At 37.9% G+C, this 72,089-nt stretch overlaps 1 protein-coding gene and 2 long non-coding RNA genes across 3 annotated transcripts; all 3 read left to right on the forward strand.

Annotated features, from left to right (window-relative positions):
• Positions 1-1,786: 1,786 nt before the first annotated feature.
• Positions 1,787-20,584, forward strand: LOC124390850. Its single transcript, XR_006926866.1, has 3 exons — positions 1,787-3,429; positions 14,105-14,235; positions 19,846-20,584. It is a non-coding gene; the product is annotated as an uncharacterized LOC124390850 (long non-coding RNA).
• Positions 20,585-25,336: 4,752 nt separating this feature from the next.
• On the forward strand, positions 25,337-31,890 carry LOC124391604. Its single transcript, XR_006927010.1, has 5 exons — positions 25,337-25,504; positions 27,596-27,653; positions 27,778-27,915; positions 29,636-29,710; positions 31,710-31,890. It is a non-coding gene; the product is annotated as an uncharacterized LOC124391604 (long non-coding RNA).
• Positions 31,891-33,203: 1,313 nt separating this feature from the next.
• mex3b (mex-3 RNA binding family member B) lies at positions 33,204-38,059 on the forward strand. Its single transcript, XM_046858330.1, is given in 3 exon segments — positions 33,204-33,796; positions 33,799-33,897; positions 35,279-38,059. Coding segments are annotated over 3 exon segments (1,599 nt in total). The 5' UTR covers positions 33,204-33,663; the 3' UTR covers positions 36,646-38,059.
• Positions 38,060-72,089: the final 34,030 nt, after the last annotated feature.

The following is a 72,089-nucleotide window of genomic DNA, read 5'->3' on the forward strand; positions in this document are numbered from 1 at the left end:
AGAACAGGTTACAATAAAGAGAGAAATTGCAAAGGAGAGGGACAGCAAGAACAAAAAAAAAAAAAAGGTGAAGCTAAAAGAAACCAAGTAAAAAAAAAAGGTAGAGGAGAAGGAAAAGAAAAATGATAAAGGGGGGAAAGTGATAGAGATAAGAGAGGGGAAAAGGGCAAGAAAGGAAAAAAAAGAGCAAATGAAGAAAGATAGAGAAGGCGAACAGCAAAATGGAAAGAAAGGGTGAAGAAATAGAGGTGAGGAAAGACAAGCAGGGATAAACCGGGTTGAAATTTGAGAGGAGAAAAGGGTAATCAGATAAAGAAAAAGGAGATTCGACAGGAAAGCTTTAAAGGATAAAACAAATGGAGGACTGGAGTAAAAAAAATAGTGGGAGGGAGAGAGAGCAGAGATCTTAGGGAGTGGATTACATCACTGGATTCAGTGTGTGAGTGTGTATACGTGCATTATGGTGAAGTCTGAGCTCTTCCAGATATATACTGGTTGCTGTCAGACTTTCCTGATCAGTGATGAACACACACACTTTTGTGTTACTATCACTGTGATAATAGGGATTAGTTCATATCAAGATATCATATGCCCCACACTCAGACAGCAGATGCTTTGTGGTGTGTCTCCGAGCTTTAACAGCATCGCCTCAGTCAAAAGAATCTCCTCAAGCTCATTAGTTGAACTGATCGTAAACAGAAAGTGGATTAAACACAACCCTGATTCTGATGAAACCCGCCATGACACGGTGAACAGTTTTTTAAAACGTTTCCTGTGTAAGCGGGCTTTTTTTTTTTTTTTTTTACAATAATACAGATGCTCAGGAGGCAAGACGACAACTCTGATATCAAAAACAGTGAAAAGACAGAAGACGAGAGACGATCAGAGCTCGTTCACGGCTGCCGGTGTAGGAGGGAAGGAAGCGTCTCCTCCGCTTCCTTTGATCACACTCTCAGGACTGGCGATGATTCACACACCTCATTAGCGTCCCCTCTTCTTTCACCGCCACATCAACAACATTCTCGTTTCTCTGAATGGAAAAAAAATTGTGTGACGGCAGTCTGGCACTTCGGCCTGTGTGTGTTTTCCTTGGACCTCCGACCAGCTGGAGATACACTCCTTAACAAGAAATGTGGAACGAAGCCCAATGTGGCAAGATATGAAGTTTAATTGGTCTTAACATCAAACCACTAGCCGGGAAATTAGCAAGAATAAAACCTATACAACAATTTGGTTGAATTTCATGTCCATAATCCAATAGATTTCACATCCAATCCATAATTATCATTATCACCTCTGTGTATAAATCTTTCATTCTTTATTAAATTGTTGTACCTAGAAGATTTTGTCACTAACACAAATTCCACTGTGTGTGTGTGTGTGTGTGTGTGTGTGTGTGTGTGTGTGTGTGTGTGTGAGCACAGCCAAAAACCCTATTCTAATTCAGATTCAGATTCTAAAATCACATATCATTGATTTTTTCTGGTTCTAACAGTTCGCTGTTGACAGGATGTCTCAGGAGTGCAAGTTTAATTTTAGCTAATTATCTGACTGATAATTTGTTGCTAAGACCATTAACAGCTTAATATTTAACCCCCCTCCCCCCACCAACACACACACACACACACACACACACACACACACACCTTTTTTTTTTTTGCTCTAGAATGTATGAAGAAATACAGTATTACAGTTAAAAAAAAACCCTGCTCTAAACCCTGCTCTACACTCTATTGTTTCAGTATTGTCTATAGTCAAATCAGAGACTAGAAAAAAAAATGCAGATTTTAATTAAGCATAGAAATAATTTTAAATTTGTGGTTGTCCAACATTAATGGCAGTAAACATTACAGAAATATTTGCTGTACATCTGTCAATATCATGGTACCTCAATGATCAGTTTAGGTGATTCAACTTTCTGACTTTGAACACAACAAACATTTTACAAAGATCAGAGTCTCTCTGGGTGGAATGGTGATACAATGTGCTCTGAATTTTTTATTTTATTTTTGATTTTATACTAAAATTAAAAAGAACATTTACATATTACTACATTTACATATATCATTTGCATACAGTTGTACAAGATTTTACATACTATATGTGCAATCTATTTCCTTTAATTATCAAACAGGTTTTAGAGAAAATATGTCTCGGCAAATTAAACAGCTAGGGCTTTTTTCTCTCTTTCCCTAAGCAAATAAATGTTAATTTACTATTTAAATATACGCATACACTAAACCCTCGTGTTGCGTGAACTTACCTTCCTGTTGAATATTTTTCACAGCCATGAGCACATCTGCATAATGCTAGGGGGTCTTTTTCATTATTAAATTAATGTATTGTTAGTGCTTTTGTTCCACGGTTCAACTACACACTCATCCTTATCCTACTCCCACCCCCACACACAGACAAGACCAAAGGCCAAGGCCACACGAGTGTGTAACTCCAGCTGGCCTGTTAATGTCTACTGTAGTCCAGCTGCTTTCTCTTTCACTGTGCAAGCTTAACTCTGCTCACCCAGTGGTCTCTGAAAGGAAAAAAAAATAATAAAACAATGCTGAGATCTGGGGTGGAAAAAAAAGATGGGGGAAAAAGAGATGGAGGGGGAGTAGCAGTAGGCGTCTGTGAAAGGCATTAGGCAGCGATTGCCTCAGCACGCTCCTGGCTGTGTTTAATGAATCACTGAAGGAGAGAGAGAAAGAGAAAAGGAGTAATCCATATAGAGAGCTAAAGGCGGTATGGGCCCTACTGATAGGAGGTGGGGGTCATGGCTGCGCTCTCTCAGCGCCCGAAAGAAAAGATTCAAACTAAAAAATATCCAAGGGATTTTTTTTTTTTTAGAAAGGGGTGCTTTTGTGCCAGGGAGAAAAGCAGCATCTGCTGTAACGGTGATCAGACTGCCAAGTCAGCGTGACCGCACTGTTTCATGAGGCCTGAGGCTCCATCGCTCCCTCTCTGTACCCTCACCCCCCTTTCACTCATCCGCTGATTAGGAGGCAAGATCAATGAGGTAATGCCAGAGACGGCTCGGCTTACAGCAGCCACCCAAACGGCCACTTCGATTCAGCCCTGTGTCTGTTCTGTGCAGAACAATAGAAGCAGAAGCGAGGCATTGAGTCGCTACTACGGCTCGCCCATCTGTTTCCCACTAGAGAGGGCTAAGGAAAGAAAAACGTAAAAGTATCCACACCGGCCTGCTTTATTGTTCTTTTGGAAGTGCTGACTAAGCCAAAAACGAGGCCAATCCACTTGTCACTTTTTGAAATTATGCTCCAAAGGCAGGAGATGCAGCAAAACGAGGCAGTCAGGAAATGATGATTAGTGCTCCCTGCTGAGCCAAATCAAGGCCAGCACTGATAAACAGCCCACAGGCCATAGCACAGCATGCTGGAAGTTTAGTTAAACAGTATACAAGGTGTTTTGGAGGTAGGCATCGATATGTCTTTCTCTCTCACTCACTCACACACACAAACACACACACACACACACACACACACACACACACACACACACACACACACACACACAGTGTTTCACAAATCTTTTTCCAATTAACTCAACACATCTGTGTTAACTTATAACAATACAGATCAGTCAAAAGTTCTGGTCTGAATGGGTCATTTTACTTTTGACATTAGTTTTGTAAATAATGTTGTTCTCAATGAATGCATAGTACACATAATATAAGATGCCAATTTTATACACTTTATATAGAATGTGATCCAGATCTAGATCATTGTGTAATGAAATGAAGATGAATGTGTTTATTGTATTTCAATGCAAACTGACAAAGATGAGTATTGAAGAAAAAACATTATCGTATTTTACAAGACTGATGATGATTATTAGCTATCTTTATTTAGCTTTATTATTTTCACTAAACTGATTATGTAAACCGATATTTGATTTTTGTTATAAAAAATACAAAGTATTGATTTTAAGTGCGCACGTTCTTTATATTTTTGCTTTTAGAACCTTTTTTTTGCTCTTAATTTTAAAGGCTCCATTATTTTCCCTTTGACACACAAATATATGCTTTTTATTAGGATGATAATTTCTTTTAAGAGTCAGATGTTTATTACAGCGCATGCAGGACATAAAAAGCTTAGTAAGTGGCATGACATAAATGGCACAATGAAAAATGGTTTTATAAGCAAGAAAATGGGACATAAAAAAAATACCTCCATGATTTTAATAATAAAGGGGCAAGGACATTGCAGCTTTAGTTGTTCTGCAAATGGAACATAAATAATCCACAACTTTTTAAATTGTCATTATTCTTTGTGTACTGGTCTATGCATTTTTTTTAGCTCTGTGCTATAAATTTAACATTGTGTCTGAAGTAGTCACACAGACATAATCCAGAAAAAGAATGCTCTGGTGGTTAGTATGTCTCACAGTTACATTAATCTGGTTTTGTTTCTTCGCACAGACGCTTACAGTCCTGAAATAACATTTATGCTTCTTAATTAGGTGCCAGCTAATCAGTTTTATCAAAGCAAAAGACTGGTCTAAACAGTGTCTTGTGTAGTCGTTGTGCTTTTAGTTTTGTAGGAATAAGTCATGGAAGGTCAGCATGAAGTTTAGGATGTTTATTTTGTGTGCTTTTAGTGATGAATTACCTGTTTGGGTTTCCTCCTGACCTCAGAGATCCAGGCATTCGTAAACTCCCCGATGGAGGTCATGAAGAATCCTGAGGAGCCCCTGACCTCGTCTCATCTCAATGACATCATCCACTTTGCACGTCATAAATCAGTGCAGTTGTCAGAGATAAAGTCGCAGAGAAGCTGTTTCACCCCGTGCAATCCAACACACACGCATACACACACTTCTTCATGAGCCCACTCAGCTGCCCGTATGTGACATGGCGTGACCTTGCCCCCCTTTTCAGCCAGCAGACTTTATGTGTTGCAGGTTTGGAATTTTGCACTAAATAGCAGCAAATAACCTATAAATTTTAACGGTACAGCGGAATGCCCCCCACCTTACCCCCAGATGACCAATTTCTAACATGACATAATGGAATTTTGAACATTACCACAGATTAACCTGAATGGCATCATTATTAGAAGCCCAGGACTGAAAATAAAGCTGATCATCTGACCTCTTAGCCAGAGACTTTACCTTTTTTTGTATTACTTCCCTTAGGCAACACATAATGTGATTGAATCTAGCTGCTGAGCTGTGTTATGAAGCGCTCCAGCTTTCATTTCAAATAGCCATGGGTCACTTTTCCACACACTCAATGGACACAGCACTTGAACAAACAGGTTAATTGAGTCATTTTCGGAGTGCTTTAAATACAAAGCCGGAGAACATTTCTGGCATTTCTATCATTCCCGCTTTCAGTTTAATTTACACTGGATAGCTTTATGAACATGCTTTTGCAAAGTAAACACTATTATTTTCAATACAGGTAGGTTAAAATATATTTTGCTTTTACAAAATGTGATTCAGATTCACATTTTGTAAGACTGCTTCAATGTTTATACCAACCTGCTTTGAAAATAATCTTCCTACATGACCAGAGTTGTATAGCATTCAGTTTACAAAGGTAATATACACTCAACAGCTACACCATATAGACAAAAGTTTTAGACATCTTAGGATTCGTATGAGATTTAAAAAATTCCTATTCCCTATTTAGTCCCCACTTCTTACTAGAATAACCTCAAATCTTCTGGGAAGAGGTTCCACAAGATTTCGGTGTGTGTTTTAAAGATTTTGCTCATTCAGCCACAAAAGTGTTAAAAAAATCAGGTACTGATGTAGGGTGAGGAGGCCTGGGATGCAGTCAGCGATCCAATTTATCCTAAATGTGTTCAGTATGGTTGTGGTCAGAATTATTTAACAGGCCACTCAAGATCTGCCACTAAAACTCATGTAAACCATATCTTCATTTATTATGAAGCCAGTTCTATGAATAGCTCTTTCAAATATTCACGCCTGCCTGTCTGCTTTCTTAACACAGTCACAGTCACATGGTTTCTTAGTTCTGATGCTTGATGTGAACTTTAACTGAAGTTCTTGACCCATGAGTGCATGATTTTATTTACCTCAAATCTAGTCCTTCATCAAAAGACATGCACCTTTACATGTGTTCGTGTGTGTGTATATATATATATATATATATATATATATATATATATATATATATATATATATATATATATATATATACACATATACACAGTATATATATATATATATATATATATATATATATATATATATATATATATATATATATATATATATACACACACACACACACACACACACACACACACACACACACACACAAATATATATGCACTTTGTTAGTTGTCTTGAAGATAGAATGCTAAGGCAATAATTTAAAATCTATGCCAGCCATAATAATTTTTTATAATTCACTATATGAGCAAACGTATGACCAGTCACGCTCTTATGTGCTTGTTGACTATCATGGTGCACATCTCTTTACTGTTAAAATAGCCTCCACTTTCCTTGAAAGGTTTCCCACTAGATTTTGGAGAGTGGTTAGGGGGCTTTGTAATCATTTGCCTACAAGAGCATTTGTGTGATCCGACAATGATAATCGCCAAAGAATATGCCATGCAGCTGCCATGCCATGTATTTGTATTTGTCTGCTGCTTCTGTAATGCAATAATTTCCCTCACGGGATCATTAAAGTACATCTAAGTCTATGCAATCAGTGTTCCAGTTCACCCTAAAAATGTTCACTGGGGTTAAGGTCAAAGCTCTGTGCTCTTTTTCACATTGTGCCTTCATGAAGCTCACTTTTTTGCACTTTGGAAATAAGTGGCACAAACGTGTTCCAGTACGACAGCCATGGCATTCATTGACACTCTATACAATTATATGCATCCAAATTTGTGGCAACATTTTGGCTCAGGTAGAATAGATTAGAATAAAAAAGCCTTAATTTGTCACATATACATTACAGCTCAGGTGTCCATATTGGGTTAAACCTAGATAGCAAAAGTCACTAAAGAGTCAAATGTGCTTTCAAACTTTGGGAGGCTTGGCTTCTGCTGCCTGTATTAAATGTCACTAATGTATACATAATTGCAAATGTACTTTCTATTCAGAGATCCTTTTGGTTTTAATTTACATTTGCAAATTTTCTCAGCTTGTAGTCTGTTAGCATGCAGTCTGGCTGTGTTGAGAAGTCGAACAAACATGCCTCTTATTGTCATATGTAGAACTGTAATTGTTAAAATGATAAATTGTTGGATAAATGTACCTGAATGTCAGAGCAGCCAGCTACAGAGTAAGTCAGGTTACAGTAGTGAAGTAAAGAACTGGATGAGGTTTGGGTGAGACAGACTCAATTACTTGTTTACTTATAAATAGCTCTAATGCAAAAAAAAGGAAAGACACAACATAATTGGGCTGAGCAGCTGCATTGAGAATAAAGTGAAAACTTGCATCATTTTAGGCATTTTTTATTTTACCAAGTCTTGCCTTTAAATACTGGCAAGTAACTTATAGAGTAAAACCACAGCATTGCTGCTGTACCTGATAAACACATTCAAGCACCCCAGTGTGTGCTGAGAAAGAAAAAACACTTAAAATAATACTTGCTCAGCGGTGGTACTCTGCTGCTGCCTTATCATTGATGGGGTTGACGAATTGTGCAGAACAACTAATGGGATGCAGTTCGGAGTTAGAGATGTACAAAATGACCAAGTATATGGTAGGTGTAGCTGCACATTTTGAAGCACATTAACATTTTAAAGAAAGCTCAGCAACTTTCAGTCTCTGTTTACTGAAGTGTTGAAAACATATGCAGTCTATCAATTCCTGCCTTTAACCTCTATGTGAATGTCTTTTAGTACATCTGCACATTTCCTCCAATAACCTGGTTTTTGTGGCCGTCTCCTCCCTTTAAACTCAATTTACATTTCATTGGATTTTGTTCATTTTTAAAGGAAAAAAAGAAAGTTGCATTCATTTTCTCTGCTTCTGTTTAGGTCTTTAGAGACTACTCGAAATGTATAGTCTGCTTGTTTTTTGTTTCTGCACATCTCGATGGTCGATGATCTTCTTCTTTATATTAGACATAAAGAAACTGAACCTGCAGGGCCAGTTCTGAATAGAGTCATACTTTCCACCTGAATCATCAAGCATTTTACCATCTACTTCCTCATCATTTAAAAAAAAAAAAAGCCTTTTGTCTCAGAGTCAGGCCTTGCTATATTTTCTTTTTCCTTTCCTTTCATTGCTGAGTGCTGTGCGTGTCCTCCCACGCGGCTGCTCTCCTGCCGGAGAGAAGAGAACATGTTACTGACAGAGACGTTTGCATTAATGCCCATTTTCTTCTCACTAAGTGGAAGCTGTCTGAGTCTTTTAAAGTGAGCTGTGACTCGCAGAGCGCCACTAGACACTAGACAAATTTATACATGTTGCAGATTGCACAAATGATGGTGGCTAGGAAGCCTTACTATTGCTACAGCTTTGTGTCTGGTTAAGGAATAAATAGAATATATATATATATATATACACACACACAGTGGTGTGAAAAAGTGATTTCTTATTTTGTTTGCATGTTTGTCACATGCAAACAAAAGGTTTTTATTATTGAGGGAAAACAAAATCCAAAACTACATGGCCCTGTGTGAAAAAGTGTTTGCCCCCTAAACCTAATAACTGGTTGGGCCACCCTTAGCAGCAACAACTGCAATCATGTATTTGTGATAACTTGCAATGAGTCTGTTACAGCGCTGTGGAGGAATTTTGGTCACTCATCTATGCAGAATTGTTGTAATTCAGCCACACTGGAGGGTTTTCAAGCATGAACCGCTTTTTTAAGGTCATGCAACAGCATCTCAATAGGATTCAGGTCAGGACTTGAGGGACTTGACTAAGCCACTCCAAAGTCTTAATTTTGTTTATCTTCAGCCAATCAGAGGTGGACTTGTTGGTGCGTTTTGGATCATCGTCCTGCTGTTGAACCCAAGTTCGTATCAGCTTGAGGTCACGAACAGATGGCCGGACATTCTCCTTCAGGATTTTTTGGTAAACAGCAGAATTCATGGTTCCATTTACCACAGCAAGTCTTCCAGGTCCTGAAGCAGCAAAACAGCCCCAGACCATCACACTACCATCACCATATTTTTCTGTTGGTATGATGTTCTTTTTCTGAAATGCAGTGTTACTTTTAAGCCAGATGTAATGGAACAGACACTTTCCAAAAAGTTCAACTTTTGTTTCGTCAGTCCACAGAGTATTTTCCCAAAAGTCTTGCGGATCATCAAGATGTTTTCTGGCAAATCTAAAATGAGCATTTATGTTCTTTTTTCTCAGCAGCGGTTTTCATCTTGGAACGCTGCCATGCAGACCATTTTTGCCCAGTCTCTTTCTTATGGTGGAGTCATGAACACTGACCTTAACTGAGGCAAGTGAGGCCTAAAGTTCTTTGGATGTTGTTGTGGGGTCTTTTGTGACCTCTTGGATGAGTCGTTGCTGTGCTCTTGGGGTAATTATGTTCGGCCGGCCACTTCTGGGAAGGTTCTCTACTGATCCATGTTTTTGCCATTTGTGAATAATGGCTCTCACTGTGGAAGTCCCAAAGCTTTAGAAATGGCTTTATAACCTTTTCCAGACTGATAGATCTCAATTACTTTCTCATTTGTTGGATCTCGGCATGCTGTCTAGCTTTTGAGGATCTTTTGGTCTACTTCACTTATTCAGACAGGTCCTATTTAAGAGATTTCTTGATTGTGAACAGGTGTGGCAGTAATCAGGCCTGGGTGTGGCTAGAGAAATTGAACTCAGGTGTGATAAACCACAGTTTTACCAGGGGGCAAAAACTTTTTCCCACAGGGCCATGTAGTTTGGGATTTTGTTTTCCCTGAATTAAAAAAAACTTGTGGGTTCCACTGTATATATATATATATATATATATATATATATATATATATATATATATATATATATATATATATATATATGCAGTGAGGAAAATAAGTATTTGAACACCCTGCTGTTTTGCAAGTTCTCCCACTTAGAAATCATGGAGGGGTCTGAAATTGTCATTGTAGGTGCATGTCCACTGTGAGAGACATAATCTAAAAAAAATAATCCAGAAATCACAATATATGATTTTTTAACTCTTTATTTGTATGATACAGCTGCAAATAAGTATTTGAACACCTGAGAAAGTCAATGTTAATATTTGGTACAGTAGCCTTTGTTTGCAATTACAGAGGTCAAACGTTTCCTGTAGTTTTTCACCAGGTTTGCAAACACTGCAAGGGATGGGAGAGGGGGAAGGATTTTGGCCCACTCCTCCACACAGATCTTCTCTAGATCAGTCAGGTTTCTGGCCTGTCGCTGAAAATCACGGAGTTTGAGCTACCTCCAAAGATTCTCTATTGGGTTTAGGTCTGGAGACTGGCTAGACCACGCCAGAACCTTGATATGCTTCTTACAGAGCCACTCCTTGGTTATCCTGGCTGTGTGCTTCGGGTCATTGTCATGTTGGAAGACCCAGCCTCGACCCATCTTCAATGCTCTAACTGAGGGAAGGAGGTTGTTCCCCAAAATCTCGCAATACATGGCCCCGGTCATCCCCTCCTTAATACAGTGCAGTCGCCCTGTCCCATGTGCACAGTAGGGATGGTGTTCTTGGGATGGTACTCATCATTCTTCTTCCTCCAAACACGTTTAGTGGAATTATGACCCAAAAGTTCTATTTTGGTCTCATCTGACCACGTGACTTTCTCCCATGACTCCTCTGGATCATCCAAATGGTCATTGGCAAACTTAAGAAGTGCCTGGACATTTGCTGGTTTAAGCAGGGGAACCTTCCGTGCCATGCATGATTTCAAACCATGACGTCTTAGTGTAACTTTGGAAACAATGGTTCCAGCTCTTTTCAGGTCATTGACCAGCTCCTCCCGTGTAGTTCTGGGCTGATTTCTCACCTTCCTTAGGATCATTGAGACCCCACGGTGAGATCTTGCATGGAGCCCCAGTCCGAGGAGATTGACAGTCATGTTTAGCTTCTTCCATTTTCTAATGATTGCCCCAACAGTGGACCTTTTTCACCAAGCTGCTTGGCAATTTCCCCATAGCCCTTTCCAGCCTTGTGGAGGTGTACAATTTTGTCTCTAGTGTCTTTGGACAGCTCTTTGGTCTTGGCCATGTTAGTAGTTGGATTCTTACTGATTGTATGGGGTGGACAGGTGTCTTTATGCAGCTAACGACCTCAAACAGGTGCATCTAATTTAGGATAATAAATGTAGTGGAGGTGGACATTTTAAAGGCAGACTAACAGGTCTTTGAGGGTCGGAATTCTAGCTGATAGACAGGGGTTCAAATACTTATTTGCAGCTGTATCATACAAATAAATAGTTTAAAAATCATATATTGTGATTTCTGGATTTTTTTTTTTTAGATTATGTCTCTCACAGTGGATATGCACCTACGATGACAATTTCAGACCCCTCCATGATTTCTAAGTGGGAGAACTTGCAAAATAGCAGGGTGTTCAAATACTTATTTTCCTTACTGTATATATATATATATATATATATATATATATATATATATATATATATATATATATATATATATATATACACACAGTGTTGTGCTCGTTACTAAAAAAATAGTAACTAGTTACAGTTACTCGTTACTTCATTCAAAAAACTCAATTACTTTGTTGATTACTTACACCAAAAAGTAATGCGTTACTGTTAAAAGTAACTTTTTAGTTACTTTTTTAAAAAACGTTCTTTAATGTTCCCATTAATGCCCTTTTATGTGTTATGGTCTACAAACACAAAACTGACAAACACAGAGTAATTTTTAAACACTATTTTATTTAAGTCAGACCAGCACAAACATATCACAAGGATTTCTGAAATAAATAACAAAACAAGCTGAATAATATATTCACAATCAAAAACTAAAGTGGCTTCTGCTGTTGTGTTGAGCTCTTAAAAATTTTCCTTTCACAGCTGAAGTATGAAAACTATCAACAATGTAGAACAGAACACCGAGTGAGCTTCTAGCATGGAGTTCCTGGAGGAGCTTCAACAGATTGTAGTTGCTGTTTATCGCAGTAGATACGACCTTCGAACCAGAAAGACACAGCTTACATTTGACTTAAAAGTTTTTGTCTTTATACTTAACTAAAGTGAAATAATGAGCATATTTCCACTTTGAGAAACTCGTCTTGCTCTCGCCTCGACTCGTAATTACTGCCGCACAAACCTGAATAAAAGGAGACGCGCCCACAGTGCGTCTCCGCAGGAATTCTCCTCTTTTCTCAAATTTTATACCAACAATGATAAACAAATGCAAAACTTTACCTATTGCTTAATTTGTTTTGCCGACCTCTATCAACAAGGAGACGTACAATGCATATTGTTAACAGTATTTTAACTGTGAAATCGGAAATTCTATGCTAGCAATATAGGGGGGCATCAAGCAATTAACCCACTGGGGTCGACAAACGCATAGAAGCATTTTGTGGCATTTTTTTTCCTCATAACACCGAAACCAACTTAAATTACACTGTCTTTTTTGATCGTACAGAGAAGAGCAATACATCATTTGAATCTGTAATGGATCCACTTTAATGTGTATACACTCATAATAACAACAAAATGCTGTGCTTTTGTAAAATAAAGAAAACCTCTGCCATCTCTCTTCACAGACACATCAATGAAACAACCTGTCTAGTTTTAAATAAACCAATTCACATTGAAAACGGATTTTCTCTGATTATGTAAAAGTGTAAAAGTTAGAAGAGGTACAGTTTCTCTGGTATCACCTGATTAACCGTCCATGTGGAAACATAGCAAAGGTTCTCTTTGGTGTCCTGATGATTTGCATAATTAAAACACCAAAATTACCTCAAATCATTTACAAGAACATTTTGTCTTAATGCTCTGTTTCACTAATTATAAATATACATTTGCATAAAGCATCCATATCCATCCAAGGCCTTTAACCCTCACCTGCTCAGTTGTAAGTCGCTTTATAAGTCGCCTTTGGATAAGGGCATCTGCCAAATGCAATACATTTAAGAGTAAATAATGCCAGTTCAAACTTTGTGGACTGTGGCACATTAATATTTTGCTGTCAATGATAGTAGTCTGATCTTAGGCACCTCTGGGACACTAGATCTGGTGGCTTGGATATACAGACATACTGTAAATATACATATATTTCTCTCAACATTAAATATTTGCGGTTTTTTTTGTTGTTGTTGATTTCCTATATGACTAATATTATAGTTAAAGACAAATGTAATCAAGTTTGTTTGTATGTATATTTAACTTCAGAAAGACACTGCATTGCTAAACAGCTGGATTGATAAGTACAGTGTATGTTTATATCCTAAATAGTAGTATCACCCCATGTCAGTAGGACCTTGACATCTGTCAATCCAATTCTTCAAATCTCATGGCTCCTGGCATCAATGCTGACATTAGAAACCCTTTCACAAGCTTCTTTATTGCATCATTCACAATCCTGTAAGGATTCTCGGTCACCAGTTGCAGATATCTGAAAGTCAGCTGGACTTCTATCTGTTCAAATCAAAATGTTTCACTACTCACCCGAGAAACGTTTTGATATGAGGGGACATACGTCCAGTTGACCTTGAAAACACTCTCACAATTGCTTGTTTGTTGAATATCTAACACAATGTTTCCACTGCTCAGAGTAGAAAAAACTGTGGTTAGTGCTCAAAGAAGCTTGATTTTATCACAGTTTGTTTATGTGCATCATTCGACAGCTGGTATGTAGACAAGCCTTTGATAAACTGAAGTTTTTAGGCTGATGTCTTTTGTGGTGGCAAAAGTGGCACTGTGCAAGTATGTGAAGGACATTTAGTTTGCAAGCTACTAATAGAAATATCTTCAAAACAGATTACTGCATTTGGTTAATGTTCTTCTTAATTAGCAAACATGACCTTTGCAAAAAAGCCAAGGCAGGTTTGAAAAGTAGTTTTTTTAGTACATTTTTACATTGTTATGGTGATTGAAATGTATCTACATTTTCATAAAATAAAGGCATCAAAGGCATCAGAAAGAAATCATCAAAAATTGATTTTTCATAATTTTCTTGTCTGTTTCAGAAGACTCTACCATATGGCCAGGCGAGGGATTCTCCCAGATGACCACACATGTCCAACACATTCTGTCAAACATTTTAATGATAATCTCTATTTATCAGTTTTCATTGATCATGCTGTGGTTTTTCAAACACGTAAGTTGTGCTGTATATTCATAAATTCAGGAACTTATAATCATGTATTGAAAATGAACGTTGGTTGTGAGCTTAGTCCTTCTCTACATATCCTCCACCTAAGGTAACACACTTCTCCAAACAATAGATGAGCTGGTGGAGACTGTCTTTGAAAAATTCTTCTTTCTGGTTCTTGAGCAAAAGTTTCATGTCTTCTTTGAAAGGCCTGCCATGAAGTGGTTTTATCAAGTGATGAAAGAGGAAGAAGTCACTGGGTGGAAGGTCGGGGGAGTAGGGGGCACGAGGCAGAATTGCGTTCCCCAAGTTACCCGCAAGTTTAACCATTTTGTGAGCTGAATGGCCCTTTCCATGACACTTCGGTTTTGACCCTCTAGTGGCATCGTACGGAACTTTTTTTTAAACATGACATTCATGAATGTACTAATTTCTGGAGACATAATTTAGGCAAATATTTTCCAATTTTTAATACGGTAATACGAATTTATGACCGCCCCTCATTGATTCATTTCCACTTGTGGAACCAGGGCTCATTGTACTTCCAGGGTGTATTTTAATTTCTGCTCCATGAGCATATGTCATAGGGTTTTGACTGTTTAAATATGTGCTTTTCCAAAGTATTCGAAAATACTGAAATACACCTCTGTTTCAGAGTCAACTGCCGTGACTGAACGGAAGTTCAGCGAGTCCATCGGATTGATGATTCAGCATTATGGGGATGAAAGAAAGGGACTTTCCCCACTCTTCATTCAGAGTCTCTACACCTCCTTCCATGCCCCCTCTCCCTCTTTCTCTCTTTCTCTCTCTCTCTCCCTCCCTCTTTCTCTCTCTCACACCCCAGTGTTCCTGCATCAGCCTCATGCTTTTTATTCCTGTCATCTGTAATTGGAGCTCTCGTTCTCCAAACTGCTCTTGCATGCCGGTGGCTGTTTCCACTTTTTTCCTGACAGTTGCTGATAAACACTTCATTCCTTTGCTCAGACCAGAATTCGGCCAGGCTGTCGTCGTTTCAGCTTCAGCTTACCGATTTAGGAGCTGATTACGCAGACCTGGCTTTAATGCTCACATGCATAGCTCAAAGTGGCGAGATATATCGCTTTGAATTTATAAAAACGAGGTTGCTGTGCTTCATAAACTTTTTTATGATTTTTTAGACATGGTTCTTAGATCGATCGATCTATCTGTCTGTCTGTCTGTCTGTCTGTCTGTCTGTCTGTCTGTCTGTCTATCTGTCTGTCTGTCTGTCTGTCTGTCTGTGAAGTGCAATAACCAGGTGTTATATAGTTTATATAGTTTTTTATCAGGTAAATTCTAAGACAACCTTCTCTAACTGCTTCATATAATGTGAGACATATCTGTTTTCGGTATTCTTTTTATAGTCTTAAACTGCTAGACATTAAAATAAAACAGGTTTCTAATAAGATGAGGCATGTACCCACACTGCAGGATTTTTTTCTAGGAATTCCGACTGAAAGCTTGAATTTACTTCCAAGAACCATTTTTCTGCTCCAGTAGTTACTTTCTGTGAAATTAATTTGAACATGGCATTCTGAATGTTGCCGACTGGTAAAAACAAGCTGAAAGGTCTTTGTGCTATAGTTAAATCATTAGCATTTGTGACTTTACTCATTGTAAAACACACCATTCTAAGATTTCCTCTTGTCCAAAAGGTGGACAGTGTAGTGGTTAATTTCATAAGATAATTACTAGTCATGCTCTACAAGATGATCTCAATAAAACTGAGCTCTGTGTCAAATTATATGATGAAGATCTTCAGTGATAGATCTGCGATTAAAGAGAATGGGGTTGCTGTGGTTATGGTAGTAGCTTAGTGAATAGAAATCTGTGCGTTTAAAGACCTAAAATGCGATCGTTGGCTGCTCCCCCAATTTTTTTTTTTTTTTTATTAATTTTTTTTTATCCATTCACATTTATTTATGACAAGAAGCAGAGTGTATATTGGCAGTGTGAGTAAGGTGACATCATAAAGTTGAGCAGAGGTTAATTTTTCAAATAAGGAGTGAAGCAATATGGCAAACATCAACAGGAGTAAGAATTAGGACAAATCATTTGAAACAATGTCCAACAACTTCTCTGGTTCCTGTCAGAGAGCTGCTCATGGTTAAACAAGAGATTTGATGACATTTATTACTTTACTGCATTAAATATGGTTAAAAATTACTCTTGGAAAAAACATTTCAGATTTTTTAAGCTTAATTTGAGAGAAACCTGGAAATCAGCTGTAATTGACTTATCACCATATGAACACTGAAACATGCATTCTTTCTTAGTAGCTTATTCAAATATTAAATCAAGACTAACAAAAACAGAACAGAGTCAATGAATTCTCCACATTTGTGGTGCCGAACTGGTACCTCCTGAGGACATTTGGTGTTTTGGGGATGCTGGTGGAGAACAAGGTTTAAGGGGTCTGTAACCTTTTGAGGTGAGAATCCAAAACAATAAATTTAGGGCCAATCAGATGCCTCCCTAATGATATTGCATGATGGATAAGTATCTGCCTGTATTTCACCGTTCATCCTGACCAAATCTCCATCTCCATTTGCAGAAATGCAACCCCAAACCTGCAAGGAATCTTCACCATGCTTGACTGTTGCCTGCAGACACTCATTACTGTACTGCTTTCCATCCCTTTGGCAAGGAACTGGCTCCTGCTACAGCCAAACATTTAACATTTTGACTCATCATTCTAGAGCACTTGCTGAAACCCCTATTTCTGCACCCCAGTTCCTATGTTTTTGTAAATAGTCAAGTCATTTAACCTTAGTACCACTTCTGGCCAGAGTTCTCCAAACAGTATGTGTACCTGGATCCCATTGGTTTCCACCAGTTTCTTGTTGCGGGCAAAATGATGTAAGCATGATGTGTCTTTCATCTGCTGCATTAAGTTGTATTGGCTGACCACTAGTCTACAGTACTCAACATTGCCTGTTTCTTTGTGCTTGAACAGCACATCTTGAAACCCAGTCTGTTTTGAAATCCTTGCCTGGAAGAGACCTGACTGATGCAATATAACTACCTTGTTTCTTACAGTGCTCAGTCTTGCCAATAGTGTAGGACCTGTGACATGAAACTGTCTTCCATAACCTTACCTTATTAGCACAGTTGGGCTGTTCCTCACCCAGTACTAAGCCTCCCACACAGCTGTTTCTGTTTCAGTTAATGACTGTGTTTTAACTTGGGTATGAAGTTGATGATCGTTAGCACCTTCTTGGTAAAATTGGTTAATCATACACCTGACTCTGATCCTACAAAATCCCTGACTTTGTGCAAGTTTACCACATGCGCATGTGTAAAAATTTTAAGCTAAAGGTAGTCATACCAAATACCGATTTGATTTAGATTTTTCTTCTGTTTGCTCACTTCTGCATTTTGTAAAATGATTAGAAATTAAACAATAAAATTAGATATTTATTATCAGCATTTTTATATTTCCTCACACCTGACTAAAACTTTTCCACAGTACTGCATATACATTACATATCACTTTATATATAAATGTATATGAAACTGTAAAATTATACCTCAGTCTCAAGTGCAACTGCATCCAGTGTCATATCTATACATTTATACATCTAAAATGTTCTTTGTGCAGGGTAGCAGCTCTTATCCCAAGGCCCAGTACTAATTTTTGACCCAGTGGTTGGGGACCTCTGGTGTAACACATCATTACAAAATCTCTCATCTATTAACTTAAAGACGATCATGAATTTTTTTTTCTTTTGTTCTTTATTTTTTTCACAAGGTGTAAGACACATCAGTTAAATAGAAAATACCTGAACTGCTATAATAAATAAATCCTGTTTATTTATGTGAGGTGAGATATTGGTTCTGGTGTGAACATAAGGTTAACCCTTAACTGCCCAGCTCAATGCAATGATTAGCTTCTGCTTCATTTATAAGTCACTCTGAATAAAGCATTCGCCAAATGAATTAGTTTACCTACATGTATACTGTATCAGATTAAACTGTGATTGATGGAGAATCACAAGGAAAACCGTGTCTCGTTGGATTCATCATGCCAGTGAAAGCTTTTTCAGAGAGTGCTTTGTTAAATTGTGAGCTGCCCTAACCACAGACTCCTTGCAAATTTGTAACGATCAAGGTTAAGTCATTGCAGCAGTCGCGAGATCTGCAAGATCCTGTTCAATTAGGAGCCAAGGACATCAGTTTGGGCTCATCTCTCTCTTTCCCAGCGTTTCTCTCTTGTTCTCTCGTTCCTCTTTTTTTCCCCACATGCCAGAATGATTTCCATCTGGGCTGAGTCCCAGCCAGGCAACTTCTCAATTACCACCGAGAGTAAGAGACATGGAGAGAGAAACAGGGGGAGAGATACATAGAGAGAGGGGAACTGGGAAAAAAAGACTCCTGTCTTCTCCCTGATGGATCCAGCTCCTCCACCCACACACCTTCTCGTGGTTCCTGGCCAGATACCACAAAGAGAACGAAAAAGAGCGTGTGAGAGAGAGAGAGAGATTGTCAGCAGGAGTGGAACACATGATCTTTCTCTCTTCACTCTTGCTCTCTATATCTTTTTCTCTTTTACCTAACCCTCCTCCAATGCTTTCCTTCTGAAGACTAATGAAAGGAAAAGAATGTTTATATACCCGAATTTGCCCTTCGTCCTCTTAGAGGCTACGATGGATTTCATAAAAAACTCCTCTACAAACAGCCTGGACGAGATGCATCTGAGTAGGAGGAATGGGGAGAAACAGACAAAGGGCAGTGTGTGTGTGTATGTGTGTGTGTATGTGTGTGTGTGTCTGTGTGTGTGTGTGTGTCTGTGTGTCTGTGTGTGTGTGTGTGTTTGTGTGTGTGTCCTATATTGCTAAAGAAGACATGCATAATCCTTAGACATAAAACATCTTTCGCTTCACCACACCATCTCAGCCACCACATAATGTTCTTTTGGAGACATAAACACTTATGGAGCTTAATGTAACTCTGAGGTGCAGTCACACCAACTGTTTACATTTATGCATTTACATATATTTTCTGTCTCTCTGGGCTGTTTAATATTTGCACTAACTTTTTTCAGCATGTCCTTATTGTTCTTGGTCAAGATTGAGGGACATTGAATAAGTTAATGGCAAACATTTTCAAATTACATTAATATTATGTTATATCCCACTATATATAACCTAATTGGGTTTATAGTGCAGACTTTATTAGCAGTTTGTCCAACATTATCCAACATTTGATATCTATCTAATAAGTTTAATTATAAAAACAAACAAACAAAAAAAAAAACTGGTAACTTGGTCCTAGCTAACAAACATGGCTAGCATCCAATTTATTAGCTATTACTGTGTTCTGCTTGCTGACTAGCTTAGCCAGTGTCTTTGTATCAATTTGCGAGAAAATTTATGCTTAGCTAATACTCACAATCTCCTTTTTTTATTAATAAGTTCAAATCAAGAAGTGCTTTCTGCTTTCATCTCAAATTTGGGAATTAAATGTTTGTTTAGTGTGCATTTCATTCAGTTCTGCTAAAGCTCAGCCATGTGAGTATATGATGAAGCCAAATTACTTACAGACCCTGTAACATACACTCTCGTTTTCGTTGTCTTGATAACGTGGTGTTCTTTCCAGTTGAGCTTATGTCGGGTTGGGGGAGAGGTGGAGAAGAATGAGTAGGAGCTGGATGAGAGGACTAAGAGAGATTGGAGATAAAGTGCTCAAAGGATGGTGGGAGATGGAAGCACAGACCGAGGAGATTGTTATTTGGCCCGGCTTTCTGAAAGTGGATCATTACAGGACAACAATGTCAAGCCTGGAATCAAGAAGCACTCTATGGCCACTTATTATGTGTATGTGTTTGTTTACTTGGTTTTGTGTGTGTGTGAGAGAGACTCTTTCTCTATCTCACAGTAAACATCTGAATCAGTGCTTGTGGAAGTGCAAGTGCTTCATTTCACTTCAGTGTTGCTCCTGGTGTCTCTGCTTATTGATTTTGCAGTGACATTAGACATTTCTGTACGTTTTTTTGTAACTGCACAACCTGTGAGTGACAATTACATTACACATGTTGCCAAAGGCCTTTTTAGCACCTCCCAAGTCTTTGTCTGCAATTCTGCTAGCAATGCATTTAGATCACGATTTGTCCTCTTTTCGTATTACAGCGCTGTTCGGTCACCCACTTTTACATGGTAACTGTTTTTTTAGACTGACCGATTTGTGTTGCTCTTTCTTGTTTTCAATAAAGCTGCATCGATTCACAACAGGAAAGTGATTGTGAGTCATTGAATCTAAATGGATCTGATTTTCTTTTCTATTTGAGGAGTGCTATTGTTTAAAGATTGTTACCAGGGCTTATGCATGACATGATCCAAATAAAATCTTGACTGATTCTATAACAAACTGTGCAATGAGATATTCTCCATATTAGAATCTAAGATCGATTAAAAAGATTCATCAGGATCTTGAGGTAATAAAGGTACTCTATATAGGCAAAAGTTTTAGAATACTTGACTTTTCCAGCCATATGATTTCTTTTCCCCAAACTACAAAAGGGGCACACACTTTTATAGTATGTATTTGGACTTTAGCATTAAATTTTCCCTTCATTGCACAAGGAGACCAAACAAAACGTGTGTACAAAATGTGCTCTATGAAGACTTGGTTTAAATGGGGTGATGTGGAAGATATAGAACTCTGTTATAGTGCTCTGATTTCAATGCTATTGATCACCTTTGGGATTAACACTGAGTGAACCCCAGGCCTCCTTACCATACATCAGTACCTGACTTTACAAACACTCTCATGGCTGAATGAGCTCAAATCTCCACAAATACACACCAAATGTGGAATGGAATGTTAATTTTATGGTGGTCAGTGTTCACATGATTGTCCATATTGTAATAATGTCTTATTGCCACTACCCACCCATGGGTAATCCTTTTATCTTCTCCTATTAATGGATTTTAGATTGGCAATATAGCAGTGGGCACACTGAAGAATCCTTGACACGGTCTGAACTTGGCTGTTACCTGATTTTTCTCACAATAACAATAAATCAGCTTATAGTGGGCATTTAATTTAATTTTCTACTGCAGAACCAGAGAGTTTTAACAAAATTGTTGAAATTATGTGGACATCTGAAGATTAAAACCAAGTCGGACACACACTATTATCTGGAATGCATGTTTTAGTATGACAATTTTGAAAATTGTCATACTAAAGCATGCATTGTAGATAATAGTAAAATCGAATTTTCCTTATCTAAGAACTAAGTAGGAGCTAAAAAACTGAACCCCCAGCATAATTCTCTTGTTCACAAAGCAAGCTCCTTGAAGACTTGGTTTGCCAAAGGTAGAGCAGGAAAACTCAAGTGTCCTGCACAGACCCCTGACCTCAACCCCATTGAATACCTTTGGGATGAACTGGAACACCCCAGGCTTCCTCTCATAACATCAGTGCCTGATCTCAACAATGCTCTTGTGGCTAAACAAGCATAAGTCCCCACAGCAATGCTCCAAAATCTGGATGAAATCCTTCCCAGAAAATTGAAGTTTATTAAAATTTAGTGAAGAGAGAAGTGAATAGGGAATAGGTTGGTCTTAATGTATATATGGGTCAGTGTAGTGTATTTTTGAGAAGGCAAAATTGGTTTTAGGATCATATGGTGGAACACAAAAAATCTTACTAGGGTGGGGTATGGTCAGTATTTGTACAAAATAACAGTTTCAGTTTAAAAACATCTGCTTCCATGTAGTTAGATTTAATGGGGAAAAAATGCTTCTTGCTGATCTACAAATCTCATCGTTCTGTCCACATCCTCATCCCCTCTTCCTCAATATTTTGCTTTGTGCATTTCTTTTCTTGAGCTGCAGTTGATTTTCCTTTGAGAAACTGCAAGTACAAGACACTAAATTATGTAAGGCTGTAATTACAGATGAGAAGACGTGCACATTTGCACGCAAGTTATTACTGAGGCAGCTTATACAAACACTGTAGAAAGATTCAGTGATGCAGATAAAGATGATATAGATAACGTATTAGTGTCTTAATTTGCTCTGACCCAGACTGCACTGGTGAAATGGTATGTGTTTTTAATGGAAAAATGTATACACTTTTTTTGAAATACGACAATGATCTGCAATTTTCACAGTTGATTTACTACTTCCCTGTAAACATACTATATTGAATTGATTATGAAACTTAAAAATAGAAGCTAGCCTGAATTCTGATTGAGTTTCAGGTTACTACACTGGTTAAAAAGGTTAGGTTTTGTCAGATTGATTACATGAACAGAAAAATTTAAGTATATTGGAATATAACTTAAATCCACTGAAAATTTCTTAAAGTTCATGCTGAATAGTTTTGAGGTCTCAGATCTCAGTGAATGAGGTGTAGCCTCTGTGTCTGTCATTTCTAGCAAAGGGACGTGTGTCCTCTCTGTCTCAATTACAAGTGAAAGAGGCGTGGCTTCAGTGTCTGTTATTCCCAGTGAAGAAGAGGTGTCCTCTCTGTTTACTATTTCAAGTAAAGGATGTGTGTCCTCTGTGTCTGTCATTTCAAGCAATGGCGGTATGTCCATTCTGTTTGTCATTAGTAAAGGAGGTGTGTTCTCTTTGTCTGTTATTCCAAGTAAAGGAGGTGTGTCCTCTCTGTCTGTTATTCCAAGTAAAGGAGGTGTGTCCTCTCTGTCTGTCATTCAAAGTAATGAAGGTGAATCCTCTCTGTCATTATTAACAGAGGTGTGCCCTCTCTGTCTATCAATCCAAGTCAAGGAGGTGTGTCCTTGCTGTTTATTATTTCAAATGAAGGGGGTGTGGCCTCCATGTCTGCCTTTTTCACTAGAAGACATGTTGTTTACTTTAATTCAAATCAAACGCTCCTGAAAAAAATGAACTGTTTACCCAATACGGGATCATATTCTTTTATATTGAATTGCTGTCTGAATCAAATAATTGAATGAACTGAATCAAAATGTTACATATTGTACTGTCTCAAAAGGAAAGTTTATTTGCTATTTGCTAGTCATGCTGTTCAAACTGCAAAAAGATATATGACTAATACCATTTATCTATTACAACCTATACAACATTTGCAATTCATGGCTGAGTTCTTGGAAATCTCTCTCTTTCTCTCACCCTCTCTCTTTCTCACTTTCTCTGACTCATTATCATGTACAAAACTATCAGCTCTTGGCTTTTATGCTCAAGCTATAATCATAAAGGGGATTGCCTTTAATGGAGCTTCCTGGCGGATTGGCCCCCAGAGATGCTATTTATTCAACTGTGTGATTCATGAGTGGCAATTTTGGGACCATATCTGGGCAGATCAGTCCAGAAACCACCACACACGTGTCTGCGTGCATGAGAGAGTCACTCAAAACATGTATGTTCCTCATCATTAAAACAACATGGCTTCACTGCTGGTCTAACCAAGCTCGTTTTTAAGTGCAGCCCAGGCCATTATGAGGAATAAAGCGAGCCATTCATTTGAGCAGTCACCCTGCCGTCTAAATTCAATAAATGTGAAAGGTGAGCCGCTAAAACCCACCTGCCCTTTTGTACCATTACTGCAGCTTTAAGTGCCGAAAAGGGCTATAAAACAGGCAACCTTAAAAATCTTCAAAAACCATTAAAACCATAGCTAATTTAGGCTTGGCCTAATAGAGCGTTGTAGGAGAGTGAAACAGGGAACAGTCCTGCTCACATGGGTTTTATTCACAATACAAAGGAAGAGGAATAGGCTGCTTCTCATATTCTATAGGTACACTGTAAGGACAAAGGTTTGTAGACACCTGACCACAAGATAATGTTTTTTGCTGTTATAATAACCGCCACTCTTCTGTTCCACTATATTTTGAAGTGTGGTTGTGGAGATTTGTGCTCATTTAGCCACAATTAATCAGGTCCTGATGTAGTGTGAGGAGGCCTGGGGTACAGTCAGTGTTCCAAATCATCCCAAAGGTGTTTAATAGGGCTGAGGTCAGATATCTAGCAGGCTGCTCAAGATCTTCCACTCCAACCCATGTAAAGCATATGTTCAGGAACCTCAGTTTGTACACAGGGGCATTGTCATGATAAAACACGTTTGGGTCTCCTAGTTCAAGTGAAGGCAGAATTGAATGCTACCAGGAACCAGAAAAAAAGAGTTTGGGGAAGAACCCAAACTGTTATGCATTTAGAGCAGCCAATGAGTCAATACTATTCGTGCTGTTTTATGTGGCACAATGAAACAATTAGAAAAGATTCTGCAGAGCTATGCACTTTTACTCAATTATATGCTCTACATACACAATTAATGGCATTATTATATAAATACGAATGTATTAAAAAAAAACACATTATTGGCAAATGGTAACCAAGATTTAGACACGCCCACTGAATCATGAACACAACACACACATTTCTTTTGAACATGCATTTGAATGTGTTTGGCTAATTTATGCACAGTTGCATGCATTATGAAAGTTATACAACCCATTCTTGTTGTCTGCTTTGAAAATGTTGAAATTTGTTTGTCACTTTTGTGGGAATTTTGTGGGTCGCTAGATCATATTAAAGGTAAAAAGAAAAGTGGGAGGGAGGGGGGGGGTTATTGAGAGAAATACATACTGAACAATCTTCAAGGACAAGCAAACATGCTGATTTAGATTTGTCATATAAATGGGGGCCCCTTGCCTTTTACTTTTCCCGATTGAAGTCCTAAACAACCAGTTTCTTTGTATCCCAACATCATGATTTAAAAGTAAATTCCCTGAGATTTTACCTTACCAGCAAAAAATTTCTGCTCTACATAACAGCCTTGATGAAGGAGGGCAGCTTACGCCTAAAAGCCAGGATCAGTAGGTGTTGACAGCAAGGTTTTTCCGCAGAGAGCATGAACCAGGACCAGATTATTTGGAGGGGAAGTCTTTGTTTCAGGCATGGTGCTTCTGGTCTTTGTTCTGTCTGCATGGTTACTTTGCAGCGCTCCCCCTTCTGGAAGCTGTAGTGTACTACAATGACCTCATTCGCTCTCTTTACAGGTTGATTCACGTCACAAAGGAATATGAAGCATATGTGTAAGTTATACATAAAAGCCATATTATAGTTACAATGAACAATAAACCCACATTCACAGCTATAACCTTAGGCTTACCTATTGTTGCTGTTGCCTTTTGGAAGCTGATCTGATCGTTTGCGTTGCTGATTTGGAAGCCTCCCAAGCATCCGATCAATGCAGCCTGAAGTCAGTGGAACTTCATATCTGACCTGCAAGCTCTACAAACTGTCTCAAAACACAGCCTTTGCCCTAAGTGAGAACTTCCTCTCTTAGTCTTTTTGTCTTTCTGTGTGTGTGTGTGTTTCTCATTTGTATCTGAATCTGTTTTTCTTTCATTGCGTGGCACACGTTTGCCAAATCAAACCTCGTAGTTAATTTTTTAAGTGTTATCCGTGTTTTTATGCTTTATCTTTTGACATGTGGTTAGAAAAGTTGCCAGTAGCCATTAAAGTGTTCAGCATTCTAGTGAGGCTTGATCCCAATTCCACAACGAATGAACCAAAAACCCACATTGGTTTTATATTTTTGCACTTAGTAGTGAAAAGCCAGAAAACCACACCTGGGGGATAATCTTCTGGGCACACAAACACACACAAAAAAAACAAAACTTGTTAGCTCTGCTGCTAACCGGTGATTATGAACAAGGAATTCTTTGAAGAAAAAACCACCAGAGCAAGTTAATGTCCGTGCGTGCTTTTGTTTCTAGGCTTGGAAATGTCAGTACATCTTTGGACTTTATTCGGACGTTTATTGAGTGTTAGGCGTAAATCTGGTCATTTATTGAGTGTTAGCGGTAAGGCTGCCATTAGCATGTACGCTAACTGAGATAATGATGTTTGTTTTGAGGGGATGTTGTAAACTATTTGCAACTTGCTTAATTTTGAACTTCTGGGAATCTGCCTTGAAGTAGATTGAAAACCTGCTATATCTGAAGAGCGAATCATAGTTAGGCATGCTGTAAGATTTAAGCTTAGAAAGGCTGATACAGGGTCAGTACAATTGTGTAATCTTGCACAACAGTACCCACATCTTGTTATTGTGTCTCTGGTGGCAAAATAAGACAGTGGTGAATTTGGCTATGTCTGGGAATTATCTAAATTAGTTGATATTAATGATATTTATTTAGTGCTCCAAATAACGATAACTGTATATGTAATTTAAATCAATACTGGAGATAGCCAGAACTAAAAGACTGCATTTATTTATTTATTTATTTCATAAAGGGCTATATAGATTTTTATCTGACTGGTCTTTAATCCATCTCACACAGTTATATAAACTAGCTGCATTTCTTAAACCACTGTGATCCCGCCCAGGCACATACTAATAATGAATTCATCATTCACAATAATGAAAGTTACCTTTCATTGTCCCAGTAAGAAATCCCACCAGTGTAGTAAAATAAATTTATGTCTGTAAGAGGTATAATGAAATGCCACTACTTATATCTGTGAAATTATGTAAATATGTGTATCTAGACTCAGTAGTTTAGTCCATACACCCTTCTGATTGAAATATATGTTGTAAAACACACAATACCCAAAAAAGCTTTATATAAATAAGTACAGGTATTTTTTTTAAGCCAGAAAGTCAGTTTATCTTTAGATATTAAAGCTAACACACTGCTTTGTGTAATTAGATCTTTCCCCATACATGTGTGTCTCCATGCCGAGCAGTATTTGTCCCCTGTAACTTAACAGCATGCATACGACTGTTACATCACTTCCTTTTTCCTTCTTTCCTGTGCTGGGGTTCCTCAGTGCTATAACAGAGGGCCTATTTTTTTTCCAGTCAGACAGACAAAGACAGAATTCATAAATCCCTCACACACTCTAGTCACTTAGTCAGCTGTAAACACTTGACTGTGTGAAACAGCGTGCAGTTTGAACGTAATACAGAGCTGAACTGTAACACACACTCCTTATTGTTCTTCACCATTTGTGTTACGGGGTGGCTGAACTTGGCACGGCTGGCACTGTTTGCCCGGTGAGCCTTCAGCAAGAGTAGCACAGCTTGTCCTGCTCATTAAGAGTGTAATTAGCGCTCTATTTCTGCACTTCCTGCTCTGCATGTTTAGCATCCGTCGATTCTGGACTCAGCATTTCCTTCTGTACACCTAAACGTAATAATGATTCAGTATTTATGTTTTTATTCATTTAACAAATGCTTTTTTTTCCTCGTGAGGCAGAATCCAAACTTTAACCATATAGCAAAGCATTAATCACATATTTGAGGTCAGCAAATATGTATATCTGATCTATTTATTTCTTATATTAGCACCTCTTACCTTTGTAATTACCTCTTTTTCCTAAGCTCTAATGTTTTTTTTTTTTACTTTCCTCAGAACTCCTTGATGCAGAAGATGCAGCACATGTACACATAAACGCAAACAACGCAAACAGGTATTAAGACATTTAAACTGCAGGTTACTAAATGCATAGATTTACGTCTCCTGGTTTACACCTTTCTACCCATGTCTCTCTTTCTCTCTCACTCTCTATTTCTCTCCCCCTTTCTCCTCCCCAGACGACCTTCCTTTCAGTCAGACTTATTCGAGGCGGGTCATACAGTGAGCGAAATTCCGCAGCAGTATTCATAACACGGATGAGAACAAGAGGTAGAGGAGGAGGTGGAGAGGTGTACGGATGGATTAGGCGGCGTAAGGTGAGTGGAGGAGGAGTGGTGCATTATGGGGGATCAGCCCCAGCTGTCCTGTCGTTCTGCTGCATGCTTCTCCAGCCGTCTGGCAGGCAGCCAATAGGATGTGGCAGATTCAATGCCACTCCAGTTCAGTGTGTCAGTGCACGCGCGCAAACCCACCCACACACACACACACACACACACACACACACACACACACACACACACACCCTGCACCACTGCAGATATGGCCCACTTCTATACCTCTTCCATGTGGAATGCATGGATGCACACAAACACACCAAATTAGACCAACCATAATCATAAATAGGTTTATGATAAAGAAAAAGATGTTATGCTGCTCAGCTTGTATGTGTGTATGTGTGTGTCAGCTATGAAAGTGTATAACGCAGGAGTTCTAAGTACTTCAATGGAACAGATTACAACATGTACAAAAACACGTTTCCATACATACACACTTTAAACCCATCAATGAATGTGGATTAAAGGGCAACTAGAGCTGCAAATCTGATGTATTTCCCCATCCTGCCTCTCTCTCTTTCTAACACACGCACACACAGCCCTCAAGAGGGGAAAAAAGATGATCTCAGTGAGAACATGAGTCCACTGACTGCTGTATTTCCCCAAACACTCCGCTACCCTGCTCCCTGTGCACTCAGGAGCGTGACTCTTTTTTTTCTATTCTCCCACCAGAAGTTTAAAGCTCGAAGGACCTCGCTAACCTGCCCCACTAAACTTCTTTTTTTCAGTAAAAACAAGAAAGATAATTAACTTGCGATAAAGCTTTAAGACAACACTTAATGCCAGTCAGCAAACATCAGTTACAATCCAGTGTCCAGCTTCAACAACATTCCTCAAACCTTTCATAAACAAAATAGGGATTTAAAACTCATGTATTTACCATGTAGTTGTTTGGATTCAATTGTCAGAGCCCTGCCTTGTATAATGCTAACTGGAATTTACCATCAGTATGCTATACTATATTATAGCATATACTATATTTGTTTAAAGATAAAAGATTACTCTGCATTTGTAAGAACAGTGTTCATGAACCCAAAATGAAATTAGCCATGTTAAAGTGTAATAATATTACTAGTATTCAAATGACAGAGTTAAATACATGTTTTGTCTGGTCATCGCTCTCATTGAGTGATAGTCCTGTGGTACAGTAATCCCCCGCTTCACCGCGGTTTGAATCTCGTGCCCCCGGTTTATCGCGAAATTGTATTTGCCACATAACTAATTTGTTTTGCTGATTTTCTCTGTCTTCTAATTTGGCTTGAAGAGAATACTGTTTGCCAAACCAGCTAGTTGTTACAGCTAGCTAAATAACTAAGCAAACTCCAACTGCACAGATATGATAGGTACATGTTTTTTTTTTACAATATGTTATTTAAATTAATGAATTGTGTTAATTAACTGTTTTTTTAGGGGGGCTAACTGGCTAATAAATCCTCTTTGTGTTCATTCAAACTCAAATAGCTTCCAAATACCCCAGATTTTGACATGATGTGAATCTTTATTAGGCAGCACATATATTAAAATGGGAAAGATCCAGCTAAAAGCTGACAATGCAAAACCACAAAGAATTACTATACCAAGACCACTAAGATGGTGCCGCAAATGGCTGCCTTGGTGTGTTAGTGCAATTTGTTCTGTTTGTTAGAGTTTCTGTCCTTATTTCTTACTTTAATTTTTTTTATTTTTCTATTATGTTTTATAGCACCAGCAAACCATGACAAATTCCCTGTACTTGCAACCCATGATACTTAGCAATAAAGGTGATTCAGATTTTGAGGTAAGTTGCCATAATACACCAGTCACATACTGGGATAAGAACAGTCCTCTCTGTTAGAATAGTTCCTCTCGAAATCATAGATCCTGTTCTACTGGTTTAAATCACTCACATGTATGCTGACTCTTTCTTGAAATATATTCTTGAATTGTTCAAAACATTTGCCCAACTGCCCCACAATAACACATTTTAATACCAAAGGATTGTAGAAAAGGGTATACTGGAATATAGCTGCTGGTAAATATAAAGCCTCAGCTAGCAAACTGAACAATTATAGTAATGTTATATAATAGTGAAGAAAGCACATATGCTCACATGGAGCAGTCTGGTGACTCAAGAGATGTATTTATGTTTGATTAGTGCTATTTGAATAGACTCATCCTTAGGGTCGGTTCACCTGTGTTTGTCTTTTTGTGCGAGCTGAGAACAAAAGAGCGAATCTGCCGACTGTGCTTACAGGCTTGTGCCAAATATTTCTTATACCTGATTTAAATGGCCGCTGCTCGCAAAATGATAAATATTGATGGGAAACAATTTGGAGATATAGTCTTGCTTAAACATACACACAAACTAAACACAATTTTGTATGATGTATTCATGTATTCAAGGCAGAGTAGGCGAAATCCCATCTGGAGTTTAAGGCAAAAAGGGAGGGAAAAAATTGGGATACCGTGTGCACTTCAATATGATGTGCACAATGCAGCATTGGAGGAATATGAGCACATACATATAAGAATAAAGGATACTATTGTTCAGTCTTGTGTTTCTTTATTTGAATTATTTCAGAAATGCTTGAACTGTCCTACAAGGATCTTGGAGAATGGATAGGGTTGTTTTTTAGATAACCTCTGCTCTGAGTGAGTGTGTGTGAGTGTGTGTGTGTGTCTGTGAGAGAGAAAGAGGGAAGCACTGACTGGCTGAAAAGCAGTTAACCGTAACAGAGGTTGAACTCCCTTTGTTTTCCACAGACTGGGAGTGCTGTTGATTGCTATTGGATATGTAAGCTAATATTTAGAAATAGTTACATGAGTACTAGTCTACTGCTCTGAGTATATAAGGGTGGAATTACACAATTAAATATTTAAAAGTACTTACTCTTTCAGTATTTTAGTTTTTGTGTGCATGAATACGCCATTGCAGTGGCAAATGTTTTAGTATTTTAGTGTCCAACGTTGTTGCATTACAAGTGCCCAATAAAATATTATTTCTCAGTCTCAACAGGACACACTGTAATGTTGCAGAGCCTGGTAGCATGCATACACTTTCCATTCCGGATCTCGAATCAGAACGGCCTTTTGTAAACACCTCCTAGATCATACATGTGGAGTTTGCACAATGCTCCTCCAGATGTTTCCCAACGGAAAAAAAATGGGGGGGTTTAAAAAAAAGTAGAAGAAGAAGGAAAAAAAAAGGAGTGAGCATTAAATAAGAGATGCTTGAAGCACATACTCAGGTTTAGAGGGGCAGTTCGAATTAGCATAGCTATTGTTCCCAGGGCTCGAGGTGACAAAGAAGCCGCTTCTCATTTCAATGCCACTGAATTGGTTTGAGATTTTCTTTGTGTAAGAAGAAGAGAACCCCCACACAATACACCACCTCCTGAGCCACAAAAGGTACTTGTGCACCCAGATGGGGAACTGCTGGGAGAAACACGGACGTCTCCAGCTCATATACAGGGGACGAAACACATTGCCTAAGTGCATTGTTAATATTTAATCGGTCAAGCCTATTCATCTGAATGGAGATTGAACAGATTGAATTATGTATTTGGGATTAGGTCACTATATATACAGACTAGTCTTGTCATTTTCTTATGCTTGTTTTGAAGGTTGGGCAATATAACAATTATTACACCAGTATCATGTCCCGATATGCTTTTCTGGGTGTGTTGTGTGCTGTATTGTCAGCAAGTCTACAACATTTGTCAAATCACATTTTTTTCTGACTAACAAGTACGTGCATACACACTTGACTCATCCTCCTTTCTCTCATTACTTTACAGAATTGTATCACCATATGCAGTTTGGAGGATCTTTTGTCTCATAACTTAACAAAGAATGTACTACAAGAACAATTTCAAGTCATTATTCAAGTCATGACTCACGTATTACCCCAATCTATTTTGATCACATCTGAACCGGACACTTTCTAGATCCTTGAGTACGAAAGGAGAGAAATGTGGATTTTCTTTTTTGTGTCGATTGTAAAACACAGAATACAGGAACCTGATGTTGCATAATTTCCTCTTTGTTTGTGTTCCGTAATTGAATGATGATCATGTAAATACTGCACAATGTCCCAGACTCCCAACATCCCAAGGAAATGATCTTTGCTTGACCGCAGCAGTTACCCCTTAGGAGTCAAAGGGGAAGAGAGGCGGACGGATAGTAACAAAGAACGAGAAGGAAAGACACACACACACACACACACACACACACACACACACGAACACGCACACACATACACATACACACACACAGAACTCCAGGACAAAGCATGTCTGGGCATGTACTTCCCCAGTGAGCAACTTAATAATTGTTAGTCAGTTTATTAAATCACAATGCTTAGGTTATATATTTTAACATGACAAATAATATGCTGGCTGATGAATATTGATAGATGAATATTGATAACAGAATGGAATATGTAATTTGGGAAGCCTCTTACGTCCTGTGATCGTGTCAGAGAAGCTGTTTAGAAAAATATTTACTTCACATAAATGGATAGAGAAATTTTGCATTAAGATGGTGGGTCTATAGGTTAGTTACAACACCCACATTCAGTTGTCTGGAGAACTCGTAATCTGCAACCTACTTTTAAACCAGACCAGACTCGTGATCGGGCACAGCAACACTGATCAGTTTAATAGGTGAACAAAGGCAATTAAGTAAAGTAAGTAAACGGGGCTTGATGTATAAAGCGATTTTCAGTGAATCCTTACAGTTTCTCAGTGAATCCTACACTAAATTATTTTCATGTATAAAAAAAGACCGTGATTTTATAACAAAAAAAATATATATATATATAAGGCCTGGCAAAAATCTGTGTAATGATTTTGACGGGACAACAAAGGAAGGCGGGGCTGTCCGACACGCTCTCCGTTCCTTCCGGGGAGGGGAGGAGCTGCTATCAAATCATAGAGATTTATGCAAATCACAAACGGCCTTTCATCCAATCGTTTCGAGGGCATGCAAATGTAACGACGCGTCGCATCCAATCGAAGCAGATGACACGGCGCGGGGCGTCGCTCCGCCCGCACCCCCTCCCCAACTCCTCCCACCACCACCACGCTTCAGCGCTGCCTCCGAGTGCGGTCCGTTCATGCAAAACAAGCGCGAGGCGGAGCGACTCGTCGCGCACACGTCCGCCAATCCGGTGGCTTTACGCGTATATAGCCCCGCCTCTTTCCCCCACTGTTCGCTGCCCGGACGGTGACGTTATGCAAGCATACCCCCCCCCTCCTCCCCTCCTCCCCTCCTCCATCATCCCTCCCTTCCCTCTCCAGTATAGTGCCGCTGCTGCTGTGTGTCTGCAGCAAAAAAACTCCGAGAGAAAACAGGAAAAGAGCTGAGCGCAGGGAGGGGCATTTTCGGAGGAATTAGTACCACCGCCGGCACCGCAACAACCCCCAGTACCTTCGGAATACGCGTTCTGGGGGGATAAAATCGGGAGCTCGGATTTGCACTGCTTCAGCTTCTTCCCTTTCTTTCTATTTATTTATTTTTTTACTGCCAGGACCAGAGATAGAGGGAGCACTGATTTTCTTTCTTTTTTTCTGCACCAGGGGCTTTTATTTCCCGAGGCTCCTCTCCTCTTTTCTCCTCTCCACTCTTGGTTCTCTCCTTTGTCCGGTGATATCCAAAGAAAGCTGCCGAGAAAATAACAACCCCCCCACCTCTCCCTTCCCAGCCTCCCCCCTGCTCCTCTTTTTTTATATATATTTTACACTTCCCGAGATGCCGAGCTCCCTGTTCCCCGAGCTGGAGAGGAATGGCAGCGGCGGCGGCGGCAGTCAGGGGGTCGACGCCCTGGACGACCAAAGAGCGCTGCAGCTCGCGCTGGACCTCACCCTCCTCGACCTGGACGAAAACCCGCGTGCGACAACGAGCCCCGGAAGAAGAGCGTGAACATGACCGAGTGCGTGCCCGTGCCCAGCTCCGAGCATGTGGCCGAGATCGTGGGAAGACAAGGTGAGTTTGGTTTTGGTGTCCCTAGATGACCATGCGTCCTAGTGAGTCTTATCATTTACACATGTTATAAATGCATGATATGTACCTTTGATGCATGACGCTATAACGTGCATCACGTGGCGTGCATAGGCATTCACTGTTTATTTCCATGCAGTCTCACACACAATAGTCTGGTGCATGATCTTGCTTTGTTTTGGGCTCACAAGAAGGAAGGGAGTTGCTCTGCAGCCTCTTCTTGCTCTGGCACACCAGACTGCACCACGCTTAGGTCTTCCCCCTCTTTGTCATCTTAAATATAAATAAATAAATAAATAAATAAAATATTATGAGGAGATGCTTTACAATGTGTAACTTCATGAACATGCTGGGATTATTAATGATGATTATGATCACTAGTATGGTCTATTATTCCCACATTATGACAGTAGTCTGCTTTGTGTAACTGCACTTTTCTCTGCAACCAGATTTAAAAGGTGCTTGAGAAGCTGCTGAAGCACACCAGACCAGAGTGATAGCCTACTTAGGCTGAGATGGGTCAGACAGTTCCAGTTGTTTGTCTGTGTAGTCCTGATTTTAACACTCCTATACCACCCCACCCCCCCCACACCCCCCCTGACTCACCACTCAAGGGGGAATTTATGCACAGGTTCGAGGAACTGTAGTGTTATTGTTTTTCTCGTCTTGTCATTTTGTAGTTAGTCACATATCGGACAAAAAGGTCCTTCCCTCTTGTCTGGGCGAAAATGCGAAAGCAGGGAAAATCCACATTTTTTTCCTCCTTCCCCCATCTGTGCTATTTTTGACCTGGACCACTGTGTGTCATGTAGCAGAGCATGTGGTTTGAATTTATGGTGTGCAAAAAACGAAGCGGATCGTCGTTCCTACATTTGTTCCTAGATCGAACAGCATGCATGAGCGTGCAACCGTTTGCGTGTAGGACGTTTCCTGTGTTTCGTCACATCCCGTAGATGTCAAGTTTAGGATTTGTTTTTAATACCGTTTAATGCAATGCTGCCTGAACCTCTTTTGTCCGTTTTTGCTACTTTTGGTTTGCTTTTGTTTGGCTCTCGTAGAAAGGCGTGTTCGCTTATATTATGCACCGCAGGACTGCACAGAAAATTCAAGCTATTGAAAAACTGTAATAAATTGCGAATGTTTTGAGATCAATGACACAAACCAGCCCCAAATGACGCATCACAGCTTTACAGTACACTCGGTTCTAATACATAACTACACATAGTCATCATGTGTTGCAATACAGTCATAATATTTTGTTTTGTAACATCATGCAGTCCTGGTGTAGGATGTTCAAGTTCAAAGTTTCACCGATGTTTATTATTTTGGTTTTAATTCTATCTGTTTGTCATTTGTCAAATTTTAGGTTGTAAGATTAAAGCCCTGCGTGCCAAGACCAACACCTACATTAAGACTCCTGTGCGAGGGGAGGAGCCCGTGTTTGTAGTGACGGGCAGGAGGGAAGACGTAGCCATGGCTCGAAGGGAAATCATCTCGGCGGCTGAGCATTTCTCTATGATCCGAGCATCGCGGAACAAAAACAGCAGCATGAATGGGAGTGGCAGCGTGCCCGGGCCGCCCAATCTGCCGGGTCAAACCACCATACAGGTGCGAGTGCCATACCGCGTCGTTGGGTTGGTGGTGGGACCCAAAGGAGCCACAATCAAGCGCATCCAACAGCAGACGCACACCTATATCGTGACCCCGAGCAGAGACAAGGAGCCCGTGTTCGAGGTAACAGGCATGCCAGAGAATGTGGACCGGGCGCGTGACGAGATCGAGGCGCACATCGCTATGCGCACAGGTGCTGGGCTGATCGAGTTCGCCAATGCCACTGACGACAATGACTTCCATGCCAATGGCACAGATGTGGGCTTTGAAATGCATGCAGCGAGTGGCAGCAGTCATCACGCCACCCCATGGGGCAAAACAAATTCTAGTGCTAGTGCCACACCCAGCCTTGGACGCAAGCCCTTCGCCAGCTATCGCAACGACAGCTCCAGTTCTCTGGGTAGCGCCTCCACAGACTCGTATTTCGGCACCAACTATAGCCCGCCGAGTCCTGCACTGAGCTACAACAACAATAATAACAACAACAACCTGAACATCAATGGCAACTCGTTTGTTTACGGCGGTGAGATCATATCCCCTGACTGCGCCGAACTCGCTTTTGATTCCTCGCCCGGATTTGACCCGGCGCCCGGTTTGATTTGGTCTCAGTACGAACGTAGCATGAGCATAACAAACGGTGCTACATCGTCATCCATATTCCCTTCCAATGCTTCCTGTAACGCGAACGGGATCCTGGCCAATCAGAGGCGGCTGAATGGGATGAACTGCTCCACGCAGCCTCGTCTGTCCCCACCTCTTCATCATGTGAGTGGCATCAGCGATCATCCACTGGCCCGGAGGGTACGCAGCGATCCGGGCGGAGGCTCTTTAAATTTCCCGGGCTACAACAACATGGCTTCCCATCTCCCTGGGTTGCCCTCAGATTCATCTGTGTCCTCCTCTTCGTCATCATCTTCCTCTTCCTCCTCTTCCTCGGGGACGAGCCGCAAAGGCAGCCGGGACTGTTCAGTGTGCTTCGAGAGCGAGGTCATTGCCGCCCTCGTTCCATGCGGCCATAACCTCTTCTGCATGGAGTGTGCCAACCGCATCTGCGAGCGCAGCGACCCTGAATGCCCCGTCTGCCACGCTGCAGTTACTCAGGCAATACGTATATTTTCATAATGAACAAAAAGACAATGACTAAAGAGAAGACTAGGATAGAAACAAAGATAGCACCACGGCGGAACATTTAATCACAAACTCCTGTTATGGCTTTATGAAAACTCCTAATAATAACGCGTCTATCATACGTGTATATACATATGTTCGTGAAGCTGCAGTATCCAAAAAAAGTGAAAAGCCGAACGAGGGCTCTGGTGTCATTTTGCTTATACTGTAGCTCGGGACGAAGAATTTCAACCTCTAATGCATGTTTTAAACGTATTTAAAAGCCTAGTAATCTACATAGTTCTAGTACAGACTACGCAGACAAAGTTTTCCGCAAATAGTCCGGAGAAAGGCCACAAACGGCTGGCCAAAGGTACGTGAGTCAGCGTGTAGACTGTTAACAAAAGTCAGGCCTTTCGATTTCACCAAGGGATCGGAAACACCTCGGTAGACCTACAGCAGCGACTACAAATTTATCCGAGACGGAGCGATAACATATCCTGCATATCTCTAATGTATGTATAGAACAAAACGATCCAACGAAATCCACACGTTTTAGATAGTAATGACATTAATACAGATTGAAGTATTTTATTCTTTTTTGACTTGAAAGATTATATTTCATATGGCAAAGATGTTTACAGATATTTTAATTTAAGTTCAGTGAACTTTTTTGTAGCTGGGTTCAAATATGGTTTATTTTTTAAGTATGGCCTTCGGGCGAAGAACACTGTATTATTTTAATATCACACGGAACAAAATGTGGATGGACGATCCGAAACACGGCAGTATTCTGTTTGGACTGAGGGTTTCTAGGTTCAGCAACAAAAAAAAAAGGAATGGAAAAAAAATCTTTTAAATCCGTTTCACCCAGCATATTTTTTATTCAGTAATATAAAGCATATTTTATTCTATATTATTACGAAGCATTCAAATGTATAAAACTTAGTAAGTTGGACAAAAGGAAACCATTTATGCTTTCTAAAACAATTTGTATGAATTAGATTCCAGTGGGTATTACAGACTTCTGTTGCACCACTATAGTTTTAGTATTTCTATTTTAATACATTTGTTTACCACTTGTTTATGTATATGTAGGTGAAGTTACTTGAGCGTAAAAGTACTTTATTGAGCAAAGTTTTAAAAACAAAGTATATTTTATTTTATGATAAAAAGGCCTTTAACCTCATGGTCAAATACTAATATTATATTTGCTGAAACAAGATTTGAAAAATGTATCAAGAGTTTTATTTTTCTGACATTTAAAGTTCTACATGATAAAGTAAAACTTAAGTAATGGTGCTACTTCATGTTTTTTTTAAGTATTTCTATATAAGTCCAATAAAATGGTACATGAAAGAAGTGTGTTGCTTCAGTCATTATGCAGTGCTAACTGACATTCTGTGTAAATAAACAAAATGAATTTTGAGTTAGGCCTTGAGTAACTTGTAATAGATGTCAAAAACAGTGTTACACATTCACATTTGTTCCAATGAGACTTCCTGGTTGTATAGTAGATGCTGTTATTTACCCACATGATGTGTCTCTTACCCACAATGCAGTATGAGCATGGGTTAGTTTTAACAGTTAATGCATGCATACAGTCAAATTAAGTGTAAAGGTTTTTTTTCCCCCCAGAACACTTAGTTATTAGTTTTAACAGTGTAACGTTTTTTCATGTGAAGAAATGTCCATTTACACCAACAAATTTACCACAGGAAATAGTCAAAGTCCATCTTTAGCTTACTAAGTGTCACACGGTGTCCAAAAATATATATAATTCCATCTGCCTAATATTTTTATATATATATATCTCTGTGTGCTGTCTTGTTTATACAGGTTTTAGAAGGCAGAGTAAGTCAGTGATGCGGGTGATGTTATAGTTAATATTATAATTTCCTGACGCTGTATAATGCAAATATTGCATTAAAATAAGAGCATTTATGTCCACAGAAAATTGTAAAGTGTCTCTACAACTTTAGCGTAATAAGAATCTAGTACTTGCTAGACCTGAAACATTAAATCTACATTGATATTTCTCCCCATATATTAAAAAGAAGGTTTGGCCAAAAATAAAATCTAGTCATCTGTGTACTATTTTTAGTTTTGTCGTATTATATTTAGCTCTCAACCTAATCTAAAAAAAAAAAAAGAGAAGCCAGTTTAGAATTGTGCAAACTGCATCATTCTCACACATCACTCAAACTGTGCTGACTGGCTTATGTAATTTCAGCAAGATGACGTATTGCTATGTATAAAAATGGCATAACAGTTAAAAACACTAGTAGTGGCCATCTTGATGCTGGAAATGGTTTGTTTTGTTTTTTTTCGCTGCAGAGCCGAACATGTTCTGGGTTTGTTTTGTTCTGGTTTTGGTGTGTGAGAATGCTTACACTTGCCTTTTTTATCTTTTGTGGTGCTAAATAATGAAGTAGGAAGTACTTAAGTGACACAGAGGTGCCAACATTTACGGTTCAACCATACAGCTGCAGTGGTAAAACAACAGCCAGATGAAGGCTACAGATTTCTGGTTTGTCAGCCCAAACTGGAATAAAATTGACTAAAAGAAAGATATAAAACTGATGAGCCAGTAGAAACCAATTGGGTGGGACTGTTGACTTTGTAGTAGATTAAAACGAATGAATAAAAATGTTATATATTATTTAGTGGTGGCCACAGTGGGTTGTTTGGTGCCCGTCTGATGGGGAGAAAATCCACTTCATAAACTGTTATTTGCATTAGCAGTATTGGCACATCTGAAAACACTACAGCAACGACAAACTGATGTCTGAGACAGTGACGCTGTCTGGCGTACATAAATTTATAGAAGTCACCGTGAATCAGGTGTCCTTAGCACATCTGTGAATAAACTCTCAGAGCAGATTTGAGCTTAGCACTGAATATTGCTAAAAATAAAAGTGGTAGCTCACACCACCTTAGGGAAAAGGATTCATGTGAATGCTGTCTAGACATCAAATAATTGCTGTGAAGTGCAGGAGTCTTATTGATCGTCTCCTTGCTGTCTATTTGTACAATGATTGGTGCAGTTCACCTTAAATTACCTGCTTGGAAATTAAGTCACGTTGTCTACCGATTGTTTCCAGTCAAGTCAAGAGGGTTGTTCATGTCATTCATTGGTACCTTCATAATAGTAATGGAATGCAATGTCATTTCTTTAGGTGCAAAACATAATGCAAGAGCACACAGAACTACAAAAAAAAAAAAAAAAAAACAATAGTGTGATATAAGTGCAAAATCTGGGCACTGGGCAAAAAACAAACACAAATGGAAGTCGAACCTGTGAATTTACATGAGCCAAGTGGGAGGGACTCGAGTCTCATTGGCAGATTAAATTAAATTAATAAAACTAAATGTATTTATTTAGTAGTGGATACAGCAGGTTGCACATCTGAAGAAAAAAAAGTAAATCGGTCAAAATGTACAGCTGGACAAAAATAAACCTAGGAAAGTGTAGTACCGTAATCGCCCATTATTGAATGAATGAAAAAACCGCGATGAACGAACGCCACCCCGAAAATGCTATTTTATGTATACAGTTCTGTACTGCATTAACATTTTTCTTCATTTTATAATTGATAATTCTATTTGTATTAATACATTTTATTATTTCAACATAAAACTACATAAAAACAATCCCCCTAAGTTTTTGTGGTCTATCGTGCTATCCGCAACATACCGGGAAAATCAGCGAAAACAAATTAGTTATGTGGCAAATCCAATTCTGCGATAAACCGATGGAGAAAAGTGTGTCGTGGCAGTATTATACACTTGTGCAGTTATGATTGTACATTGGGGGTGGGTATTTAGCACGATTCCTAAAAAGAGGTTACAGTTTGGTGCCCCTCTGTCTGAGCATCAGACTCATGTAGGAGGTTTGGCATGAACTTTGAAGGTAGGATTATACCACTGGAGTCCAATCTGATCTGCAAACAGCTGGTGTGGCTGCAGGTTTTCTTTTCAACCAACCAATCATGAGCAATACCTGATTCTGCCTGAAGTTTAGATTTGCTTGTATAGTTTCTATTGGCTTTAAATCACTGGTGTCTTGTGCTTGGTTGAAACAAAAATCCCGTAGCTACACTGGCACTTTGTTTATAAACTTGGACATTAATGGAATATTCCCATATTTCAAATGAAATGATTTCTTTTAAGGTACACACATGATCAAACAATAGGCACAATGGTAACCTGGTAGCTAGAAACTTCCCTTACTTGTTAGCTGCATTAGTTGTGTTGCTCAAGTGCATGTTGAAAGGTACACCAAATTTGGCTTATTGTGTATATTACAGGTAAGTCAATAAGTAAGTAAGAGAGAAAATGAATGGCAGAGTGTATGAAATGTAAAACAATAAAAATGATAAAACCCTACCTTATAGAGAGAACGATAGAGATAGAGATTGAGAAAGAAAGACTTGGACAAATCTTCTATCAAATATATTGGTCTCTGTATCTGTCCAAGCAACACCACTGAAGGTTTAAGGGCTCCTTCCGCATTGATGCACAATTTAGAAATAAAATTTATCCAGAAGGTACGCAAATCTAATTCAAAAGCTAAAGGAGTTTCTGCAGGTAGGCAGGAAAGTAAATTAAAATTTCAAGTGTTGATGCCTTTACATTGTATATCCAGAGTATTATTTTGTTATGACTCATCTGAAACATCGTATAAAGAAGTTGATGGGTGTACATTAAAAACAGTACTAAAACGGTGCAGGAATGGCGTGATCCATACACACACACACACACACACACACACACACACACACAAACTAATAATTACAAATACATTTTATTCCTTTATATTTCTGTTGCATTTTTTAAAATCATACACTGTCTCTTTCTTCTCTTTTCCCCCCAAACGTAGTCCTTTAATTGCCATTTTTGTTTTCTTAAGCCCGAAAATACACATCTGCTACATGCTATCAGTGAGTTCACAAACATATTCATGTGATTGCAGTTCATATCAATAAAAAAAGAAACAAAATCAGCAAAGTCATGATGTTGACAAACCCATGTGCCCAGGAGTCGAAAGTATTTTTCCAAGTGCTGGTTTTATATTTTAGCCCTGCTGCACAGCAGTTGAAGTGTCTTGTGGTTTTTGCATGGAAAGACTGACTGCAAGAAAATTCGCCGGCGTTGCTTGATAATAACCGCACGGCGAACGGGCCTTGATGATCGGGTTCAGATGGAAACATGAAAACCGGCCCTCATAAAACCTCACAGTGAGGAAACAATTCCAGCACTCTTGCTGGAAAAGAGCTGACAAGTGCTTCATCCAAATTCAGAACATATGACCTCGGTCCGAGTAACTCAGCCTCCTGGATTGGAATACTGCCCAATGCTGGAGCAAAAAAATCATGTGAGACATTTCTGAAACCGAGCCAGAGTTTCAAAACTTTGTGTTTTCCATTGAGCTCAGCTTCCTTTAATGTGTCATCACGAAGTAGCAAGAAGGATGGCAGCTGTGCCAAATGGCCAGTTTTAGACCATTGCTTATCTGTCTCAGTCTTTGACATAAAGAGGAAGTATGTATCAGAGCAGGAAGCACTGCTTTGGGTAGCAATAGTGGGTACAGTTCTGTGCTCCAGACTAAAAGGTTATGAGTTGAAATCCTATGACTGCCACTGTTGGACCTTTGAGCAAAGATCATTATCTTTTAACTGCTAACTGCTAATTAACCTACTGATTAAATGCATCTGCCAAATCCATATTTTCGTTATCATTATGACTTTTGTCTTTTTTATCTGACTAGCAAGTATGACTTCCTTATGCTCTTATAAATTTGTTTTATTTTTGCTATTTCAATGCATAAGGATTCTAAACTATTTTTTCCAGACCCCATAAACTTTATTTGAAGATATCCGGTAGTAATGCATATTTATGATAATTGATGAGCCAATACAAACTATTTGAATCAGGCTTGCATACTGAATTTCTTGATTTCAATCATTAAGCTTTAGTAAGGGTTTAAATTTTGGGTGGCATCTTTTATTTTGCTAAGAATTTTTACTAAGCTGTTAGTATCACTGCCTTTTTAAATTTGTAATAAGTCGAAATATTTCATTAACTTCGTATTTACGTTTAATTGATAAACTCGTCTACTTTAATGTACACAATGGAAACGTCCTTCCTCGAATATTGCCATTAATCACACTCTGGAGCAATGAGATTACCTGCCAGATTAAAATTTTAACTAGTCATTATGACTCACTAGACTCTGGACTCTAAACAAAAAACAAAACAAAAAAACAACAACTCTGGACTCAAGAGCAAAAAAACAAATAAAAAAAAAAAAAAACAGACACAACAACTCAATAGTGCAGAGCAAAAATAGAAACCAAAAATTGCAAAATACTTAACTTGATGAGTAAGAATGAAACATATGCACTCCTAAAAATCTCCTGTGCCACCCATCAACACTGAATGGAACAACATGGAATCTCCTGTCTGCAAGTTTACACTCAAGGCTTAACTGTTTAAAGAAATCTATGGGAACAGCTTTGCCACACAAAACTACTTTCATTCTAGAGCATTTACTGACCAATGATTTGAGGTCATCAAGTGAGGTGCTTTCAGGTTGATCGTGACTCATGGTGACTTATTATTCAGAGAGTGTCCATGGCAGAATATGGAAGTAAATTGCGAAGCTGTTTTCCTACACCTCCACTACAAAGCCATACCACTCTTGCCCACTCTCATCCCACAACCTTGCAACTGAGATTCCCATTCTCTACCTACTGGCAGATTTTCATGTCCAAACATGTATATTGGGAAACAGTAGCCATTGGAAAAAATCCCACATAGTGAAACTAATTGTTAGAAATTTTCTGCCCTGGCATTTAAGCAAGTCCTGTGATGTACATCCTGCAAAAGATATCTAACTGGCATTGGTAGTTCAGTGTTAGAATTCTTGCTTACCAACTAGACCCTGCTTACAGTTCCACCATTCAACATTAGTCTCCATGTCTTTCAGGTTGTAAGCCTCACACACTCTTTTTGCTACTTTAGATCATTGCAATCGGCCAATAACGAATGTCTGAAATAAATGAAAGTGCAGAACTGTGCAATCGAGGTTGCTGTGAGACGTGCTGGTAATGGTGTGTGAGAAGGAGGTCATCCGTTCTCTATTTATAACGCCTCCAGCTCGGCCCATCAGAGTCAAGAGCACCTGAACAGCATAGCGACACGGACGATTGAGATGAAAACGAGTCAGCGGATACGTACTTGCACATAATATATAAACCGAGGCCAACAAACACTGGCTGCTCAATCTGTCTTTGTCTCCGACTGGCAGTTAAATACAAACACACACACACACGCTTCCTTTCTCTGTCTCTTACAAACACTTAAACTACATACTGCACACAAAAACTGCACACAATAACTAGATGTTTGCACACATAAAATGTTCAAGAGCTCTCACACACACACACACACACACACACACACACACACACACACACACACACTTACATATAGACTCTATTCCTTTTTCTTTATCTACTGTACCTCTCATATACATTCATAGACAATCTAGCTCACTAGGCACTCTCTACACACACAAACCACACACACACTGTAATATCTAACCTTCAGAACCTATATGTGGAGGGAAAAATCCGTCAGAAAATCAGATTTGTACATTTTTTTATCATATTAGGTTCGGAAAACCGAATTATTTTTCTCTTTTGCCTGCAGGTTCTAGCATGAGGAACCTGCACTCAGGTCACCTCCAAATGTGATCATTTTAAACATTAAATTGTAGCTCCAATGAGAGACATGAGCACAGGTTTTTTCCATCAATATGGATATGGATATTATATATAGTTAATAAAATAGAAACTAAGTAAATCTATACAAATAAATATGACAATTCACGATAAAACACTTTGAACACAGGCATTAACCACATCAACATATCTAGTCTTATCTCCCTGAGTTAAATGTCACACAAACACAAGCCTCGTTGCCACAACGCCATTTTCTCTTACATCGGTGCAACATTTTTGTTCATTTTAAGTTAGCATTCAGGCATTACTATATTTTTGAGGCTTCCTTGTGGTGTTATTGTCACGAGATTGTGATCTCCAATGCTGACAAACCCATGATTTTCCTTGTCCTGGAGCCACGGGAGCAAATCTGGATGTGATTTTTGGTGCAAGGAATGTTACATTGCCCCCCTCATTTGTCAGTCACAAGCCAATTATGTGCATCTGTGAGCTCATTTATGTGACAAAGGGCAAATAGCACATTCTACAGAGTGGGATTTATTACGCTGTCCTGTGATGCAGCATGAGCAACAGTTCAAAATATGTACAGTATATGTGCTTGGATCACTTCAGGTGTCTCTGAGAGGAGAGCACACATTAGCATATAAGCCTTCACCTCACTGCTTTGCAGTTAGTGAAGAGATACCTGGTGGGTTTTGAATTGACCGGTGACCAAAGTGAGAGGAAAAAAAAACATTTTAGTCCGTTCCAAAAATGCATTCCCCCTGTAGAATCTTTCTATCCTATAAACTGTACTTTTGTATGCTATTGTTTCCCTGTGTGGACTAAACTGTTCCACTAATAGAGCATCTGGTGAGATGGTTCAGAACTGCCATGGACACACACTCTTCCTATTCTTTCTTTTCACCTCTCACACATACACAAACAAAAGTGCACTCACTACATCTGTTTCCTTTTCCTTCTCACATACTTTTACACACACACACACACACCCTACCTCTCTCTTTCACACATCCACACTCTCAGGCTCCATCTTTTATTCATGAATCGCAGGGCTCATCACCGTGAGGGGCTCATCTGCTTCAACTCCTGCCACCTGATGACACACTGGCGCGTGCTAACTAGCATCCTGTGCCCGCATCACTGCCTGCTCATCCCTCAGAGAACCTCGTGCTCGTCTATCCTTGCTAACAACCCGCCATTTCTTCCTTCTCTGCATCCACACGCTGTCAGCAACACACGTTCGGCGAACTAGTGACTTCCTTAGAAATTAGAAGGTGCTGAAGGTGCTGGAGTTCTGCATGAGCTTTGACACAGCTGTGTTTGAATTTGGTTATAGATTTTCAAGACCATTTGTGCAGTGTTATTACTCCTTGGCACACAAGGATCACAAATCGCAACACAGACTTTTGCACAAAATTCCAAACACATTTACGGGGGCTCACTCATTAAAACACACTTCGCAAAAAAAATAAAAACAGCTTTTTCACACAGTGTTCTGGTTCCTCTTGCAGTACATTATAATCTCAGGTCTTCGGTATTATTAGGTAAACAGGTTGCCACTTCATATGGAACATGTTGTAAATATGTCACTCTTGTCAGTAAATCATTGGGAAAAACCTTCACATAGTGCAATATATTTAATTTTATTTTACATGATTATATTACATGGATTTTCTTGATAAAGGAATGTACTTTTTTGAGTCTGACTAATCTGAATAAATGAATGAATAATCAGTTTGCTTGGTCACCCTTAATAATCACTCATTTCCAATGAAAAACAAACACTGTCATTAAAATGTGCAACCAAATCAAAATATTTCAGTTACAATATATCCTGTGCATAACTTTTAGTTGAATTTTGTTTATGATTACAGTCATTACCATCATTACCATCAGTTTCTGTACTGTTATCAGTTGAGTTGAATTACATTTACAACATTTGGCAGATGTCATTACTTGCAGTGATTTGCAACTGAGCAGTTAAGGGCCTTGCGAAAGGGCCAAGCAGTGGCAGTTCCCCATAATTTAAATAACAATTATGACATTTCAAATGTTCAATCGTACATGGGTGGGGAAATGATAACTGATTAATATAGTCATTTTCACATCATTAATGTCTTTGTATTGAATTAGTTTGACATTTTTGAAACTTTGCTTGCAGCCGTCTGTATGGCGTGTGTAAACGCTCTGTTTTGATTATGTCGTGACACCACTGGAGCTTCTTCGATTTGTGAATGTTGTATATTTAGAATATTTATTTTCAATGTACTTTCAGCACATATTTTTTTCCTTTGGTCTATTAAGTACATGCACATTTGCATTGACTCAGCATTAAGTAATCACAGTTATCTGACTCTGAAGTGAAGCGAAAACAAAATAATCTGTAGTAATGTAAGTGCCTGTGAAGTTTTATTTTTGACTGAAATAGCTTAATTGCTATGAACATTTGCCCGCAAACAAATGATACCTTTTGATTGTCTAATAAGCTAGAATAGATAAAAAGTTATGCTGGACATTTAGTGTTTAATATCAATGTACAAAAGAAGCATTTGTGTGGTAAAAACACTTTTGTTGGAGAACAAAAAGGGATGCTTCACGCTTTCATAATTCCGAAAAATATATTAGCATTTTGAATTTTAATACTCACTTTCATATCATTTACGTAGTGCTGCTGTAGATGGGAGGAAAGAAGTAAAGGAAAAGGAGGAATAGATGAGTGCAGAGGACATGGCTTGAGGCTTTTGCCTAAGGAGACAGTTTGAAATGGAATTCAGGCTACACTAGTTGACAATGTCATCAACTATGATTAGCGTATGAGAGTTTTCTGCACCACATGGGAATATGTGCTATATGCGGTGAAGAGAAAAAAATCTCTGGCTAGAAGAAAATGAGACAGTTTGACGTAAGTGTGTTATGATTTAGTCATGCACTTTTTCATGATGCTAAACCAGACTTAATTGTTAGCTACAGTGACCTCATGGCTCTGTGCTTGCTCTGGTTTTTTGCATATGCTAAAATGAATAGGTCTGTTTCTGTATTTGCCTCACACACACATGCGCGCACACAGTATATCTTCCACACAATATAAAAGCTTTTGGTCTACAAAGTGGCATCACTATCTATCTGTCTGTTTGTCTGTCTGTCTATTTATCCCACACAAATTTGCAACTTCAGTACAACTTGCAAACACAGACAATACATACAAATCAACAATGCTCAGTCTTTAGTTCTTTGCAATAAGCACATCTGGCTTTCATCTTACATCTGACTTTATGATGATCCATAAAACCTGAGACCAAAGACCTATGGTTCCAGATCTGAATCAGATATGTCCAGAGTATGCACTAAAAAATATATGAGAACCTTTACATACAATATGCATGTAATATACAGTACATATATGTACACAGCTGCCCACTTATTTTGGTTATTTTCCTGATGTTTTTAAATGGTGTACTAACCTTTGTTTGGTTGCTAAAATTGTCTGTGGTTTGTAAAAAGCTGGTTTTCTCTATGGGTTTTGTTTGCAACTGTTTAATAGTTAATCTCTTTATTGTAGAGTTCAACTAGGTTGTACCAGATCGACAAGAACCCTTTAGGTCTTTAATTTAACCCTTTCCCCCCCTTTCCCATCTGATATCTGCACCTAGGTGCAGACAGCCTGAGGCTAAATACTAACCTTCCTGATTTTGGTCTTGACATTGGCCAAGTTAACTTCTACTTTAAATTGATAGCTCTTGTCAGAGTTGTTTGCACCAATGAGGTTCTATTTGCTGCTCGTGACTACTTAATCAAAATTTGTCTGTGTTTTCTTCACCTAGTGAATAGTATGAATAGCTGATATCTGGTGATGCTGAAATTGAAGTAGTCAGTGTCTCAGAGTGTGTTAGCCATCAAGTAGAACTGTAACAATGGCTCTGAACCCGAGAAAGACAATAAATAAACAAACACAATAATAGCATAAAATACTTTTGTACATTTGAAGTTGTCTTTGGATATTACTGGGGTGGTAGAATCTGTACTGTGATAGGTCTTCTTGGCACAACCTTATTGAGACCTGCTGTTTAGCTACTTTGTCATGCGTAAGACCTGAGACAAATCAAGCAGTGATGGATGACCTGATCAAGATTCATGGGGCTAATATGTAGGCATGAGACAGGCATGGATTGGCAAACAGATCACACAATGTGAGCTCCATTTATTAGTGCCTGTATTACTGCCTATATTACGGTAATTTTGGTTCCTGTTTCACCTGTTTTGTTTAGCACTTTTTACAGTGGACAATGTTTTAAAGCAGCTTTACAAAGATAAATAGGTTATAAGGTTGTATAAAAGAATGTGTAAGTTTATTGCTTTTAAGTTTGTTTCTTACAGTTCTTTATCCCTTATTAGCAAGCCAGTGGTAGCAATGGCAGGAAAACACTCCCTGAGATGAAGTGGAAGAAACCTTGAGAGGAACCAGTCTCAAAAGGGAACTCATCCTTATCCGGGTGTCACCAAATTCTTATTCATTGCAATTCTGTTTATGTGGGTGTGTAGTAATAGGTGCTTAAATGCAGAAATGTTCATGCAACCTGTGGTCTTAAGCCACTGTAGCCATATGTTTTGGAGTTGTGTAGCACCTTCATAGATCTTTAGGCTTGTAGATATGGAACCATCCCCAGCTGCACAGAGTGGTCACCAATTGAAGAGAATACCATCCAGAGGTATGGCGTTATATTGGGGCATTTTCACTTCAATATATCAAGCTCAATTGCAGTTTGGTTGGCGTGGTGCAGTCACATGACTCCAATCAAGAAATGTTCTTCGACAGTAGAGTATGAAGCAAACTAAGAAGCAAGTTCTAAACATTTAGTGATGATCCAATGGCTATTCCAGATCAAGAGAGAAAAAAACAGTTGCTAGCTTAATTAGAATAACAAAAAAGACAAAATATTTCAACTGGACTGTAGAGTGATCCAACATTTTGCATAGGTGGAAGAAAATCTACAAAGACACTCTATTATCTCTATAGATTTACATAGATTCAATAGAATTGAATAGGAATACAAGTGAGATTTCTGCTTATGTCTACTAGCTACTAGCTTACCAAAGTAATGTCCCTTTCTGATTTTCAGTAGTGAGCAGTAGCTATTTATGCAAGCATAAAGAGAAAGTTTACTTCATATTAATATATATTTACTTCATATTTATGTATATTTGGAAAGATGTAGTGTTTAATTAGGATATACTGGATAATTAGGATATACTGTCATGAATCATACCGCTTATTCTGTCTTATTTTATTGGAAGAGAATTACACTAGTGCATTTTTATATTCAAGCAAATCTAAAGTACACACCAGAAGAGAATGTGTCAAATAACCTATTTTTATATGCTGTAACACATATATGAAAGGCAGAAGTTTGAGTAAGTAAAATACTGATGTCTCTTGTTTTTTGAGCATATGAAATTGGGCTTGATACATTGCTTAAGTTTTTATATGGCTACAAGAAACACGGCCTCTGTCCTTTTCTCAAGGTTTTTAAACTAAGTTTAGAAAATATACAGTATTTTAGACCTCTTGGCTTAGATATTAATATTTTTTTTACTCACTGTGAACAACGTGCATAAAAGTGTTTATTTGACTATTAACTAAGAGGTTACCAGATGGTGTAGCTGTTTCAATTTTGGGGTAGTCATGCATGGGTTTTTTCACACGTTTGACTGTTATAATAATTTTAGGAGAAAGTAATTTGTGACACAGTTGATGCAAAACTGAAACACAACTGAAAATAATTCCTACATTTACAAAGTCAAAGAAAACACATTAAGCAAAAATGGTATGTTTTAGATTTGATTTGAACCAAGACTCACACTTAGACAAAAACATGCTTTACATACACTATTTTCATTATTGTAGGACCTTGTTATTTTGACTTATTATGAGCTCTAAGAACAGCCAAAGTGTGGGCGAGTTCTAGTTCGATTTACTTGCTTTAGGCCTTTGACCACTTTATTGATTTACAACACACTTTACATGCATTTACAATATCTCTGGTCTATGCAAGATGCTCAATTAAAAACCAAAGATGGCTCAGTAAGCTTTGAAACAAGTCCCTGCAGCTCTCACAGACTTAGGTGGAATGGAAATGTTATAAACGGAAGATCTTGGCTTCTTTATTTAATCCATATTTCAAAAGAGATTGAATTAGACATAAAGTGGATGGAATTTGTTCTTCATGGAAATGGTCTCTCTCTTTCAATTACACATCCCCTCTTCACTCCTCTTGGAAAGACACACACACACACACACACACACACACACACACACACACACGCACACACACACACACACACACACACACACACACACACACACACACACAGTCTCTGAGCTTTGCTATTTCCTGCAACCCACTGGCAGCCTGACCCTCACATGGCTCTGGGTTTTATGGTGCAACATATGTTGAGGCTTGTTCGCTGGCAAAAGTGTGGTTAAGGCAGTTTCGCTTCTTTGATTTACACACTATAGACATGAAAGCATAGCCTTGATCCTGTAATTTGATGTTTGAGACCTATGTTTAAGTGCGATAAGGTGTGCTGTGTGCCTTCAAGTCAGGAACTCACAGCACTGATGCTTGTTTTACTGCAGTCGCAATTAGAGTTGGTGAAAGTGGGCAAACTGTGTTTAAGAAGCAATCAGATTCCTTGTGGGTTTATTTAAATAGATTTTCTGTGTGTGTGTGTGTGTGTGTGTGTGTGTGTGTGTGTGTGTGTGTGTGTGTGTGTGTTCAGTTATGTAATGAAGATAAAAAATAATAAAAAAAAAACAATAGATAAATGTATACTTTCCCAGACTCTGCACCGGTTTTAACTGTTCTTATAAATGCATCATGTTCTGTCTATATACTTGTATATCTGGGTATACCAGTAAAATGTTACGATTGGCTAACAAAGAAAAAAACACAGTCCGCTCGAGAAACATGAACTGGACTTCCTAGCAGCTTTAAAGCCAGCAGAAAATGAGAGTTGTTTTGCTTATTTTGCCATTATAGTGGTCCTGCATGCTTAATTGTGTTTGCACAGTGTTGGCCACTGAAGGGCCTCATAGATTGAGGTTCAGGCAGAAAATTAGACACAGAATTATATAATGATGGATTGTTCTGGAAATTGTATATAGTCTTTTTGGCTTCATCTTTATTTTTTACATTTATTTATTTATTCAATAAAGATTCAAATTGGAGAAAATACCTTCCGGTCAGTAGCTCTGAACCTTTAAGCCAACACAAGCATGTCAATTAAATTGTAAGTGATTGGCAGGTTCTTGTAATCTGACTGGTCAGCATATGCATTTTGAATGTTTTAACACATTTACAAATAAATCAAAGGTTTATATTAATGCTCTCAGTCTAATACATTATAGTTTCTGCACCAATACCTTATTGACAGGAACTAGTTTGATTTATACTGTGGGGGTGAAAAAAATCCCATTTAACAACAAATTTAAGGGGAAGTTTGCACATGTTTAAGTTCTGCCAGTGTCAATGCTGTGAGATAAAGCTGTTGCTGATGACTTTGCTCTGTGTTTTTTCTCAGTTATGTAACAAACTGCATTTTTCCCATGTAATTAACTTTAGAAGAAAAGAAAAAACTGAAAGGCTTGTGAGGTACCAACTGTTTATAGCTGCTACAATGCAAGTGATAACAAGAACTGACTTCTTTTGTGGAAGTTCCACAACATGTACACATGCACTATAGGACCACATATGGTTGGAAAAGGCAGGTGTTTAATACTGTTGTTCATATAGCGTATAAATAGATGAAGGTCTGATGTGTCATTCTTTGAGATTTCTTTAAACATTTTACTTGCTTGAGGAATAAAACATTTCAGGACAAATATGTGACTCTTGAGTGGTATCCATATTACCACTGTGTTAACTGTATTGATTTAACACCATACCCGAATATGTTTTGTTCTTTATATATTCTGCCCACTTAATATTGCATTACACTGGCTAACACACTCGTTTATATTTATTTTTGAACATTATGAAGAAACTAGAGAACCTGGAGAAAACGCATATGACATCAGAGATTTGTAAAGGAGGCAGCTACATGTGCAATTTTGTAATGATAAATAATAAATATATAAACCATAATCTTAGAAATGATGATGCATGATTTGGAATCTCACGGCAGAAAGACATACAGCATTTAGGGAACATAAAAAAATTATGTTGTCCCAGAAGGAAGCTTCTTCTGAAGCTGACTACCAAGAAAGCTTGCAAATGGTTTGCTGAAGACAACCTGTCCAAGAGCATGAATAACTGGAACCATGTCCTGTGGTCTGATCAGACTAAGATAAACTTGTATGGCTCAGATGGTGTCCAGCATGTGTTGCAATGCCCTGGTGAGGAGTACCAAGAAAATTGTGTCATGCCTACAGTCAAGCATGGTGGTGGTAGCATTATGATCTGGGGCCGCATGAGTGCTGCTGGTACTGGAAGCTGTGGTTCTTTGAGGGAAACATGGATTCCAACATGTACTGTGACAATCTGAATCAGAACATGACTCCCTCGCTTCAGAAACTGGAAACACACCATCAAGATGACAACTGCCTTGCTATGGAAACTGACTTTGAAGGTGATGGAGTGGTCAAGTATGTCTCCATACCATAAACCCTATTGAACACCTGTGGGGCATCCTCAAGCAGAACATGAACAACCTGTGCAGCTCTGATGAATTTCATGCCCAAGAGGATTAGGGCAGTGCTAGATAACAATGGTTTTTACACAAAATATTGAAACACAGTTTTTACATGTTCACTTAGGGTGTACTCACTTTTGTTGCCAGCTACTTTGACTATAATGCTTGTATGTTGAGTTTTGGATGGTAAATCTGTACTGCTCTACAAGCTGCACATTGGCCACTCTAAAATATATCCAAGTTTCATTTCTATAGTATTGTCCCTTGAGAAGATTCTAAAATGGTTGCTGAAATGTGAGTGGTGTACTCACTTTTGTGAAATACTGTAAATGCTTACCTTGTTGTTTTCTGATCCCTTTGCATCAGAAGCTTACTAAACAACTACAAATGTAAAGCAATAATTACAAAAAACAAATCCAAATATCTAACAATGAACCACTCCTGCAGATTATAATATAATGAATTACGAACATCATGGTGTATCATAAAACTAATTATTAGCACATGTCTAGCTGGGACCGAACTGAAACCAGATGCACATTATATTAAATCAAGTAGAACAAATAATATGGAGCGACATGATTTAATACACATCAGACTTCCGCTCCTTATCACTCCATATGATCAGCTGGGAAGATACATTTTGTGAGCACTCAGTTTCTGAATTAGCAACTTCTCAAGGAACATGATTAGATCTGAGTACATGTAGCTTGCGGCACCTTGTTTGAGAGCGCTCGTTTGAAAGACCAAAGCTGTTTGCTCTCTGGGCTTGTGGTGGATAGGAGGGTTAATAACAGGGGATGAGCTGTAAGAAGACAAAGGAGGCCTAATGAAAGATAAAGCTGTCTCCTGGATAAACCGTCAAACTATCTTGTCTCGCATGTCAAAGGAATGTTATACAAAAAAAAGTGTCATTTGGTAGGCGGTCCGAACTCTCCAGATTAGTAATTACAACCTCATTTTTAAAAAATGATAGAAAACATATTTTCCTTTCAACGCATTTAGCTCCAGGATTCCTTAGATTTGCTTCAAGTTTTTCAATATGATTTGTAGTGAGGGTGTCACAATGAGAAACAATGATATTTTCTCACCGACACACTACATACTGGTACACACAACCACGCGATACATTGCTACAGTCATAGTAAAGACTTAATGTAACAAAAAAAATTATTAAACATCAAAATAACTGGCATTAACTGGGATTAACTGGAATAACTGGGATTTTAGGTGTCCACATTATCGCCAGTTTTACTCAAGGCTAATGTAGTCATTGTGGTCAGTACTGATGATAACCATGTGAAAAAAGGATATCCAAGAACTTCAATAACGTTCCAATCTCCAAGAATTTTAAAGCACAACCGTGTTCAGAGTAACAGAATGGCATTTATAAAAAGCAAAAACCTTTCATTAAGCATCATTTAACCGGATGAAAAACCCCTCTGGATAATAGAGTTCAGAGGAGAATGGACTGACTGGTCCGAACTGACAGGAGGGCTACAATAATTCAAATAGACACCCTGTACAATCGTAGTGAACAAGAAGGATATAATAATGCATAACTCATCAAATCTTGAGGCAGATGGGTTTGATTTGTCTGTAGAAAATGCTGCTCTGTTAAATGAAGAAAAAAAATAATAAAATTTGAAGAGAATTAACAGGTATTTCATGTACGAAATCTGTCTCACACGTGGCTACCAGACTATCTAACATATGTAACAATAAATCATTTATGCAACACGTTTTTACCAGTTAAAAAAACTGTCTGATTTATCCAAGCTGGTTAACCTTTCTCAATTGTTAAGTCATTTTCCTGCTTCTTTCTTACTTGACAAAAAATTAAGAATTAATGTTTGAGATTTTTTTTCTAATTGTGTGAGATTAAGATTGAGTAGTGGTTACCAGCTGGCTAAAATGTTCTACCAGCTGGAGAAGCCTGACCACGGAGCTACAGATATTATACTAGATTTTTCAGCAGCGGTAATTGTTTGGTCACATTCTATACTAATGAAATCCTACACTAATCCATGAGCCACCACAATTTCACACTTGATACCAATCATTGTAATACATAGATTATCTTTAATCTATGCAAAGTTTTGCTATCCTACCATGCATTATTGAGCTTTAAATGCTTGTATATTATTACATTATTAAAGCAGTGAAACAAAATAAAAGAAAACTATCATGTCTCATTATAACACTAAGATGTATGCTGTTTTCTGCACTAAAGGGGTGCAAACACCTTTTTTTTCATTGTATCTTCATCGTTTGGGAATATGCTTAAAATTTTATACAACCACTTCACAAGCCTTGTAATTGACACTTTGCTTCACAATGTCAGTTACTATGTTTGTACATATAGCTAAGGGTTGCATGAGCAGTATATGTTGTAGACTGCAATGGCATACTTATGCGTGAAATAAAAAAAAGGATAAAAAGGATCTACTAATAAAAATGTCAAAACACATAGATGTATAAATATGTCTAAATGTATGTGTATATATTAATGCGTATTAGCTCAATAGAATGCAGAATGTGTAAAACGATCTGTTATGTCTCTTTAAAAATGCAGGTCAAAGGCCAGTTTTGCAGACTCAGTATTCTTGCATGCTGTGGATAATGTTTCATTTTCATTTAGTTGAACAGATCGGGCGTTGAGTCATCACTCCCACACACAGGTTCCAGACAAAACAATTCACTTTTAACTTTTCACTCACAGACAAAGAAACCATAACGTTTCTCTCTCCCTCTCTCCTTCCTCCCTCCCCCATCCTTCTCTCCCTCCTCCCTCCCCCATCCTTCCCTCCCTCTCCCACCCCATCCTTCCCTCCCCCCATATGTGCATTTCTTGATCTCTATTGTCTCTCCTCACCACTCCCTACAATAACAAGTTCCTAATAGTTTGAACAAATTCTATCTTTTGTAGACCTTTACATCTTTTAGTATCTTGTAACCTAAAAACAGACCACTTTTACTTTAAGACATTTAGCTTTACAAACATTTCAGTAATTGGAAGCTCTCCACTACAGCAAAAAAAAAAAAAAAGCCCCAAATGGAAAACTTTTAAGCTTTTAATGGCCTTAAGAACAAACCATTGGTCAGAAAGTAAACAAGAATTAAAGAAAAACTGTTCTGTTTCAACAGCTCTTTTAATTAAGGTTCAATTTCTGAGCAGATAAACAATAATAAAAGTTTGCAGACACCTAACCAAAAAATTCCTATGCGCTTAAGTAGATTTCTCTGGTATCAGTACTTTACTTGACTATATATATATATATATATATATATATATATATATATATATATATATATATATATATATATATATATATATATATATATACACACACACACATATATATATATATATATAATTTTGGACAAACCTTCTACTTTCACTCATCACCTCTTTTACACAAATATTTGTACTTTCTACTTTCTACTTACATTTTCAAACCAGGCTCGTTACTTTAGTTTTAATCTAGGACATGATCAATATTTTTTCTTCTCATTAGATGCCGTTTTCAGCCATCAACTTATTTCTTGTCATTGCACAGCTTTTTCAACCTACCACTAGTGTATCATTTTCTGACTCTCACACATCACAGATGTAGACTAGTTTACGAAGTTAACAACGAGCAAGGCAGAAGGTAACGATAAGTAACATGGATGAGACAGATGGAGTTAGCGATGTAAACATGACTGAGAACAGAGACATTTCTGATCACCTAATCATCATCATATTTGCTCTGCTTTAGTTTTATATAGTGGTTGTTCTGCCTGGATACATTCATTGGGTAACAAAATGTTTATATTCTTTTGTATTAATACATTAATATTATGTTAGTTCCAGTTACCAGCATGACACTAAAACAGGTAGTAGTAAGGACTACTTTTTACTTAAATACACGTCAGAGCCCATATTTCTTTACTTTAACTTGAGTGAAAAGGTGTAGTCAGTTCTTCAACTTTTACCAGAGTCTTTTAAAACATGGGTATCTGTATTTTTCTACTTGAGTGAAAGTTAAGCTACCACATTCAGAGACATCCTATACAAATGGTTGCCTCTGAATTTGTGGTAACAGTTTGAGGAAGAACCATATATGGCATCTGTAAAGTATTTTGGGAAACTTTTTTACACCTGTTTAGGTTTGGGTCTTAGGTTTTATTTTATTTTATTCTTAGTTTTTTTATTTTTCATCAATCATTTTAATCATTATCAAAATTTTAGTTGTGCATAAAAGAAGACTATATACATGAATTTCTCTGCTACGTTCCCACTTTTACCCGAACATTTAACTGCAGCAAAACAAGCAAATGGTGCCATAAACTGTCTGGGAAGCACATTTGTTCATTCCTGCTATTTGCCTAACCAATTATTACTTTTCAAGACCATTACAAGCTTAGTATTTTGTCATTTTGGGTTAGCCTTTTTTGCCCAAAAGTAGCACACTATCCCTGCTACAATATGTAAAGGGTATGTACAATTATAAGTGAAAATTGAAAAAAGTGAAATTGTCACATTAAATAACCATATAAAAACACATTTCCCTAGATTAGTTTATATTTCTCTCAAGTCATAAATGCTAACTTTTTAAAATGTTTTTTTTTGTGTTTTTGTTCGTTTATTATTATTCTTAGATAGATTACATGGTATCATATGAGTTTCTGGGATTGAATGATTACTAATGAAAAGGAGAATGTATTAGAAAGAGCACATTAATACAAACCTGTGATTTGAATTACAGCTAGAACTTCTGTCAAAGCCGCTGTTACAAAAAATAAAAAATAAACAGAAATGTGCTAAAAAATATATATTAATTTAATTTGATTAGCAGTCATTTAGAATTGATGTCTCCCTCATATGGACTAATATGTACCAAAAATGGATTTTTTTTTACTTTGCCTATTCATTAATTATTTTATTTTTTACAGTACATAAATATTACATATTCATTCTTTAGTAACTGCTTAGCAATTCAGTACAGAGAAAAAGTGTGAGAGAGAGAGAGAGAGAGAGAGAGAGAGAGAGAGAGAGAGAAAGAAAGAAAGAATGTACACCCATAAGGCTGATAACAGAAACACAGTGAATGTGTCAGTGCTGTTACTGTCTTCACTGTCTTCACTGTGTGTGCGTGTGTGTGTGTGTGTGTGTGTGTGTGTGTGTGTGTGTGTGTGTGTGTGTGTGTAGGATTCACACCTCCAACTGTCATCAGCTCACTGTAGTCCATCACATCAAAGGCAGATTGCATATGGTGCTGTCTGGAACACACTCATCTATACATACATATGTGAAGGTACAAGCTGCACACTTTTACATTAACAAAGATCCATAAAATATATTTTTTATTGGGATAACATTAATGACAACCTTCTCTTCTGAATTTTTGAACCCAGAGTGCACAAAACAACTGTGTTGCATGAAACATACACCAGTGAGAATATAGGAATAGAATTAGGTATTATAGGAATAAAATAAAATGTTAGCACAGTAAAGGATGTTTTACATGAAACCTCTTCATCTGTAAGATATAAGGATATAGATTGATTAAAAAAAATTTGAGAGATAAAAAGACAGACAGGTAATGTATTTTTTTTATTCCAGATGGGAACTATGGTAATACATATAAAAAACATAAGCAATTAAAAATCACATCACGTTCATTTTCTCTGTTTAGACAAGATACTTTTCTCATGAATATAATGAAGGTATCATCTGATGTCAGGTGTGCATGTTTTCCAAAAGACTTGTAATAACTGTAATATATGTTTTAATGCTTGCCAAAACTGTCTGGCTTGAGGTATTGCGCTAAATACTTTCATACCTGTGAAGTCACAGAGTGTTCATTTACTACTAGTTATTTGTATACTATATAAGAATCTGCAACAATTTGCTAGATATAAATTAAGATCACAGATTCCAAAATTCAAAAGTCTTTTTTTTGTATTTTTAGCAATAGCATTTAGTCAAAGCTGCCAAAACAAGTGATTAAATCAAAATAAAGAAAGTCAAATACAGTTTCTACCAAGATCTTGGTACTTCACTTTACTTTTATGTATCTTATAAGCTAATAGAGTTTATTAAAAAAAAAGAAAAGAGAAAGCAAGACCATCTGGTTAACTTGCTGATATCAATCTGCTATTTTAAAAACAGCAGATTTGGACATTTGGGCTTTTTTTTCTCTTCAGCTGAAACAACTGTATGAAACACTGATGTGTCTCAAATGAACAGATCCCGCCATAGAAGAAGAGACCATTAATAATAAAGATGATATATGAGGTTCTCCTGTCTTTCCACATGAGAAAATGAAAAAGCGGCATGTAATAACTCTAATCATCAACATCATCGTTAATAAAACAGTTTTTGACAGATCACCAGTCCACTGCTCATTGTGGTTTCAAAACTCACATACTATGATTGAGAGTGTACAAGAAACATCAAACATTATTCTGATTAAAAGCTGTAGAGACCCAAAAGCAATGAATCATGACAGGTTGAAAATTTTTTTTAGGTAAGCTTTCCAACTGTTTAATTTAAGTTCCAATAGATACCAAATCTAACATTTAAAAAATAATTTGTTTTCTATCTGATATGAAGAAAAGTCTATTCTGATGGTGTGATTACATTTTCTAAGAAAGTCTCTGTCTGTCTGTCTGTCTGTCTGTCTGTCTGTCTGTCTGTCTGTCTGTCTGTCTGTCTGTCTGTCTGTCTATCTATTCATCCATCTATCTATCTAGCTGAGGTGGGTTCCAGATGAACAGCCTGAATATCCTTCAATTTACTGATCAACTCAAGAACTATGACGATGGATTTGGACTGTAATTACAGTTTTTCTCAGTTACTTTGGAGCATTTCTCAAATCATCATTAATATTTGCAAACCAGCATGTGCATTTCTCTAAACAATTTATACAAACAGCACAATACATTGGATATCTTTCAAAAGCATGTACTTTTCTCAAAATCCTTAGTTCTTTTCTCAAAAGTAAGTATTTGTGTCATTGAACATGTCATTCCCATCAGAATGAAAAGTCCCTTTGTCATTGTTCACAAACACATCATCTAAATGTTTTGTCATGTTGTCAGTATGACGGCTCACAATTTCAGGATTTCTTGATTTAAACTACAGTTTGGGTTAAAGTGATTGAAATTGCACAAAATGTATATTTCTTCTGTTTGGCATCTATGAATTTCAGAAGCACAAATTCATTTATTTGATTGCATATTTGATTTATATTGATTGCACGAGACTGTATTCACAAAATGCAGCTTTGACCTATTTTAGAGAGCTAGGTGATCATTGGTTGATCTGATGCCATAAACTCTTCTTCATTAGTGACATTCAAGATTCATCTGCACAATTCATTAATTCAAGAAATATTTACCAAAAAAGGGTTTAATAGAAATTTTAGATGACAGATTCTGACAACTGGTTTAACCATTTTGCTAACAATGACGTATGCAATGAATTGATGCCGAGATGTTTTGAGGTTAAGACTAATTAGGTGAAACCAGTATAATATATTTTGATCAATATGAACATAAACAACTGATAATGTAGGAAACCGCAGACACTTGAAGACAATCAATTAAATGAATGTACAAAAGCATTTGCAATTTGATGAAAGCAGCAGGAAATGTTTTTAGGATGTACACTAGTGACTAAATGACGTGGAGGTTGAACAAGGAGTTTTAAGAATTTCATTTCTAATCTGAGAAACACTAAAAAGCAACTGAGAAAAACTGTAATGTAAACAGTGTGCTACAATAGCTTATAACTGCAATTTGCATGAACAGTTCTGCATTTAAGCAACTATAACTAAACAGCACATAACAACAATGATAAATCTATAATGACTAGACATTCTGTGTCACCAAAAGAGGATCAGTCCCCTTTTGAGTCTGGTTCCTCTCAAGGTTTCTTCCCCATCTCACTGAGTTTTCCTTGCAACTGTCAACACTGGCTCAATCATTAGAGAAATACTTATAGGGAGTAAAGTTATAGGCACTAACATAAAACAAAGCAAAAAACCTTTATTCCTGTAAAGTTTAATTGGGACAATGTCTATTCTTAAAAGTGTTTTAAATTAAATTGAATATTTTACATGTATTGATATTAAATAGTTTTAAGTTCTATTATATCTATGATAAAATTTTATTGTGACTTAGTAAACACCCTACATAATCTAACCATAGCATACTGTAAAGAGGCGTTTATATATATATATATATATATATATATATATATATATATATATATATATATATATATATATATACAGTACAGACCAAAAGTTTGGACACACCTTCTCATTTAAAGAGTTTTCTTTATTTTCATGACTATGAAAATTGTACAGTCACACTGAAGGCATCAAGGGCTATTTGACCAAGAAGGAGAGTGATGGGGTGCTGCGCCAGATGACCGGACCTGAACCCAATCGAGATGGTTTAGGGGTGAGCTGGACCGCAGAGTGAAGGCAAAAGGGCCAACAAGTGCCAAGCATCTCTCGGGGAACTCCTTCAAGACTGTTGGAAGACCATTTCAGGTGACTACCTCTTGAAGCTCATCAAGAGAATGCCAAGAGTGTGCAAAGCAGTAATCAAAGCAAAAGGTGGCTACTTTGAAGAACCTAGAATATGACATTTTTTAGTTGTTTCACACTTTTTTGTTATGTATATAATTCCATATATAATTCCACATGTGTTAATTCATAGTTTTGATGCCTTCAGTGTGTATCTACAATTTTCATAGTCATGAAAATAAAGAAAACTCTTTGAATGAGAAGGTGTGTCCAAACTTTTGGTCTGTACTGTATATTTGTGCATAATACATTTATTTGCATACACCAGTTCCTGATGACTGAATCAAGTTATTTCAACACAATTATTTTTGTTCATCCAACATGATGTTGAGGTAAGCCTTGGGTAAAAAGAATTAAGCATTGAAAAAAATCTCTTCACCTGAACTAAGATTAAAACCCAGGTCGCTGGTGTTAACGTAAAAAACCCACATTATTATGTCTGGTATAAGCAATAAAATCATGTTTTGATTAGAAACATTTTAAGTTCTAAACCTAAACTTCTAATAAACCTGACTGACCAAATCTGCCTTTTTTTGGGGAGAAAAATGTATTATTAGTGGATCCATTAGTTTAAGTACACCGATAGTTGATTACATAAACTAATGATCATATTTAATAATCATATTTTGCAAGTTTGGCTGATAATCATAATCTTTGGATTAATTTGTGCATTGTGGGCAGACATTTTATTATAACCGCACTGTGCTGCGTCTGACAAATTGCGAACATATGATGTTTGTAAATGAAAAGTGATGCATGTAATGAGGACCTTTCTTTCCTCCTTTCTTTCTTTTTTTTTTAACAAACTGCCTCTGCTTCAGCAAAACAACTTATGGTATGAATAAAAAAATTCAGATCTTTGCGAGACTCCCTTTGAGAAGCTCACTAATTAGGGAAATGCAGGAATTTATTTAAAGCATGTTGTGAGATGGGTGGAAAACCTTCATTTGTGTGTCATTGTGTGTTAGAGAGAGAGCGAAACCCACACCCATTTAAGAAGAGAATCTGAACAGAGTTATGTCCTGTTCTTACTCTTGACATTTGCACTGATGCTGCATGCAGAGATGAATAATTCAGTGCTCATAATTAGAGCAAATTCCCCCTTGCTTTTTTAACATCTGAATCCTGTTATAAAGTTACAGCTGACTTGGCAGATTTTGCTCCAAAGTATCTCAGTCAAAGCAGTGGGTAAAAGGTCCTCTCATTATGGCTTTGATTAAGGAATTAGGTGCTTGATTCAGTTTGAAGCGGAAGAAATCCAACATTGAGTTCGATGGTAACGTACAATGTATGCAAATGTACGATTTGAGGGGGCGTGGCCACTGAACCCGTACCCAACTTGTCTTTTATGTGGCAAACTGGAAAAAAACAAAAAGTATTTTTCTTCAATTGCAGAAAACTATTAAGGTGTAATAGTAATAGTAAGGTGGTGTAATGAAACCTGAAGGTTTAGTGTTTTCAAATTAGAGCATGTCTCAACCTATTTTATTCATCTTATACCACAGCAGTTTTATTATGTTTGTTTAATAAAAAAAATGTACAATCAACTTTTTATCTATTTTAGTTACATGTAATGCAATGGAAAATCTGAGAAACACCTCTTAATTATTGACATTACACAGATCATGCATATCATTATGGCATTATAACATTATGACTGGTAAATAACATTAATTATCTCTTAATCATGGCACCTGTTAGTGGGCGGGATATATTTAGGCAGCAAGTGAACATTTTGTCCTCAAAGTTGATGTGCTAGAAGCAGGAAAAATAGGCAAGCGTAAGGATTTGAGTTTGACAAGTACCAAATTGTGATGGCTAGACGACTGGGTCAGAGCATCTCCAAAACTGCAGATCTTGTGGGATGTTCCTGGTCTGCAGTGGTCAGTATCTATCAGAAGTGCTTCAAGGAAGGAACAGTGGTGAACTGGCGAAAGGGTCATGGGCAGCCAAAGCTCACTGATGCACATAGGGAGCGGAGGCAGGCCCTTGTGGTCTGATCCAAGGGGGGGTGCATTTGGTACCTGGGCTTTCAGGGGGGACTTAACCGACTTAATCCACCTCTTAATACCACCACTATCATGTCACAATTATAGAAACAATCAATACTGTACAAAAACACAATATAACAACATGTGGCATTACAGAGAAAGAGAGTGGCATTTCACATATGGAGGGTGAAAACTATTTTTCTAAAGCAAGAAACCAGTTAAGACAACTCCAAACCTCTACACTACAACCGCAACTGTGCACCTACATCATCTGGAGCAGTTCAGAATCAATATTTGTCTAATAAAATAAAAACTTAAAAACTTAAATAAAATACAACCTACTCACCAGAGATGCACTCATAATTTGCACCGCTCCTCAAAGGCTGTAAACCAGTGGTACCGCTCGTATTCACTGGTCTGGAAGTGGTGAACAAACCCTTTCCCGGGCTGAGACAAGCTAGCTAGCCTCATGGTGGGCCAGCCTCTCCTCACGATGTCTAGCTTTTTTTGAAAATTTATTTTTAAGTATGTCCGAGGCTAAATCAATTTCTCTTTCTCCGTAGGCATAGAAAAAAAGTCTAACTCAGATGTATTAATGTTTGCAGCGCTACACACTTGTTTTGCCAGTCGAACCTGGCTGTAACAGTTTCCCTCTGACCAACCAATCAGAGGACGGAAAAATGCTGACGCTATTCTGGGGCAGCTAGCTGGCCCTTTGAGGCGAATTTGAAATCTGATTGGTTAAAAAAACAGACCCATTAATAATATTTTCTATGGTAAAAGGGCCAGCATTACAGACATTGCAGGCCCTAGGCAGATTAGATTGACATAACAGCACATAGAGGCTGAAATCTGATTGTACATAAAAATTCCACATACACATACTGGAAGCAGTGCAGCCAAGAGAAACGCTATGAAATAAAAAGAATAGTGTTGGGAATAAATTAATAAAATTTCATGGAACAAATATTAGAATTTAGGTTGTTAATGTAGGTCAGTGCTTCTGATAGTGTTTAGGCCAGCAGAGAAGGCATTGCTGGCCCTGACCGCCCGTAACTGACACATACAATATATGAACTGTAGAATTCCTAGATCTGGTTTCAAATTATTTAGGAATTCCCAGTAGCAGCCAGGGAAAGGGAGGATGGCTCCTTCAGATGCTTCATCTTCCCTTTCCGTTGTTCCTCTTAAGGCTCTGGGTTACTGATCGGAAGGTTGGGGGTTCAAACCTCGGTGTCACCAAGCTGCCACTCTTGGGCTATTGAGCAAAACCTTAATCCTCTGTGCTCCAGGGGTGCTGTATCATGGCTGACCCTGCGCTCTGACCTCAGCTTCCGAACAAGCTGGGATATGTGAAGAAAAATATTTTACTGTCCTGTAATGTATATGGGACAAATAAAGGCTATTATATTATTTGTGTTTGGTCACAGGGAGAATGCTTTTTCTTCTCTTTTCTTCTCTTCACTTCTTTTTTCCGCTTTATTCCTCGTCTTTTCACTTAATTTCTCTTCTCTTTTCCCTTTTCTGTTACCTACACTTCTCTTTTCCTATCTTCACTTCTCTTTCCCCATCTCCACATCTCCCTGTCTCTTCACTTCTTTTCCTCTGTCTCCCTGTCTCTTCACTTCTCTTTCCCTATCTTCAGGTCTGCCTCTCTGTCTCTTTACTTCTCTTCCCCTATCTTACCTTCGGTCTCTTTATTTCTTCACTTCTGTTCCCCTATCTTCACTTCTGCCTCTCCTTCTCTTCACTAGTTCTGTCTTCCTGTCTCTTCACTTCTCTTTCACTGTCTTCACTTCTGTCTCTTCACCCTGTTCCCCTATCTTCACTTCTGTCTCTTCATCTCTTCACTCCTGTTCCCTTTCTTCACTTCTGTCTCCATCTCTTCACTCCTTTTCCCTATCTTCACTTCTGTCTCTTCATCTCATTTCTGTTCCCCTATCTTCACTTCTGTCTCCCCATCTTCACTTCTGTCTTCCCTCTCCGCACTTTTCTTTTACTATCTTCACTTGTCTCTCTGTCTCTTCACTTGTCTTCTTTACTTCTGTCTCTGTCTCTTTACTTCTTTTCCCTGTCTCTTCACTGCTCTTCCCCATCCCCCATCCAATCTTCCTCTACCTCGTTCCACTATTCTTGACTCACACCTTTTCACACTTCTTTGACACTTCATCCCCCTTTCCTCTCTCCATTAAAATGCTCCTGTTTTGTGCTAACTGCTACTTTAACATGACAATGCTTCTGCATCCTCTCCACTCTCTCCCTCTCAGTTTGTGACCTCAATGCAGGAATCTCTTCTTTCACCAGCTTTCTTTACACATTCATGACCTTAGAGCACAGACTATCCAAAATCAACTGCTCTGTTTTATCTGTATGTTTGTGCATACATATGCTTATTTTTAACAGATGCTCTGTTAAAAAAAGAAGGGGTTGAAGTTTTCATAGCTGACTTACTTTAAATGTCTGGTTATGTGTGAGTGCGGTGCAGAGAGATGTGCACTTTTTCTGACAAACGTGGAATGTGTGCATTTTTTTTTAACATGCATTATGTAACAGGAAGATGATTGTGATTATATATTAGTTTGTAGTGTATGGTCTTGACTATGTACTATAATATACAGTGGTGTGAAAAAGTGTTTCTGAACTTCTTTTCTGATAATCCTGATTTCTTTTTTCTTTTGCATGTTTGTCACACTTTAATGTTTTAGATCATCAAACTAATTTAAATATTAGTAGAAGATAACACAAGTGAACACAACATGCAGTTTTTAAATGAAGGTTTTTATTGTTGAGGGAAAACAAAATCCAAAACTACATGGCCCTGTGTGGAAATTTTTTTTCTGAACCATTAAAGTGTGACAAACATGCAAAAAAAAAAAAAAAAGAAATCAGGAAGGGGGCAAACACTTTTTCACACCACTGTATACAATCTCAATAAATTAGAATATTATTAAAAAGTTGATTTATTGTTGTTATTCAATACAAAAAGTGAAACTTGTATATTACACACAGACCGATTTATTTCAAATGTTTATTTATTTTAATTTTGATGATTATGGCTTACAGCTAATGAAAACACAAACTTCTGAATATTGTGAAAAAGTTCAATATTGGAGACTCATGGTGTCACACTCTAATCAGCTAATGAAATCCAATCGCTAAAGAAGCTGCTGTTCACAGAGTGCTGTATCCAAGCACATTAATGGAAAGTTGAATGGAAGGAAATAATATGGTAGAAAAAGGTGAAATCCAGAATTTGAGGGAGATTCACGAAGAGTGGGTTGCAGCTGGATTCAGTGCTTCAAGAGCCACCACGCACAGACGTATCCATCAGCTACAACTGACGCATTCCTTGTGTCAAGCCACTCCTGAACCAGAGACAATTTTAGAGGTGTCTTACCTGCGCAAAGGACAAAAAGGCTGGACTGCTCAGTTGGCCAAAGTCATCTTTTCAGATGAAAGGAAAGAAAAATTTGTATTTCATTTGGAAATCAAGGTCCCAGAGTTTGGAAGAAGAGGGAAGAAGCATAGAATCCAAGTAGCCTGAGGTCCAGTGTAAAGTTTGCACAGTCAGTGGTGGTTTGGGGAGTCATGTCATCTGCTGGTGTTGGTCCACTATCTTTTATCAAGTCCAAAATCAGCAGAGCCGTATACCAGGAAGTTTTATAGCACTTCATGCTTCCCTCTGCTGACCAGCTTTATGAAGATGCTGATCTAAATTTCCAGTAGGATTTGGAACCTGCCCACACTGCCAAAAGCACCAAAAGTTGATTAAATGACCATGGTGTTGGTGTGCTTGACTTGCCAGCAAACTCATCAGACCTGAACCCCATTGAGAATCTTTGGGGTATTGTCATGGGGAAAATGAGAGACAAGAGACCAAAAAATGCTGAAGCTGAATGCCACTTTCAAAGAAACCTGAGCTTCCATATCACATCAGCAGTGCCACAGACTGATCACCTCCATGCCACACCGATTTGAGGCAGTAAATAAAGCAAAAGGAGCCCCTACCAAGTACTGAGTACATATACAGTAAATGAACATACTTTCCAGAAGGCCAAGAATTCATAATTTATTTATTTTTTTATAATTTTTTTTTATAATATAAAAACTTTTTAATGATATTAAAATTTATTGACATGCACCTGTACAATAATTTATATACAAGCATATGCAGTTACCAGATCCACATTTTTAGCAAAAAGAATTTTCCACTTTTAGGGAATTATTTACTTTATAAATGTTCTGAAAGCAGGTTAAGTAAGTTTGTTTTCTATTAATTCCTGTATGCAACTGGAACTTCATGATTTGTATCATTGTTGAGGTTATCAACTGTTCACTGATGGGACACTTGAGTGCAAAACTGTTCAATGTTATAATGCATTTGTCTATAATATTGATGCTTTCTATAGCTGTGGCATCATAATGATGGGTTTAAAAGGTGGACTGGTACAGGTAGGACGCCACTGAAAGCCTTGGTGTGAAATGGACGGCCTTCCACTAAATTCAACAGATCACTTGATAAGACACAGAGTGCAGATTTGACCATATAATACACAGTTATAGAAGGAAATTATTTATAATCACATTGTCTGGTGTCAAAAATATTTAATAAAGATAAGAAAAAAGCTTAATAAAAAAAGCTTGAGTTTTTTCTTCACTCCCATTGCCTCTGGTATGCTCATTAGGGATAAACTTACGGAGTCGTTTATTCATTTTAATTTTATATTCTTAGTATACGTATGTATGTCTGCAAAGCTGCTTTGTAAAATCGTCCATTGTTAAAAGTGCTATACAAATACAATTAAATCAGACTGAATAATATACTGTACAGTGTGCTATGTGGAAGCTGTGTAATGGTTGTATAATTGAACTCAAACCAAAGCACAATACACTTGCGCCAACTCTCTATGATGTAATATTATATTGCTGTGGTTATGACTATAATGAACTAAATTAAAATGCTTTTGTTGTTCAACAGTATGGAAAATATTATAACTACGATAAATGCAAGCTCATCAAAGAAAAAAGAGGAAATGTAAAAGTCTTGAGAAAAAGTAAAGTATTGTGTATTTATTGTGTAACCTGTATCACTTGTAGATGCAAATGGAATAAAGCCAAACTGATAAGAGCTCAGTACAGCATGTCTTTCTTTCTCTCTCTCATACACACACACACACACACACACACACAAACCATATCTCACTTCATTCCACGTGTTCACCGTTCATCGATTTTTCTGCCCTGTCAGTCTTTACGTAAGCCAGGTTGCCATGTAGCTTGAGGCAGAGTCACTGGAAATTTCCCTGAAAATGAGGCGAGAGAAAGCAAGGTTTAATCGCAACCTTTCACACACAGTTTCTACAGTTTCCTCATGGTTACATATAAACAGACACACACACACACACTGGCTCAGCGGTGGAAGTAGGAGAGCTGATTATGGCTAAGCACCTGTAGTGAGGGAGTTTCAGCTCGGTAAAAAAGTTTGGAGAGTTTGGAGAGAAGCTGCAAGAAGTGCGTGTTCCCGCTGTTCAGGGGCATCAAGACCGCAGGCAATAGACGTTCTCGACTCTGCACACCTCAAACGCACTCTTCTCCAGAGATTTCTGTACTGATGGTGTTTGCTTTCCTTGCACACACATTCTCTTTGAGTTCTCCTGCAGTGCGCACAACCATCTGATTCCTTTGGTTGGTTTTGAATGTGTGAAAGTGTAAGCGATGGCTTGAGCAAAATCTTATACATTGTTGCTTTTACCCAGATATACTTGATCAGCTAAGTTTAGTTCTTTAAGTTGCAGTGGAGCAATGAAAGATTGATGTACCGTCCAACTGGCAAACAGGCTTAACCTTTTCACGAAAATAACTTCTGAGATGCTGGTAATGCCAAATGATAAATCTCCTGCTTCCTCATTTTTATTTTTTTTTCAAACCATCTCTGCACCACAATCCTTGCTGTCCTCTATCTTAGATCGACTCAACAAGGTACAATGAAGATATGTATCATGTCTCTTTTATGAACTGATTGTGAAATATTTTATTTTATCTGGCCAAACAGCTTAATAACTGTTCATCACTAAGCACGTCAATGAGTATTCATTTAAATTAACCTCAATTTGTACTGTATATTGTTAAGACTTTAGCTTTTCTATCAGAAACTTTTAAATCTTTGGACTACAAGCTACTACTTCTGCACAAACTTTAAGAATAATATCAAAATAAAAACTTGAGTAAATGACTGTCATATGTATATTCTGACATCAATTTCCATAAAGCTGTAATGTTCTTTGTAAAAAAAAAAATTGCAATTATAAAAAAAATTCTATACAAATAAAATTAAATTGAATCATGGTTTTTCATGAAGACTACAAAACACTTTAAATAAAGGTGTGAACTAAATGCTTAATTGCACACTTAGCGTATTTAATTTGTGAGGTCGCAAAACTTGACATTACCCTTTTCCTGAAATGGTATCGCCATTCTGAACAAGAACGTGAACAAACCTATCCTCGCTGCTAGAAGCTTCACTGGTAATAGTAGCTACATACTGAATATTAGTTTGCAAAATGTATAAAGCAAACACTAGAACCCACATACGTCTGGATAAATGGACTGTATTTGGAGTAATAAGGGAAAGTGGTAGATCATTGGTTAAGAAGTTCTCCAAACGCTGCCATTGTTAGAGCCTTGAACAAAGCTCTTAATCCTCAACTGCTTACTTGTATGAATAAGATGATTGTGAGTCATTCTGGAAGGGGGTGTCTGCCAAATGCTGTAAAAGTTATAATGTAAGTTTGCAGCGTGTTTATGTTTACTAAACACCATGATTTTGACATTTTTTAGACTTTTTATACAAAAACCTGAATTGAATGTCAGGTGTACTCTTAATGGAAAATATGTTAATCCATAATTCATTATAACAAGACAGTGATGTTGAATTGGATGACATGACTCAATGTTTCAACAGTAAAAGGAATTGTTCATTTATGAAAGTCTGGGGGAGGTTTTTATGGCATGAGCAATGCCTAATAAGGATGTGTGTAATAATCATTCATATATGTATATAATCAATATTTGAAAATGATAAAATACAGTAAATGGTTAATTTTATATATAGATGTATACAGCCATGTTTAATTGATGTTAATTGCTGACTATAGGGGTGAGCAGACCTTCTCATCTTTAGAAAATTCCAAGTCAGGTCAAGTTTTTAAATGAACACAGCATTAGTTTAACTACAAACAACAATTGGTTGATTGAGCCGCCGATATGTTTGAATTTTTATGCCAAACCATCACTAAACTTATGTGTAACATCTCAAGTTTAATTCAAGTTCTTTCTACAAGCGAACTCAGCGAGAATGATTTGTAATGCTTCTTAGAACTGAAAGGAAAAAAAAAAGAAAAAAACGAAAGTGACATTCTATAAGATATGCATGTACACGAAAAAAGCTACACATACTTCACATTTATTTTCTTTGATTCTGTAGTAATGTGCTAGGGTGAAAGGCTTTGATCAATTATTAAAGCATCCGTGCTTTAACTAGTTTCACAGCTTTGTTTTCTCATAATGCTCTTCTGCTTCACCTCTCCTCGGTTTCTCTCACCTCTCACCCCATGCTTCAGCCTCCAATTATCATATTCCCAACACCTTGACTCCAGTAAATGCTTCATGCAGATGATGTGTGGGCTGAGTGATATGGTGGTCTGCTGTTGTTAAGAGAGACAGAGGGAGTGAGAGAGAGAGAGAGAGAGAGAGAGAGAGAGAGAGAGAGAGAGAGAGCTTGTCAAATGTGCAATTAGAAGAGGCTTTTTTCAGTGCTTTTCTGGCATTTTACAGAATATGATATCACCCACAGAGAATTTCCTGCTGCCTGTATTTTTGGACACCGTGTACCCAGGAGAGTGTATAGCAGAAATGCTCCCTTTTAACAGAAGACTTTCTCTCTCTCTTTGAGCTGCTCTGGGGCTCATTCACAGAGCTGTCCTAACAATTGATATAGTCTAGTCTGGAGTAGAATGGATACTGTGACACTGTTACACTATACACCTATTAAAACAGGTGATTGCCTGGACCAAATTTCAATTCTGAATATCTAAATCCCCACCCAGGACAGATTCTGGGCTTGTTTATAGGGAGCGGTTCATAATTATAGGTTTGCTTTGACATTGAGGGATTCCCTCCAAAACGTGGTTCAATTGCAACATACCATATGCCATTTTTGTGTATGCAGGATTAAAAAGACAGTGCTTTTTGGATACATAGCATGTCATGGTGCAGGAATACCTGCAGACAAGGAGATACAATATTATTTTAGCTGTGCAGGCAATGTGTGGTTTTTTTTTTCACGATGTGCTGAGTGCAAGAACTTGCAAGGTGAGCTAATTACAGTTTTTAAATGTCTGGTGTTTATTTGCTTTCTATAACAAACTCTTTCCCTGTTTTTCCAC

The sequence above is a fragment of the Silurus meridionalis genome, chromosome 9, assembly GCF_014805685.1.
Source record: "Silurus meridionalis isolate SWU-2019-XX chromosome 9, ASM1480568v1, whole genome shotgun sequence".
In the NCBI taxonomy this organism is placed as follows: Eukaryota; Metazoa; Chordata; class Actinopteri; order Siluriformes; family Siluridae; genus Silurus; species Silurus meridionalis.